This window comes from Citrus sinensis, chromosome 8 (genome assembly GCF_022201045.2).
Source record: "Citrus sinensis cultivar Valencia sweet orange chromosome 8, DVS_A1.0, whole genome shotgun sequence".
Taxonomy (NCBI): domain Eukaryota; kingdom Viridiplantae; phylum Streptophyta; class Magnoliopsida; order Sapindales; family Rutaceae; genus Citrus; species Citrus sinensis.
In genome coordinates, this window is record NC_068563.1 from 13109114 (window position 1) to 13181202 (window position 72089).

At 32.9% G+C, this 72089-nt stretch overlaps 3 protein-coding genes and 1 long non-coding RNA gene across 5 annotated transcripts; all 4 read right to left on the reverse strand.

Moving 5' to 3' along the window:
* Nucleotides 1-4461: 4461 nt before the first annotated feature.
* On the reverse strand, nucleotides 4462-9082 carry LOC102625514 (phospho-2-dehydro-3-deoxyheptonate aldolase 2, chloroplastic-like). The gene is made up of 5 exons (XM_006492568.4): nucleotides 8550-9082; nucleotides 7588-7865; nucleotides 6188-6464; nucleotides 5693-5938; nucleotides 4462-5140 (listed from the first exon to the last, which is right to left on the reverse strand). The coding sequence occupies exons 1-5, from the start codon at nucleotides 9012-9014 to the stop codon at nucleotides 4898-4900; spliced, it is 1509 nt and encodes a 502-aa protein (XP_006492631.2). The 5' UTR covers nucleotides 9015-9082; the 3' UTR covers nucleotides 4462-4897.
* Nucleotides 9083-37401: 28319 nt separating this feature from the next.
* LOC102625039 (polyadenylate-binding protein 2-like) lies at nucleotides 37402-40970 on the reverse strand. 2 transcript variants are annotated; one of them, XM_006492567.4, is made up of 6 exons: nucleotides 40802-40970; nucleotides 40558-40660; nucleotides 39713-39783; nucleotides 38234-38425; nucleotides 37955-38082; nucleotides 37402-37835 (listed from the first exon to the last, which is right to left on the reverse strand). In XM_006492567.4, the coding sequence occupies exons 1-6, from the start codon at nucleotides 40847-40849 to the stop codon at nucleotides 37787-37789; spliced, it is 591 nt and encodes a 196-aa protein (XP_006492630.2). In that variant the 5' UTR covers nucleotides 40850-40970; the 3' UTR covers nucleotides 37402-37786. The 2 variants fall into 2 exon arrangements, with proteins under 2 accessions (XP_006492630.2, XP_006492629.2); XM_006492566.4 differs by having other exon boundaries at nucleotides 39713-39807.
* Nucleotides 40971-43486: 2516 nt separating this feature from the next.
* Nucleotides 43487-45717, reverse strand: LOC127899045 (uncharacterized). The gene is made up of 2 exons (XR_008050836.1): nucleotides 44674-45717; nucleotides 43487-43801 (listed from the first exon to the last, which is right to left on the reverse strand). It is a non-coding gene; the product is annotated as an uncharacterized LOC127899045 (long non-coding RNA).
* A 1080-nt stretch (nucleotides 45718-46797) lies between these two features.
* LOC127899323 (zinc finger CCCH domain-containing protein 5-like) lies at nucleotides 46798-48422 on the reverse strand. The gene is made up of 5 exons (XM_052432675.1): nucleotides 48387-48422; nucleotides 47999-48286; nucleotides 47761-47883; nucleotides 47480-47638; nucleotides 46798-46848 (listed from the first exon to the last, which is right to left on the reverse strand). The coding sequence occupies exons 1-5, from the start codon at nucleotides 48420-48422 to the stop codon at nucleotides 46798-46800; spliced, it is 657 nt and encodes a 218-aa protein (XP_052288635.1).
* Nucleotides 48423-72089: the final 23667 nt, after the last annotated feature.

Here is a 72089-nt window from a genome sequence, read left to right on the forward strand (position 1 = left end):
CGTAATATGAATGGGTTGGAATCAAAATGAGCTGGAATGAAAATGGAGAATGAGAATCAGAATAAGTTGTTTACTTGACTTGCAAGAATTAGAATGAGAATGGACTGAAATTCCATTGATGTGTTTATTTTATCTTAGAATCAGAATCGAAATAAGTTGAATTGTTTCAAATTACTAAAATGCCCTTAATTAATTATAATAATAACCATCATCATCATCATCAACATTTGTGACTTTTATTATTATTCTTGTCATAATAATAATAATAATAATAATAATAATAAAAATAAAAATAAAATTTTTTAGTTTTTTTAATTTATATTCAAGGATTATAATTATTAATATATTATTCACAATAATATATTAATATAATTAATTAATATATTAATATAATATATTAATTAATTAATTATATTAACATATTAATTAATTAATTAATTATATTAACATATTAATTAATTAATTAATTATATTAACATATTAATTAATTAATTAATTATATTAACATATTAATTAATTAATTAATTATATTAACATATTAATTAATTATAAATTAGGACAAAGAGGGTATTTTAATTTTAGAGGACGGCAAAATGGTCAATCCATGAAATAGGAGACTCATTCTCAATTCCCCGGGAATAGGAGACCCTTATTCCCAAATTGTGGTGAGCCCCACGATTCCGATTCTAATTCCTGACTCTATTTTGCAAAGTAAACGTTGTCGATGATTTAGATTCCGGATTCCAATTCCCTAATCCGGTAAGTATACGCAACATAAGTGAGAAATGTATATATTGATTGAACTTTATTATGTCTGTGTTTAACCAGATGGATAGATGAAGACATTAAGCTTAGGAAGTTCTTAGTTTGAAATTTGAATAGGTTTCAATTTGATTGAAATCTAAATGGGTCAGAATACAAATGTTTAATAACATATTGACATGTTTGTTTTTGTTTTCTTTTTTTAATATCTAAATATAAGCCGCATTTTTTTGGGTAAATTAAAAATATCTTAAACATTATTATGTAACATTTATGTCCATCTAAGTCAAAACAAAAAAAGAGAATTAAGTTTTACAATAAATAAGTATATTGAATAGAGACACTTTTAGAATATAAAAAAATTATTTTTCATTTAGATAAAAGTCACAAAAGTTCACCTTCTTTTTTTAAATTCACATGTAAATGTTTGAAAATTAAATATAAATTATAGAAACCAACAAACAAATTTTAAAAAAAAGTTTAAAATTAATAAAATTTTAGAATTTAGACGTTTAATAAAAAAGCCCTTAGTGTTTGTTTATCTGTTCATCTGAATCTTGAAAATGTATGAATTTAACCGAAATTCCAATAAATCTAAATAATATATTTATTTTACCTATTTCATATCCTACATTTCTTTATTTATTAGGGATGAGCATTTATTGGGTTGAATTGGGTTTGTCAAAACCCAATCCAACCCATTATTGATTAATTTGAGAAAAAAATCAACACAATCCAACTAAATAAACATTTCTATCTCAGACCAATACAACCCTTATATCATTAGATTGGATTGGGAGGTTAATTGGATTGATTAAAATTAAAAATTAAAAATTAAAAAATTGAACATATGAGTTTTTTTTTAAAATATTAGGTTCATAAAATCAATTTCAAATAGTAAAAAAAAACATATCAATTCTCATCATAACATTAAGTATTATCCATTATACGCAACATTTATTGATAAACAATATGATATAATGTTCAAATATTTATTAACTTACTTTTAGTGAAAATTCGAGTTTGAGTCTTGATTTTTAGTTTAGAGAATTTAACCAAAGTTAGGTTTAATAGAAAGAAATTGAAAAAAGTCACTTTTATTGAAGAATAAAAATGGTTCAAAATTAGGTTTTATGAGTTAGGGTTTTACAATTGACTTTTAATATTACTTTCTCTATGATTTTGATTATTCTTGGGTTAGGTTAACTTATTAGGATTCTTGTTAATGAATTCAGCCCAATTCAGTCATTAATTGGGTTGGATTAGATTTGATTATGTTTGTTAGGTTGGATGGGTTTGCCATCCCTCGGTATCCATCCTTATAATTTAATTGGGAGTGATAATATTTGATCTCTTTTTACATTAGAACCTCCAAATATGAATAACCTCTTGATAGTAATAAAAAATTGTGGTCCCAACTTGGGACTAGTTATAATTAGGAATAAACTCTACATTATAATAAGTTATATTTTTTGTATGTTTCGTCTTAATAAACTTACTTCCATATAGTAATAATATTTCAAAAATATATGTCATGTTACATGAAATAATTAAGATAGAACAAAATATATTTTTAAAGTTGCTTGTGACAATAATTTGTTCTTTAAAGTTGTAGCCACATCTTTCAACTTGCGAGTATGTATTAATTGGTTAGCATAGACACTTAATAATTGGTCAATAAAATAATTAATTTATTAATGTCTATACATTAAATTTGACTCACTTATTAATTTATTAATACATGACATAATTTACTTCTAAATCACTTGCATTAAGGATAATTAAGTAAAGACAATAATTTTTGTAATACACCTCTATTGAGTTATAACCTCTTTATAAGAATAAATTTTCTAGTCCTGACAATATGACTATATAGAGGTTTTACTGTATATCTCACCAGCCCCTATTTTTCAGTTAACTCCATTAAAAAAAATGCCTAGACCAATTTAATGTAAAATATATTTTTGTAATAATTTTTTAATGTTGAATTAAAAAAATGCCTAGACCAATTTAATGTTTGAAATTGAATCATTTTTAGTTAAAAAAAAAGTTCTAACATTGCAATAAATTGTATTGTACGTAAATAATAAATTGTATTGTATGTAAATAGTTAGCAATAAGCTACCAATGGGTTATGTTTAAACAGTTTTGTATCGTGTTCTTATCTTGCCGTGCTAAATTACACATCTCGAACCCACCTATTAACTTAATGGGTGAACCTAAACTCATTCATTATCATTATTGTGATAACTAAACCAATCCATTTAACCTGCTACTTTTGTATTATACATATCTTTAGTTTAAAATTAAAATAACAATTTGTAAAACAAAGCTCTTTAAGAATATAATACTAAACAAAAGATAATATTAATATTCTTTATATTTAACATCATCAAATAATGTACAAAAAATCAACTATCTAATTCCAAACACCAATATCATTGATTAAAATCTTAGGAGGAAAAAAAAAATGAAAAGAGAACTGCATTATATGCAAAGATGCAAATGTACAGTGATACGTATAAATTTTATAATGAGTACTTAGGAAATTTAGAGTTAGTTATAATTTTACATAAGTAGTCAATTTAATTTTTCTTTAAATTATAATTTAAGTTATAGAATTTAATAAATTATTAATACTAAATGTTAATGTGTAATGATGAAACGAGTTTTTGATATTAAACCCAAAATCTACTCTTTAGGAATGGTTTCAAGGCTAGTTTGGTAATACTTCAACTTTTAAATAATCATTTTTAGTTTGCTATAGAAATAACCGAAAGTAAATAAAAACAATTAAATGTTTGGTAAAAATTATTTATAAAAGTGCAACAAAATTTAAAAGCGGTGTAATATATTTAGTAAATTTTACTATTAAATTGCTATAAAAATGTAAACACTAAATTGGAGATAATAATGAATAAAATTTATTTACATATTTATAAGCAAATATATAAAATAATTTTGATTGTGATTGTATAATAATTGATAACTAAAATGAATATTTAATATTCTTAATTTTGTTATATCAATATAATTAACAATGCTAATAATCTCTTTAAATTTAATGATTTTATTTCTTAATAAATAAAATTATTTTGAATTTTTATAATATATCTATATACATAATTGTATTAAGTATAAATTTATATTAAGTATAATATTAATTGTCAAAATTAAATCTTAAAAAGCTACTATTTCCTTAGTTTTTAAAATTTATTGTAAAATAAAATAATTTTGTCAAAAACAAATTCTAAAAAATTTACCAAATTCTAAAATTAATTTTTAACATTTTAAATTTATTTTTAAACCTCCTAAAAATAATTTCCAACAAATTTTAATAGATTGACCCATTAAAATCCGGCCCAATAAAAATCAACCTGACAATCATTTTTATCATGCAATTTCATTTGGTGTTAATGCGGCATAAAACCTTCTGACAGGCGGGCTAAGATCTCTCCAATTGTTGTATATTGCAGCCCCAATGAAGGGACCAGGGAGGACCGTTGGCGAAGGGACTTCAAAAAAAAAAAAAAAATCTAGCAAGAATCTGACAAGCACATTTTACTTTAGCAAACTAACTCAAAAGAGGCAACAATGGCATGAACAATAAAAAACATTTGTAAAACTGTCACGGCTTAAAACATGGTATGCCACCTAGAAAAATCAACTTGTAAACTGCTCATAATGACGATCTTCAACTCAGCCCTGATCAGATAAAAAACTGCATTTACGTAGTTAAATAGAAGTTCTATCACAAACAACCAATAAAAGAAGCATTACCATTCTTCTCAAACATACAAAAACCGCTTCCGGTATGTGTGTGTATATATATAAAAAAAAAAAAATATATATATATATATATATATATATATAGAGAGAGAGAGAGAGAGAGAGAGAGAGAGAGAGGGAGAGAGAGAGAGAGAGAGAAACATACCATCAACTATTCCGTAGTAACCAGAGTTGTATCTTCCACATTTTCTCAGACTACAACTGTAACTAAAAGCACAATATTTTTCTATCATTCCAACGCGGATATTTTGCAGACACATAAATGCTCCGACCATTTGCTTGGACCATCTATATGCATAGCACTCTAGAAATGGGGAAAGCTTTCTACTCCAACAGAGGCCAAGGACTATGGTGAATGGAGCCTCCTTTTTCTTAACCGCTCGGCAATAATGAAGGCAAGCTCTAGAGACTGAGAAGCATTGAGTCTTGGGTCACAGTGGGTGTGGTAGCGTGAGCTCAAATCATCATAGGTTATTGTTCGAGAGCCTCCTACGCACTCTGTCACGTTCTGCCCTGTCATCTCCAAATGAACTCCTGCAGGGTAGCTTCCTTCTTGATCATGCACATCAAAGAAGGCTCTCACCTCAGCCTATCAACACAGACAATAAGGAAGCCATCAATATTACTGCTTGATTTAAGAAGAATAACCAAGGAAGAGTTCAGATGAAACGTATTTTAGAAGCTACTAATTCAGTCCCAAGTCTGGATGGAGAAACACAACTACCGGTCTCCAAATTGTTCCATAGTGAAGACAACTTGATCCAGGGATCAAATTTTGCATGACACTGACTCACCCTACCAAATTAACCATTAAGCAATAAGTGGTTGTGGCCCTACTCAGACATGCCATCGTAGTAGAGTCATAAACGAGCCAGCTAAAAGATCACATGAATCCAGGGAGCCAAATACATAATGATTTATCAAAGACCTCTCAAGAGACACTTCAAGGTTCACATTGATATCCAAAATGAAACTCAGCCAGCTGATCTGGGAGACATGCATGGAGTACAAGCAGGAATTATGATTTGTATCATGAGCATTAGGCACTCCTGCAGGATTTTCAAAATTCAATGGCAAGAGGACCAGCCAACCAAGTTTGTAAAGCAAGCGTAGAAAAGTCAGAATATATAAGAAAACATACCCTTATTGCATCGAAGGAGCGGGTTTTGAGTCCAGAAGGGGCCTTGATGGTGTTGCCGTGCATGGGGTCACTAACCCAAGTGACAATTTGACCAGCATTACGGACTGCCCTGATCAGATGGGGAAGCTTAACCCTCATGTTCTCAGCTCCCATTCTTACAATCACTGTTATTCTGCCAGGCTTGTTCTTGGGGTTTAGGATAACTATGAGTCTAACTAGCTCTTTTGGATCCATCTTATTGCTTACCTGCATCACAATATAATGGTTTAATCATAAAACGTAGACAATTACTAACCAAGTTAATTTCATAACAAAAACGCACGTAGATGGACACAAATGCAATATACAATCACTTGGAAATAATACAGACAACCCAGTTCAGAAAATATTGCAAAACAAACATAGCTAAAAATTACTTAGCTTAGTTCACACGACCAGGCAAAATGGAAATTGCAAGAGAAAACAACATAATAATTATAAGAAAGATAACAGCACCTTGATGCCAAGAGGATTTGCAACTCCTCTCAAGAACTCAACATGAGCACCATCGAGTTGGCGGGTGCGTTCCCCAACCCAAACCATGTGAGCAGAGCAGTCATAGTAAAGCCCAGAAGTTGAGTCCTCCCTAGTGAGAGCTTGTTCATAAGGCAGGAGCAAACACTCATGAGATGTCCAAAACTCTGTTGAAGTCATGATTGGGTGGTTGGCTGTGAGTCCTGCAGCAGCCATAAATCCAATGGCCTCATCAACTCGATTAGCCAGTTCCTGGTACCTATTCAACCACACCAACAAGCATTACAACAAAAATTATACAGTTCAACCTTCTCTAGATTGTCAAAATATTTCCATTTCTAAAAAAGACTTTTGAATTCTGAAAAAGGAAAAAAGGAAGAGTTTTTAAAGGCAAAGCAGCCTGCCTAAACATTTGTTTGTACTTATGCTTCTCTTAAGCATAACATAATGATGAAGCATGATAACTGTTCAAAGGATGAAAATAGAATCTCACGTAGGAGTATGGCTGGTCAAAAGGAGAAGAGACACGATTGATAAGGGAGACGGAAAAGAAATGATAGACTAGGGTTGTTTGTTCGCTATTTGAGAGAGATGATGGAAAAATGAAAGATGGAACTCAGTGCTTTTCTCCTCAGGCCAACTAAAATTAATAATCCAGTATGTGTGATTGGAAGAAACCACTTGAAAAGTGTAAACTAGTGATACCAATTTTGCGTTCTATATTTGCTTCTCTTCCCTCCCTACAGAAAGTACGAGGAGGGAGAGAAAATAACTCCCGTCTTCAAATCTTTAATGGTCCCAAAAAGAAATAAAATATCTATCAAGTATCAAATTTTAGTGGCCAAACTGAACTTTGATAATGATGGTCCTTAGAGATGAATTTCAGTACAATGTTATACAATAAATATTTAATTAATTTAAAAACAAGAATCAATTAAAAAGCTGGGGAAAATAGAATTAGGAGATGCCAGTAAAATATTGAACCATTTTGTTTGCGGTGCTCTCTCTCTTTTTAATAACTTCACAAAGGAGCCACTGAAATATTAAACTGAATGTGCGTTTGTTCTCCTTTCAGAATTTCAATGTCTATGGCTTGAAAAGTTAGTTGTAAAAAAAAAGAAAATTGCCTCTCAAATAATTTACAATGAAGCAGATTGCATGGACTCAATTTATTGTCCTCCTACAAAGTACAAATCAAAATTTTTACCACAATTCATACAATGTTATCACTTGTCAAATATATATCAGCTGCAGATGTGATAAGATTCCTCAATTCAAGGTGATGCGGGAAAAGAGAATCAAATTATTAAAACTTGATAAACTAAGCCTATATGCAAAGGACATTCTTAATACATAGAATTTCTAAGAAGGTAAAGACATACCTATCCCCTTGTTCGCTGTGATCTGTGAAATCAAGATTCCAATGGGCCACTCTCTGCATAGCTGCATAACCTCCCGTGGCAAATGCCCTTAAGAGATTCAAAGTTGCCACAGATTGGCTATAGGCTCTAATCATTCTATGGGGGTCTGGAATTCTTGATTGTGGATCAAATGCATCACCATTCACATTATCACCTCTGTAACTCGGCAGCTTCACTCCATTTTTCTCTTCAAATGGATCTGACCTCGGCTTTGCAAATTGACCCGCCATTCTCCCCACCTATATACTCACACTCACATCATAAAATCACTAAGAATTCTATCTTTATTTTCATATACTGTCTTGGATGAAAACAGTAGAACATAACAATAGTGCTTGGATGAAAACACCAGATGACCAGCATGATTTATTAAAGAGTTTGATCTCTCTCATCATCTGAATTTCCACCTTCGAATTTGTATACTCTCTTTTATTCAAAAAAATTACACAATGACAGAGGAACAAATACATTCTTTTAATTGCATAGTTTTGCTTTTTAAAAAAAGAGTAAAGTCAAAGTCACAAAATCTTTGTACAAATTGAAGCATCATAACAATATCAGTCAGATGAAACAACTTAATTAAAGAATTTGTTCTCAATTATGATTGTTAAACAAATAAACAAACAAAAGTTCATAAATTGTTATCACAATATCATTAAAATTTCCACCTTCAAATTCATATACTGTCTTATATCCATAAATTACACAATAACAGTACAAAAAATGCAATTCTTTTTGCTTGCATTGTTTTACTCAAACAAGATTAATGCTAAGGTAACTAAATCTTTATACAGACTGAAGTGACATAACAAACACCAGATTTATTAAAGAGTTTGTTTTGTATCATTATTGTTAAACAAACAAACAAACCGAAATAATAAAATAAATCATTTAATTAAAAACTTTATCAGAAGATTTATCACCTTGATAACAGGCATTTGGCCGCCAAACATGAGGACGACACTCATCTGAAGAAGAACACGAAAGGTGTCACGAATGTTGTTGGCATTGAATTCTTTGAAACTCTCAGCACAATCTCCACCCATAAGCAAGAAAGCGTTCCCAAGGGCGGCCTGTCCGAGTCTGTCTTCAAGTTTTCTTGACTCTCCAGCGAACACAATCGGAGGGAAACTCGAGAGAGTGTCGAGGACAGAGTCCAGTTCGGCCTTGTTCGGATATTCCGGAATCTGAAGAGCCTTCTTGTTCCTCCAGCTGTCGGGGGTCCATTTTGTTGAGACTGTTTTTGTATTTGCCGGGTCAGTTGAATGAACGGCTGAGATGGGTTTGAGGGCTGTGACTGATCTGCCGGATGATGGCAGCAGAGAGCGCCGATGGTGCATCAAAGATTTTGAGGAGAGAAGAGACGAGGTGGTCGTGGCCAGAGCCATTTCTTGCGACGGCGGAGAAGATACAAAATATCCCAAGTAACTGAACAAACAAATTGTCAGGACTAGAGTGCGTATATTCACAATATAACGAAATAATAAAAGTGGGCCACATCCCGTGTTTGCTGTTTGGTAACTAAACACTGATTAAACCCGAAAAAGGTGAGTTTGAAAAAAAAATTGTAAATAAAGGAAAGTATGGAAAATAAATGAAGGCAGGCTTATAAATTTGAACAAAAAATCAAAGCTTATTAAAATAAATTGAATGAATATGTTTTTAGGTATATTATTATTTCTTATTAAAAGCAACGGATGCAACATTCACAAAATGAGCTTGTCTATTTATAGCCATGGTCGACCGACCACTTATGTGTAACAGGTGGAAGATCAGAACTTCAGATCATAACTGAAGTTCTGTCTGTTGCATGACACGGGGTTTGTAATTCATTATTAATAAAATAATTACGCAATAAATAATAAATAATAAAGTGGGTGGGGGGGGGGGGGGGAACAAAATAAATAATTATAACACTCCATCACTACTTCACGATAATAGTACTTAATTAGGAGTGGTAAAAAAACCTGCACCGGCCCAGGCCCGCTTTTGTTATAATAACTAATGAAAATTTTAGTTCTTGTTGGTTATGTTGATGCAAGTTATTTATCAAATCTTAATAAAGCTTGTTCATAAACGAAATATATTTTTACTTACACAGGTACAATAATTTTTTAAAAATCTATGAAGCAGACTCTTGTAGCTACACGCTCAAATTACTCTGAAATCATTGCACTACATGAAGCAAATTGAGAATGATTATGGTTGTGGTCTATCATTCATCACATTTAGAACACATATAAATTATCTCCAAAACTTCCCAACAGTAACATATGAAAAAATGCTACTTGCTTTGCTCAACTCAGAGGAGGATATATCAAAAAAGAAATAACAAAATATATTTTGATACCAAACATATATGTTCTATAAATAATTTTGCGAATATAGTCCCTAAAGCTCTACGCACATCAAGACTTGAGAAAATAGTTTATGGCATCAGCAATACGTTGTTTGAATAGGTTAGCAAATTAATCATCAGGGAAACACCCACTGGGGGAACTTATCAGGGGGAGTGCGTGCAATCTTCCAAAAGAAGAATTTCTACAGCTAAACTGGATGTATGTGTATTGTACTTTATTGCAAAGATTTTTAATAAGGTAGTTTTGAAGCACGTCCAACACTATTTTATGATTGGTTAAATTTTGTTTCCTTTGCTTGGGTTTTTATCCCATTCAATTTTCCTAACAAGATTAAGTATAGGGATAGCAATTTACGGGCTTGGACCGGGTTTTCGAAGCCCAAGCCCACATCATTTAAACAAAGTCCAGGCCCTTCAAAAGTCTGCCCAAACGGGCCTGGGCTTTTTAAATTAATTATAAAATATTTTTTAAATTAAGAAAAAATATTTAAATTAAAGATAATCATCTAATAATAATAGAATAATAGTTCAATACATAAAATATTAGTAATACAACCTAATAAAATAATAAATACTAATATAAAAAATTAAACTAATTTAATATTTTGAGTTTTTTTCTTTTTTATTTAAATTAAATTTATTTTTTATTCATAAAAAGCTCGGGCCATGTCCGGGCTTTTTTGTTAAACCGGTGCCAAGTCTGAGCTTTTTTGTTAAGCCCTTGTCTAGGCCCAACATATGTGGGCTTTACAATTTTTAGATCCACCTCTTGCGGGCCGGGCTTTAGGTTAATAGTTCCACGAAGATAATAAAAAATATGCTTGACACAATTATAATGTTGTCTAGTTAGTTTAGAACTAAATCTTGCTAACAAGTTTATTGAAAAAGTTATATTCAGTCTAGTACATTGGGCTAAACACATCAAAGCACTAGTGGTATTCAAATATGGTACATCAGGACTGAGCACCTGATCGTCATCCTCTTTAGGATAAAAAGGATTAGAATCAAGAGATTGGACAACTGTGGTATCCATATTAAAATATTTCAAAATGGATTTGTTATTATTGCAATCTATGTTGATGATATGAATTTAATTAGAAGTCCAAAAGATGTAAAAAATATCACTGATTATTTGAAAATAGATTTTGAAATGAAAGACTTGGGGAAAACTAAATACTGTCTCTAGTTGTAGATCTAACACAAATCTAATGGTATCTTTATGAATCAATCAAATTATGCTGAAAAAATAAGCTACGATGTGGTGACTAAGATACTTCAATCATTTTGAATTCTTTAGGGATTTTCATAAATATATTAGTATCCAATGATCCTTACAAATAAGCTGTCATCACATTCGTATGACGCACATCAAGCCTCTCACACATAGCAAAACTAATCAAGAATTGGAATGTAACTGTACACATTACTAGTGAATATGTCTCCCCATAGTTAATACTAGGTCTTTGTGAGAAACTTCTGCAATGATTCGTGCTTTATATCTAATGACCTTATTATTTATTTATGTTTCCAAACAAATACCCATTTATATCTAACATGCTTATTCTTATTTGGGCTAATCTTGTCTCAGCCTACATTTATCAGTGGATTGCGGTTTAATATAATCATTTATTAAATCAGTGGGTACTGTAAATGCAAAGACAACATCGATGATTGTTTATTTACAATTCTATACTTTCTATATATGAGCAAAATTTGTGGATCTTTCCTTACTTTTAGACACATCAAGGGCCTGACTCGTATATAGGGTATTTGCATCTTCAGTAGGCTCTGTCACTGCAAAAACATAAGTCTCATTAGTGACCTTTTGCTCTAAAGGAGCAATTTCACTTATATCTTGATCATTCACAATTACAAGATCTTGACTTTTCATTTTTCTTTTCTGTGGAATATTATTTTTTGAATTAAGTGGTTTACTATGCTTTAGGCATGTCGTAGATAATTAATTAGCTACCTTTTTTTTTTCTAATCAAAATGTTCAATGGGAATAATTACCCAAACCAAGTACATTTGTACTTCAAAATGTGCAGTAAACAAATCACCATTTATAGGCTCAAGATATCTAATAATAATAGATGATGAGTTAAAGCCCACATAAATCCCTAAAAGTTGTTGGAGTCTAATTTTAGTGCATTGGGGAGGTGCAACAATCAATTGTACTGTACAAGTAAAAATCCACAAATCGAATATATTAGGTTGATGTGCTAGTACTAATTGTAATTGAGAATACTAGTGATAGTCAGTGGGCCTCAAGCTGGTCAATATCGTATCATGCAGAATAACATGTCCCCATGTAGAAGAAGGTAATTGAGTTTGTAATAACAAAGTTCTTGTAAGGCCTTTTATATCAATCCTGCTAATCTTTTTTGAGTATGTGCATGTGGTCCTAAGTTTTTTATATCAGTCTTGGCTAAAATGCAATAGTCCATCAAAAACTTTAGAAATGAACTCACCAACATTATCTAGTCGTATAATCTTGATTGTATGATCTAAAAACATGCAACCTGATAATCTGTGCAAAAATCTAGCAAGTACAACATTATGTGTAACAAAACAAAATGTGACCATTGCGCAGATGCATCAATCAAGACCATAAAATAATTAAATAGACCACTAGGTGGGTAAATAGGTTCACATATATCTCTTTGAATTCTTTGTAAAGATGATGAAGATTCAAGACCAATATTAGAAAGAGATGGTTTGACCATTAATTTGCCTTGGGAACAAGCAGTGAAACTTATTACAAGCAATGAAATTCTTTTACTCTCATTGGAGAAAAGAATTTTCAACAATTTTATGCATCATCATTGATTTATAGTTATTGGTTCATGCCAAAGCATAAAGGCTTTTGGATAACATATTTATTAGTTCATGACTACGTAGCTTTCAATTGCTTATATTGTCATATAATATAAGCTAGATGAAAAAGCTAGAAGCTTTTTCATTATATGTTTCTGGCCCAAGACATTACAAGTAATACAAAGATATTATGTGTTATTCTCATTTACTATCTCCATATGAAACTTATTACATCAAATATCTTTGAAAGTCAAAAATTTATTCTAGATTTGGTGATGGAGCGAGGCAGCAGAAGTGAAATTGATAGGGTAGAAAAACTAGATATCGTTCTAGTACTAGATTAAGCCAACGCAATTAGGTTATGCTCTAATCAAAGCGTGATTAGATCTCATTCTAATCCAACGACTCAATGAAATTTTAATAATGCTTAAAGCGAGATTAGATGACGCTCTAATCCAAATGACTCTACAAGAGCGATTTTGATAGATAATACCTTGAGGGAATTAAAAAAAGAGGTTTTATTGAATAATTGAATCTGAAGTTCTAAAAATAATTATAAGACCTCTCTATTTATAATAGAGTAAACCCACTTCCCTAAGTTAATTTAGAAATGGAAACTAAATCACAATTATAATAGAAATAAAAGATACTTTTCTAAGTTAACTAAATCTCATACCTTAATTGACTCTAATGAAAATAAAAAGTCTTAAAATAATAAAATATCATAATTGACTCTAATTAAAATAGAAAGTCCTAAAATAATAAAATTCTAGAATATTAAAATTTCTAAATTAACCTAAATTAACTTCCTACATCATTCTACCATTCTTAAAAGAAACTTGTCCTCAAGTTTGAATACAATATGGAGGATGAAAATTGTAGTGTAAAAGCAAATCATCTTGAGATTCGAACTTCTTGTCCTTCTCATCAATCTTTCTTGAAATTTTGAAGAATCCATACTTCATCAACTTCCTTCGCTTGTACATTCTTTGAGGTGATGATGACTTCCAAGAGCGAATAATGATCAAATAACTTTTGCTCTCACCAATTGTCACTAAATGCGCTATCCAATAGGTTTCACCTTTTCAATCAAATATTCTTCAAGCACAATCTTCTTATCTTCAATGTGAATAGGTAAAAGCATATCAATCATTTCAGTTTCTTCAACTTGATTTTGCTGCACATCCTTGATCGTACTGTTAGGCTCAATGCGGAAATCAAGAAAGATAAAAAATCAATCATTACAGAGAGATAAAAAATCTCATCATCTTCAACACATGTCTTGTCCTCCAAGTTAACATCATGCAAATTCTCGCTCTTGTCTTCCAAGGAAACATCATGCACATTCTCAAACAAATTGTCAGATTGAAACCTTAAATCAATAATAAATTGTACCTTTTCTTCTGCAACATTAGGCACATCTTCAACACGTGGAAAGGTACAAACTTCTTTCATATGTATATTTTTTACTTTAGCCTGCTGGCTTGTGATAGGATTAAGGATCTTAATTTGGTGTCGAGGATGAGGTTGTCTTGATTGATTCAATGCTTGGCTTCTTTCTCTTCTAATTTGTGATACAATTTGTGATTCAATTTGCTTCGCTACAAGAATTACATTTTACAAGGTGTATATAATGCATGCAGGCATCCTTTCTTAAATATGTAAATCAAGCTCTTTCATAAATCTTATAACTGTATTCTCTTTAGGCTCATAATAATAATTGCATCCATAAAATTGTTCAAACTCATAAGCATAAGTAGAAATGGATCTTGTACCTTGTTGTACCAAATAATAATCAAGAGGGATAAACTCAGATTGCAAAATCTGCTTCGTACGGTTCCATAATCAAACTATGCATTTGCCTTGGTCAAGTTGAGAAATTTACAACTCATACCACCATTTTGAACACTTATGCTTAATCTACTAACAGCAAATGATACTTGCTCTTCTTTGGGAGTGTACCAAAATAGGAACCAGTGCTCAACCTTGTCCAACCAATCAAGAAATTTGTTTGGATAAGTGTATGCAAATAATTCTGATATATGATAAATAAGAGGGCAATGATAGTAGTTCACCATTTATTGTCAAGCTTCCACACACAAAACTGTAAATAATGCTTCAACTTTTGGGTCGGATGTGGCCGTGATTCAGAGTGAAGATGGTAAGAGAGGGTGAGGGTGGTTTTAAAAGAATTGGGGCTAAACTGAAAATTGAATAAAATTACTGGGTGAAACGATAATTAAGTAAAGGTTTAGGTTTCCAGCGACGGTGGTCGGAAATTGGTTAATGATAGGTGGATCTGGAAGATTTGAGATCATTGAGTGCGATGGTGGCGGCAGTTTGGCTTAAATTGTCTCAGATTAACTAGAAAATTGAATTAAAATGGCAGTGGTTGGTGGTTGATGGTTGTTCTTGGTGGTTTATGGCTGGCGTTCATGGGCAAAAGGTGGTCGGGTTTTGGTCAGTAGAGGATATGGATGCTTTTGGTGGTGGTGGTCGATGTGGGGTAGTAGGATCGATGGTGGTGCACATGTGGAGCCGCAAGTTTTACGTGGTTATTGGGGCGGTTAAGGCAGCGATCATTAATGGGTTTGGCCAGGTCTTGGTCGAATATGGTTGCCGAGTTTGGTGGTTGTCATGGCTGGTAATGATGTGGCCGAATTGTGGAGGAGCAACAATGGGGATTTGGGTTTTTTTTTGTGATGGATTTGGTAGGAGTGAGTGGTACCATTATTAATTCGAAATCCTGAATTTAATGGAATGATACATGAAATTTCATTTGCTATTATTTGCAGATTGATTATATCCAACTTTAATCCTTTGTAAAAAAAATTGGATGATAATTGTTTGATTGGACTTAATTATGTGGATTGGAAAAGAAACTTGACTATTGTTCTCACTGCTGCAAGAGTTGCATATGTTCTTAATGCTGATCCACTACCTATTGTTGTAGCTAATTCCCCAAAAAAATGAGCGGAAAGCTTATGAAAAATGGCTTGAGGATGATGAGTTAGCTAAATGCTATACAATGGCCTCAATGTCCAATGTGTTGCCAAAAAAAAAAAAAATAACGAATTACTCTTTATGAATTATCTGGGGAGCAAGATAGAAGTGCAAGCATATCTACTATGAAAAAATTAATGAACACAAAAATGGTGGCAGATACTCCAGTTAGAGATCATGTCCTGAAGATTATCTCTTATATCAATGAACTAGAAATATTGGGTGCAGAAGTTAATGGTGAGATTAAAATTGATGCAATCCCGTCATCTTTATGCGAGTCTTTTAATCCATTTATTCTCAACTTTCGTATGAATAAATTAGATGTTAAATCACCTGACTGCTAATATGATGCAAGCGGTTGTGATACCAGTGGGTAGTTGTACGTGGCGTTGTTACACCAGAGTGATGAGATCCTTGGCAAGCCAAGATATTTAAATCTCCTTTGGACCAGTAGTCCGCACACTTTGGTTTCCAGCCGATATACACTTATCCAATTAATACCAAATCCGAAATTCATTCTTGAAAATAATTTTTTCACGATACCACCCGAAAACCTTCAAAGAGGGTGAACGTTGTGAGAAAACACTTTCATTTTAGAAAAATCGGTTTTGGAGGATAAACAGGACCTTTTTGATGCACAGGATCCTCAGGCTTGAGGCAAGTGCAGAGCATACTCAGTTTAGAAATTTTGAGGTGAGCGTATCATTTTTAATTCGAATAATTTCTTCGATTCCTAGAAGAGAGAGAGAGAGGTTTAGGGAAACATGATGTATAAAACTTAAGCTTTTATTTTTCAGATTGGCTCCCTTCTAACTGAGACCAAAGGTGCCTTTTATAGAGGATCATTGAGAACAGGACCTCTCGAATGATCATATCACATGACACACCTTTTTTGAAAGCAAAGCACGCCGATCAGGACTTTTACAAAAGGGAAAGCATACCTACAAGGACTTTTACAAAAGTAAAGCATACTGACAAGGACTTTAGCAAAAGGAAAGCATACAGACAAAGACTTTAACAAAAGTAAAGCATGTGGATAAGGACTTTAACAAAAGACAAACGAGAGTCACATGGGTGATTGCATCAAAAGCTGTGTGAGAGTGACAATGTGTCGTCATGGAGTGGATGGATAGCGGGATGGTGACACGTCTCCAATGTCTTTTTCATATTGTCGCTTGTGCCGACGCCTCTGTCTCTGGTCGAGATACGCCTCAGCTTGGTGATACTTTTCTTCATCAGCTTTAGACATGTGCTGTGAGATAGATGCAGCATGAGAGTCTGGGTTGGGGACAGTATCATGGGGAGTGTAAGTGTGGAGAAGGGATTGAAAGTCTTCCCATGGGTCCTGAGCGTTTTAGAATAAGACATTGGTGTAGTCAGGACGTTGTTCCATGACAAGGATTCCTTGAGGACTTGAACTTGAACCTGGAGTACAACCTTGTGTTTTTGGAATTATTTTAAGGGTGTGTGATGGTCCAATGGAGGTGTGGTGAATATTTGTGGCAGGTGGAGGAACATTGTTAAGTTCCATGAGATAGGCTTTGAGAACGGAGGTGACCGATGTATCATGGATGAAGGTATAAGGATGAGGGTAAGTTCTCCATTCATATGCCATGTCCTGTGTCCAGTAGTCCCATGTTTCTGGATGCTGGAAATAAGGTCTGTGGACGATGAAGACTGTAGTCCACATGTTAGCTTCTTGTTCCGGCATGTTGTCTAACCCATGAAAGGTACATAAATGTTGGAGTTGCTTGCGCCACCAAGTGAGTGGGGAATACCATTCAAAGAGAGTCCATAGTAGGTCTGGTGAGAACTCTGGGGTGGTAAGGTGAGTCAGGACTGGTTTGATGGGAAAAACTAGCTTTGTAGCATACAAGGTGGTGAGACACCACATGTACCAAAGCTCATCTTCAGAGATGGACAGAGAGGACAGAGTGAGGCCTGTGAGAAACATGTGCTCCATGCAAAGATTAGGAAAGCGGTCAGGTTTTTTGGTTTGAACATTAAAGAAAAACCTGTAAAGGAATTTCTTTGCAAAATCTTGAAGTTGGTAAGCCGATTGGAAAGAGATGTTCATGGGGAAATTTCTTTGGTTGAGAGCTTTGAAAGGAAGTTGGCGATTCATGGCTATAACTGGAATGGTTTGGATTGAGGAAATGAGTGCGGGTTTATTTATAGCTGGACGGGTGAGGAAGTCTGGAATGAGGTTTTGGTGGCCTTTTATGTGTTGAACAGTGAAATCATACTTAGCAAACCAGGTTTTGAGGCTGAGTAATTGCTTGTCAGGTAGCAATTTGTTCTTGAAGTCAAAGATGCGGGGAAAAGAAGAGTTATCCATGTTGATAAGGAATTTGTGGCTGATGAGATGGAATTCAAATTTTTTAATGCCATACTTAACTGCCAAAATCTCTTTGTAGATCACATGGTAGTTCTTTTCAGAGTCTTTGAACTGGTCGCTTGCATGTGCACAGAAATGACGCACGCCATTGATGTCTTCAAGGAGAATGGCACTCCAATAATCATCGCTGGCATCAGTTTGGAGGATGCGTTGTCCACTTGTGGGAATTCGGAGTGGAGGAGGTGACTGTGCTATCACCTTTAGCTGCTTGACAGCTTCTGTCTGAGCAAGGCCCCATGAAGGGCACTGTTTCTTGAGCATGCATGACAGCTGGCTGGTGTGGATTGCAACTTTTGGGATAAAATCACGGACATAATTAACAATCCCGAGGAATTGTTGTATCTGCTTTCTATTGAGATGTGTGTCCGGAAATTTGAGTAATTCGATTGCAATATGGGGACCAGGCTGATACTGGCTGTCTTTAATCACCATGCCAAAAAAGTCAATTGATTCCTTTCCTATGCTGCTTTTCTTTTCGGAAAGCATGATGCCATGTGCCTGCACAATGTGAAAGAAATCCAAAAGGAGCTTCTGGTGGCTCATGGTCAGAAGAAAATAACAAGATATCGTCAATGTAGACCAATGTATGATGGAGAATAGGACTAAAGATTTTTGTCATGGCCTTTTGAAATAAGGAGGGAGCGGCTTTGAGACCAAAAGGCATAACCGTCCATTGGTAATGGGCATTAGGGATGCAGAAGGCAGTTTTGTGACGGTCAACTGGTGAAATACCAAGTTGCCAAAAACCAGCTTTTAAATCAAACTTAGAGAAGATACGAGCCCCTTGAAGATGGACAAACAGGGTCTGGATTTTTGGAAGGGGAAATTTATCATCTTTAAGAAAAGAATTGAGTGGCTGGTAATCAATTACTAATCTCTTTTTCCCACGAACTAATTCAGATCGTTTTTCAACATAAAAGGCTTGACAAGCCCAATCTGAATCAGTAGACTCAATAAGACCTTGTTGGAGTAACTGAGAGCATTCTTGCTTGGCAAGTAAGAGGTCTGAAGGAGACATACCCGGGTGTGATGCTTTTGTAGGGTTTATGTCTTCATTGAGTTTGAAGGGAAGATGAATGAAGAATTGTTCATTTTTCCAAAGAGGTGAAGGATGGTGGAACTGTGAGTGGTTTTCTAGACAGAACTCTAAGAGCTTTTGTGAGATATGACTGTATGGAGATGGTGTCTCTGAAAGGGCATACAGACGGAGAGTGTCTGTATAGGGCAAGAACATTTGTTTGTAGTGAACTCCAGAACTGGTAAGGAAAAGGTTTTTAATTAAATGAAGAATGTCAAAACCGATGAATAAATCTTTATCTGGAAGTTTGGAGGCTACAATCTTTTTCCAAATTATACAATTCGGAAAGAATTGAATACCAATGGGTTTTTTGGTAATCAAAGTTGTTTCAAAGGTCTCACCATTAACTGCCCTGAAAAGTTTAGAGTGAGGTTCCCAACAGTCGGATGGAAGAACAGAAGGATCAACCATACTGGTATCCGCACCAGTGTCAATGAACCCAATAACAGGAATAGGTTTATGGAATTTGGAAGGAAGGATGGACATCTTGAGAGAAGGCCTTGGAATAGTGGAAACATGGTTAACAGTTTGAACTGTAGAGATGACGGAAATGTCTTCAGAATCTGAAGATTCTGCAATTAGGAAGGCAGTCTGATCATCTTGTGTTGACTGTTCTGAAAAATTTGATTCGACATCGTCATTCTCAGATAGCAAAGAAGAATGTTGAAGATGTTGTATAAGACGAACAACTTTGGCTGGTTTGTGGGGACAATTGCGGGCAAAGTGACCGCGTTTCTTGCAAATGAAATATCGGTTGGATTTTTTCTTCCGGTACTAAGAAACATCTTTCTTTTTAAAATACCGAAAATGTTTTTTGGAGGATGACTTTCTGTGGAAGTGTTTCCGGAAATGTCGTTTCTTGGTGGTTGGACAAACACATTTCTTTTCATCCTTACATTCGATTTTGAGATAAGGTTTTTTACAAGCTTCAGAGAAGGGTTTCTTGTCTTCCATGAGATCTTTGAAAAATTCTTTTTGTTCACAGATCTTATCAAGAGATAGCATGGCTATTTGAAAAATCTTTCCCAGAGAGATATCAGCTATGCTCAAATTGGTGGCTGTGAGTTTTCTTTGAAGATCGGGTTGTAACTCAGGGGGAAGAGAGGCAATGAAGACATGTTTAAGAGATGGCTCATTGAACCCATTTAGCTTGTAGAATAGAATACTCATTCTTTTATAATGAGTATCCAGAAGGTGTCTTTTGAGAGAACAACATTTCATCTGATGGTATTCTTTTCTGTTTGCTTCAGTGGATGCAGTTTTTTCACCGATGAATTGCTCATGAATAATATTGAGGGCTGTACCAACCGGGGATTCCATGAATTGGAGTTGTCTGTATTCCCCTAAGCTTTCTAGCTAGTCTCGTAAAGAACCCGTGGAGCGGGCCATGAATTCACGAAGAACGGCTTGAGGTTGAGCATTAGGCTTGGTACCTTGGAGATCAATCCAAGCAACAAATTCTTGAAGTCTTGCAGCCCATTTGTGACGGGGAATGTCATCAAATGTAAACCAAGATGCTGAAGATGGTTTGGTTGAGTGTTCATGAACTGGTGGTGGTATGGGTTCTGTTTGAGATGCTTGGTCAGAAGGATTGTCATCAACAATGGGTGTTGAAGTAGAGGCACTTGGATCTGCAGTTTCAGTGGCCATTAATATGCCTGTAATGTCAGCATATTCAGACTCGGAGTCAGTGGAGGCATTTGATGAGTCATAAGAGGAATACGAACATGAATTGTGTGTTTCAGGCTCAGAAGAGTCGGAGGAATCTGAAGATTGGGTCTGGACAGTATGATAATGATACTGATCCATTGGGCCTTTATCTTTTTTAAGAGGCTCGGGACGGTCTTGTGGTGATTCTTCTGGACGGATTGTAGATGTAGAGGATGAGGAAGTGGCTTCGGGACGTGGTTCGGAGATTTTGACTTTAGATCTTGCCTTTTTGGGTGAAGATGGCTGAGGAGTCGGTTGAAGGTGGGAGAAACCAAAAAACTGATTATAAACAGGTTGTTGAGGCCGGGATGGTGTGTAGAAAGGTGAGTAAGTGTCAAAAAACGGAGGAAATACGAGTGTAGGTTGTGATTGAGTAAAAAGGGAAGGTCGAGTCTTTTCAGCATCAATCCTGGACAATTCAGCTTTGAGTTTTCTGATCTCAGCTTCTTTTTTATTAAACTTTGGACCCCAGATATGATTGTTGATCATTCGTCTGAGATCGGCATCTAACTCAGAGATGCGGTCTTGGAGATGTAGGTACATCTGATCAAGACGATGGCTGATGGAGTCAACTTTAGTTTCAGTCTGGGAGACTTGAGTGGCAACACGGTCAATTTTCTTACCGAGTTGTTGGAGAGTATGATTTTGAGCATTGGCATTTTTGGTTTGCCAATTCAAAACAGCTTCATACTGTTTTGGTTCTTCAGGTTGCCCAGAGGCTGTAATTGGAGATTGAATAAAAGGTTTTGAGGTGACACGAGTTTGTGTGTCTGTCTGTTTTTCAAGTGGAGGAAAGGATTCTTCATAGGAGTGACTTGAAAACATAAGGCAAGATCTGATTGGATGGACAGGAGGTTTGGGATCTGGTGGAGGATGTGGAGGAAAAGATTTGCAAGATGATGGTGGATAAGAAGATTTTTTCTTTTTCTTTTTCTTTCTCCGCATAATTTCCAATTCTTCGTCAATATCCGTATCATCCAAGCAAGGACAATCTGGGTTGCACATATGGGCTTTAGGAACATCCCATAGAAAATGACCATTGACTTTATCAGGATATACTGGATACCCTTCGGAGGAAAAACCATGAATAGGAAGTTTCTTTTCTTGACCAGTTTGAACTGCTGTGATCATAACAGTATAGGAAAGCTGTGGACTGTTTGAAACAGGCTCGGTGTCAGGAGTTTGAAAAGACAGTTTGACTTGACCATTTGGTCGTCTGTCAAACGTGGCTTTTGTGGTTTGTACTGGTTCTGAATTTTGGTGGAAATGCTCATAGTTGGTTAGCCATTCAAGAGGCATGAGCTTGAGCAAGTCTTGTTTCTAGATTTGTTTGGGGATTTGGATAATGGTTGGAATTGTGTCTGTGTCTGCCAAGATCATCAAGGCATCAGAAGTTGTGTATGGTGTAGGAAGATCGAGGGCATGATTCTGTAATCGATAGACTATTTGATGATGGAGGGTTGCAATCTTTGATGTGGGTGTTTGTTCTGCTCCTTGGAGTTGGATCTGGACTTTAAGGGTTGTTGGAAGGTTGGGATCCTCAAGAGAGAGGTTGAAATTGGGGTAAAAGGTTAATAAGACACTGCCAGCATGAAGGGTTGTCAGAACGGTGCCTACAACAACGTGTTGGTACTCCTTGAACCTGGTATTTAGGAGAGCAATTCTAGCTGTAACAGGTAAGCCTTTTCGACCATGAAGAGTGAGAATTAATCGTACACCACCAAGATGGAGGTGTGTGTAGCCTTCTCGTTTCCAGTTGGCAACGAGATCTGAAGGTATTTCCATAGTGACATATTGTTCACTCTGTGAGGCTTGTAGAGCACACTGGTCCAGTCTAGAAGACTGGATATACTCTTTTGGGAGTGGTCTTTTAGTGGAGATGAGGGTCCGAATACTTCTAGTGAAAGAAGTTTTCTGTTTGTAGAGATTGTAAGGACTCATGATGGGAAACTGGTTCTCATTGATTTGAGCAGATTCTGGAATATAAGAATATTCAACAAGATTCTCAATTTTGGAGGTTTTGTGTTTAGAGCATGATTTGGGAAGAGAGAAAGTAGAAGAAAGAGAAATATGAGATGCAGAGGATGTAGAAGTTGAAGATGTGTTTGTTTCCATGGTTGATGAATCTTCTTCTAGGAAATCAAATAAGATTATTCAAATTACTAATGATACCACCTCAACATGAAGTATGGCTCTGAAGAAAGAAAGAAAGCAATGAGAAGCCCAATTTCATGATGGTTGAAGGAGAAAAGACTAATAACTTCAAGCATAAAGGCATAAACTTCAAAAAGAAACGTAATAGTAATAAGTTTTTTGATAACTCTATGAAATGAGAGTTATCATGCCACTTTTAGACTTGAATCAGTAATACTTAGAGAGTCAATGACATGTTTATCGCATTTTAGTTATTTTTTTGCATGAATATCCATTTTAGTTTATTTCTAATAAATTTAGTTTATTTCAGAGTAATGTGTGCTTAGATTATATGCATAATTGTAGGTGACCGAAAGCTTAAATTTTAAAGAAAGAATGCTGCTACAATAAACTTGCAAAGATAATGAAAGAACTTGGCTACAGAAGAATTGAAACAAATAAGAAACAGTGAAGATGTTGTAGCACCATTGCTGTAGCAATCCTGGAGTAATGACAAAGAAGATTTCGCGCTACTAAAAGATTGCGATCTAGAGTTTCCAAAAATGGAAGATACATGCCCTAGACTTTTGGTTGCCCTAATTCCAAGTTATAAAAGGAGCACGCATGAGAGAAAAAAAAAGAGAGCCGTCACCCAAGGAATAAACTGGAGAGAAAAACAAAAGAAAAACAGAAATTAAAAGAGAGATTGAAAGTTGAAATAGAAGAGAAATTGCCGAGATCAATCGGAAATCAATTCTTCTTATTCTTTTCTTGTTTTCTATTTATTCATGGGGATGCATTTGATGGCCGAAACTCTTTTATTTATTTTTCTATCACAAATCATGAATTGAAATTGATTGTGGTTGAGTGATAAACAATCTTAATGGATGTTTAACTGACATATGTGCGTTGCTTTGTGTTTGCTATAGCATTTTGTCTTAATTGTACATAATTTTATTCTTTATTTCGGCTGATCACTCATTTAGGGATACTATCTAAGAAAGAGCCTAAAAAAGGTCTAACTTAGTGGATCTAATTAAGTCCATACTTAGTTTTAGATTGGGTTTTCCAATTTGAGTTAATCTCAATTTGAATAGGGCCATGCTTGATCTAAAATTAGTGATGAACTAGACATAGAGATTCATCTTGTAGGGTAAAGGGAATCTAGATCATTTAATGCTATATTTAATGTTGGCATAACAATTTGTCACTGTTAGGTTGCATTAGATATAAGATATCCAATAGGCAACAGCTGAGGATGTATCAGGGATTCTGCCTAGTGCTGTAGTAAATATTGTAGCAACGATACTGTAATTGAAAAAATAGTCAATGTCATTAAGTGAGTTTATTCACTCAACTACTCTATTCCCATTGATTATATCCTTGTGTTTAACACAAGAATTTTCTTTATTGCATTTTTATTTATCGTATTTTCATTTTAATTAGTTTATTAGTTTCATTGATTGTCTCATTTTAATTTAGAAAAAAACTGCATTGTTAAGATTACTGTAACAAATCTAATAACATTAATCCCTGTGGCTGAATACTCATCAATAGATTACTTGTTGTATACACTTGTATATTGACACCTATAGCATTAGAAATTGCACACACCATCTTTTCAAAAGGCTCAAGGTGGCAATGCAAACAATATCATGGAGAAAAATAAAAACAAGAGGAAATGTTTTTATTATGGTAAGATTGTCGTCATTATTTGGCTACTTTGAAAAAGGACAAATATGTGGAAAGAATTTCGAATGTATGCATTAGTGAAACTAATTTATTAGTTAGTTCTTCTAACACATGGTGTATAAATTCTAACACTAGCTCACAATTTTGCAATATGTTACAGGGGTTTAAGGAATCTTGTAAGTATAAAGATGGGGAAAGAATTTTGAAGATGGGGACCAATGCAACAATTGCAGCAGTTGCCATTAGAACTTTCATTTTGGAATTATCTAGTGATAGGACTTTGGTTTTAGAACACTGTTTATTTATTCTAGATATTCACGGGAATTTGATTTCTATTTTAAAACTTGTTTCTTTTGGTTATTCGTTCTTTTATTAAATCTAGAGTTGCTATTAAATTTAATAATAACTTTTTAGTTCTAGAAATTTGATAGATGGTCTTTATATTTTGTCTTCTATTGATAATTCCATAAATTGTGTTGAGAATGATATTGTTTCTAGTGTGGTACCTCTAAAGCTTGTTATTCCAACATATTTATGGCATCTGAGGCTTAGCCATACTAATATGGAACGTATTATTAGATTGGTAGAAGATGGACCTTTAGGTTCTCTAAAGGTTGAACTTTATCCAATTTGTAAACCTTGCTTAAAGGTAAAATGACAAAAGCACTTTTAAAAAAAAAGATAGTTAGAGCTATCAATTTGTTGGAAGTCATTCACACGGATGTATGTGGTCCTATAAACCATATTGTGTGGTTTTTCTTACTTTATTACTTTTACAGATGATTATTCTAGATATGGTTATCTATATTTAACAAAACATACGTCAGAATCATTTGAGAAGTTCAAACAACTTCACAATGAAGTTGAAAAACAAATTGGGAAAGCGTTAGAATTCTCCATTCATGCAAAGAAGGAGAATACACATGAATCAAAAGTGTGTAAATTAATGAAGTCCATTTATGGATTGAAACAAGCATCTCATTGTTGAACTATCCATTTTAATGAGGCAATCAAATCATTTGGTTTTCTACAGAATATGGATGAACCTTGTGTATACAAAAGGATTAGTGGGAGTGCAATTACCTTTTTGGTCTTATATGTTATTGACATCTTACTTATTGTAAAAGATGTAGGAGTAATGTCATCAGTGAAAATTTGGTTATCTAGTCACTTTGCAATGAATGACCTTGGTGATGCATTCTATATTCTAGGGATAAAATTATTTCGAAATCGAAACAAAAGAATAATTGGACTTTCACAAGCTAATTATACTGATAATAGATTGGCAAGCTTTTTTGCATGCACGATTCCAAAAAGGGATTTATATCGTGTCGGCAAGAAATTCATCTCTCAAAAGAAATGTGTCCTAAAACCAAAGAACATAGAGAGAAAATGAGAAATATTCCTTATGATTCAGCAGTGGGAAGTCTCATGTATGCATTGCTTTGTACTAAGAGTCTCGACGTAGTAAAAAGATCATTAGACCTCCTGAAAAATTATTGTTATGGAATAAAATGTTTTACATGGGATCTGAATTGTCTGATAATGATCTTTAGCTTTTCAAGAAGCAATAAATGACAAAGATGCTCAACAATGGTGAAAGGCCATGAAATCCAAAATGGATTCAATGTATTCTAATCAGGTTTGGAATTTAATAGATGGACCAAAGGATATTAAGCCTATTGGTTGTAAATAGATATACAAAAGAAAAACATGACTTAATGGAAAGGTAGAGACCTATAAAGCTAGGCTAGTCGCGAAAGGTTATACTAAAAGGCTAGTATTGATAAAGAGGAAACTTTTTCGCCTATAGCTATGTTGAAATCCATACAGATTTTATTATCTATTGCAGCACACTATGATTTGAAATACTAGTTATGCAACTCAAGAGGGGGGGTGAATTGAGATTTTAAAACTTAAGCTCAACAAACCACACAACAATTCAATCTATTGTCTTAATGAAAACAAAAACAATAAATTTACTAAGGTACAATAATAAAAGAGTAAGGAAAGAGAAAGCAAACACAATGATTTTTATGTGGTTTGGCAATCCCTGCCTACGTCCACGCCTCCAACCAACCCAAGCTTGAATATTTTACTATTCAAGCCTCCTAAGACTTCAAATGCTTACAATTGACTTCCAAGGTGTTAGTAGACATTTACAACAAGAGATCATCCACAATCTCTTATCCCAAGTGTATCCCAACACTTATAATCACTCAAAAACAAAGATTACAAATTGATTTTCTCTCACATGATGTAAATGATTACAAATGAACGCTCAAAGTGTGAATAAATGAAACAAAAACAAGTTAAGGCTCAATGAAGGTTGTATTATCAATAACAAGCTCAATAATTACTCTTGGATCTCTTCATATTTGAATTTAATTGAGCCATTTTATAGTTAGAGTTTAAAACTAGCCGTTGTTGACTTTCTGAGAAAAATTGGATCACCGTTAACTTCTATCGGTTAACCGTTTTGACAAGTCCACATGACCGTTCGGCTGAATTTCAAATAATCGGTTAACTGTTTGGAATTATCGGTTCGGCGTTAATTTTTAGAATCCTGCAAAATAAATTTGGCTTGATCGCTCTTGCTAAAGGGTTCAAGGTTAGTATGTAATTCAATTCTGGAAATTATCGGTTAACCATTTGAGATTAAAAGTTCGCCGTTTATTTCCAGAAACCTGCAAAGTAAATTATGCTTATCCGTTCTTACTAAACGATTCAAGATTAAAAGTTAATACCTTTCTGCAAGTTATTGGTTAAACGTTTTCAATAAACAGTTCATCGTAATTTTTCAGAATCAACATTTTTTTACAGATTTTCACTGAGAATGGTTTTCTAATTAAAGTTAACGATTATCCAAATTTCATGAACATATCTAGTAATATTATACGGCTTTTAAGAATTTTTTATTGATTAAAGCTCCAACATTTTTAATAAAAAACATATAAAGTTTGTTATTATCAAAATCAATATTATAGACATATATATGTTAATATTCTCTTCCTTTTTTATGATGACAAACTTTACAAGAAAAGAATATTTACTCCCCTTAAATATATGCTCCCCCTAAGTGTATGGCGAATCAATTTTTAATCAAAAGTATATTTATCCAACAATATTTCTCCCCCTTCATCATCAAAAAGAAAAAAATTAAAAAAATCTTAGAGAGAGATATTACCCTTTTTATGCGAAAAAATTTCGGCAGAATCTCCCCTTAAATATGAGCACATCCTCAAATACAAAGATGATTAAAAGCACTTCCATATGATCTCTAACAAACTTAACTCCAACAACAAAATCAAAGTAGCTCAACTTCATTAATTGAACAACTCAAAATAATAGTCAATCCAACAAACAAGATGCATATAACCATTAATCATCAAAATTATCAAGTTAAGCTAGAAATATCCATGCAAGCCAAATATCATCATAAAAATGAAAATAATACATATGTCATAATAATAGCATGCAAAATATGAAAATGATAAAAGAAATGTATGTGCGAAAAACAAATGCAAAAACTAAGATGGGGGTTGCGAGGAGGAACCACTAGGATGGGAATCAAAGAGAGCAAAAATACGGCATTGACCATCATGAATTTCTTTCTGCTGATCAAGAAGCTGCTGCTGAAGCTGAAATGCAGTAAACTGGGACTAAAGTTGTTGCTACTATTTGGAAAGATGCTGAATATCACTAACCAATTTCTGCATAAGGTCATCTGAAGTTGGTGGATGCTTTGGAGTTGGAGGCTGATCAATATCCATCTCATGCTCCTTAGAATCAGAATCTACCGAAGGCTGTGATATGAAACCACGACGAGGGGGAGGAGGTGTAACTCCTAGCCTAAAATCGGGTAACTGATCAAGAGGGTAGACATCATTAGGTATGCGATCGTCTTTCGGAGCAACAAGGGTGTCTTAGTTCTTAGAAGTAGATGCCTTGACCCACCTCCCGTTCTTCCAAGAAAATCCGATACTCGCCATAGCTTCCTTACCAATCCTCTTAGTTGCCTTATAGATTAAGTCTTAAATAGGTACTTGAAAATGTCGCAATATCTTAGAAATAATACTATTAAATGGGAGCAATCGATGGTTAACCCAGGAGTTCTCAGCATGTGTCTCAAAATAACAAAGCCAAGGTTAATAAGTCACCTATAAAACTATCTAATAACTCGACATCCATCCTCATCACCTCATCCGGATGCCCTTTCCTAGGAGTAACAATATACTGTAGTATGGTGTGAAGGATCCTAACTTGTAAAGGTAATAGTTGTGATCGGAAAATAAGAGCGCCAACATCATTTGTTAGGTCTCAGCACTTATAGATATTTTTAACACCATAATAATGAACAAAATAGGCAAATGAGAGGGCCTTCCTAGAAGTATAAACCTTGTGATTGTCATTCGGAATTCCTAGGATGTTGTTCAAATCCTCAACATCGAATTCTATAGGGACACCCCCGACATGAGTAATTATCCTGTCTAGTCTATTTGCGGAAATTTCTATATTCAAGTAAAATACACGAACTAGATTAGTATAAACTCGTTCATGAAGATCTAAAGCCGACTCCCAAGGTAATAACATGTCTCTAACTTTTTTACCACATACAATCAACTCCCTAAAGTCCTCCAAATCCACATAGTAAGAGTCAATTACCTGGTGACCCATAAAGTGGGATTCGAAGCATTTGGCCAGTGGACCGGTGGGAAGTGGATCCTCTCGAATTTTGAAGTTTCCCTTGGTGGTATTGGAGTCCTACTTGAGGCAAAATTTCTCTTGTGATCAGCCCTTGAGGGTTCGGCCATGGATACAACTAAGGAAATTAGGGATTTTTGGAAAAGAAAGGAAAATGAAAGAAATGGAACCGATTAAAAAGATAAAGAAGGATAGAGGAAGTGATTATGATGCTCAATTTGGCCAAAAGATGACAAAAATCCTGCTAAAATTGAAGAGAACCGTGCTGCTGCCTTCAGGGTTTTGAGTTAGGAATTTTTTATTTGAGGCTTGATTTGGTGTTTTGAGTTGATAAAACAAGTCTAAAAATGTTTTAAAAGGTTTCTATCCGGTTAATTTTGCAAGAAATTGCAAGAAAAATGAAAAATTTTAGAGAGAGAGAGAGAGCTTAGGTAACGCGGGTATGGAGAAAACGGTGAAGGGGTAAGTGAAAGTGAATAAGAAAACCTGGGAACGGTTTATACAAAAATGGTGAGCCATTTTCTGCAATCGGTGATCCGATAATTTCCAGAGAGCTTCAAATGAAAAATGATTGATTCGGTTGCCAATAACGGTGAAGGGTTAATAAAGGTTAGCTCTTTGTTTTTAATCGATTAACCATTTGTGAGAAACGGTTTGCTGATAATTTGTAGATAGCATTTGCTAGTTTATGTATTTAAACGGTAAACCATTTATTGTCAGATGGTTAGCCATTTATTTCAACTATGATTTCGCATATTTGTTTTAATTTTTGTCCAACAATTAATCCATTCCAAGATCATTTCATTGATCTGAAATGTTTTAAGGACCAATTTAATGCATGATTCATGAATGCACACAATTTAAACAACCAATAAGCAATCACATAATGAAAATAAAATAGACTTGATATCATATAAAGCTATGCTATTGTGCAATATTAATCATTCAAAGCTCATGCCTAATTTTAGTAAATTGTTCTTCATTAAGGGGTTTTGTGAAAATATCAGTGAGTTGTTTTTCGTTGAAACAAATTTTAATGAAATATCCCGTTTTTGAACATGATCTCTCAAGAAATGATGTCTAATCTCTATATGCTTGGTTCTTGAGTGTTGAATATGATTCTTTGAAAGATTTATGGCACTAGTATTAACACACTTGATAGAAATTTTATCAAGGTAAATACCATAGTCTCTAAGAGTTTGTTTCATCCATAAGGCTTGTGCACAACAACTTCCGGCTGCAATATACTCAGGCTCAGTAGTTGATAATGCAACCAAATTTTGTTTCTTACTAAACCAAGAGACTAGAGAGTGACTTAAAAAGTGACATGTTCCACTAGTGCTTTTTCTATCAACCTTATATTCGGCAAAATCGGCATCTGAATAACATGTTAAGTCTATATGTGTTCCCCTAGGATACCAAAGGCCAATATCTATAGTTTTACTCAAATAACGAAAAATCCCTTTCACTGCAAGCAGATGAGATTCTTTAGGACATGACTGAAATCTTGCGCACAAGCATAAACTAAACATAATGTCAGGCCTACTAGTAATTAAGTAAAGCAATGATCCGATCATACCTTGATAAGTTTTTATATCAACTTCTTTGCCTTTTTTATCCTTGTCAAGCTTGATTGTTGAGCTCATTAGAATACTTTTAATCTTTCCTTCTTCAAGTCCAAATCTCTTGAGTAAGTCCCTTAAATATTTGACTTGATTGATAAAGATTCCTTCTTCAATTTGTTTTATTTGAAGTCCAAGAAAGTACTTCAATTCTCTCATCATGCTCATCTCAATTTCTTTGTTCATATAAGATGAAAATTCCTTACACAAAAACTTATTAGTACAATCGAAAATAATATCATCAACATAAATTTGGACAATGAGAATGTCTTGATTCTTATGCTTAATGAAGAGAGTTGTATCAACCTTACCCATTGAAAAACCATTATCCAACAAGAAATTTTTAAGCCTATCATACTAAGCTCTAAGTGCTTGTTTTAAACCATACAAAACTTTTGTTAACTTATAAACATGATCTTGAAATTTCTCATTTTCAAAACTAGAGGGTTATTTCACATAAACTTCTTCCATAATATAACCATTTAAGAAAGCACTCTTGACATTCATTTGAAATAAAATGAAATCTTTATGACATGAAAATACTAAGAGCATTCTAATGGATTCTAATCTAGCTACAGGTGCAGATGTTTCATCAAAATCAATTCCTTCTTCTTGGTTGTAACATTGAGCCACCAATCTAGCTTTATTCCTTACAACCACACCGGATTCATCCATTTTATTTTTAAATACCCATTTAGTACCTATAATGGATTGATGTTCTGGTTTAAGAACTAATTCCCATACATTATTTCTCTCAAATTGATTCAACTCCTCTTGCATTGCCATAATCCAAGATTCATCATTTTTTGTATTCGAAAAGGATTTTGGTTCAATTTGAGATATAAATGCAGTATGCTCACAAGTATTTCTAAATGATGATCTAGTAGTTACACCTCGTGAGGGATCTCTTAAAATTAAATCTTTAGGGTGAGAAGAAACATACCTCCATTCCTTGGGGAGTGTTTGAAAAGTACCTTTATCTTGCTTCAAATTAGTTTCTTCTTGTTGCTCCTCTTGATTTTCACGTGATGTATCATATTGTTCATCTTCTAAAGATTCTTGTTGTAACTCTCCATCTGCATCATCATCAACAATAACTTTCTCCATAAAGGAAAGGTTAGATTCATCAAACGTAACATGCATTGATTCTTCCACAACCAAAGTTCTTTTATTATATACTCTAAAAGCTTTGCTTGAGTTTGATTAACCAAGAAAGATATCAACATCAGATTTTGAATCAAATTTACTAAGACTATCTTTTGTGTTCAAAATAAAACATTTGCATTCAAAAACTTTGAAATAACCAATATTAGGTTTTCTATCTTTCCAAAGCTCATAGGGAGTCTTATTGAGATAAGGTCTAATCAACACACGATTTAAAACATAACAAGTGGTATTGACAGCTTCGGCCAAAAAATACTTAGGCAAAGTATTTTCATTCAACATGGTCCTAACCATTTCTTGGATATACCTATTCTTTCTCTCAACAACTCCATTTTGTTATGGAGTCCTAGGTGATAAAAATTGACGCTCAATGCCAAAATCAATACAAAAATTCTCAAATGCATGATTTGTAAATTCTCCACTACGATCACTTTTAACACAAGAAATAGCATATCCCTTTTCACTTTCAACCTTTTTACAGAAAACTCTAAATGCATCAAAGACATCATCCTTATTAGCTAAGAACAATACCTATGTGTATATAGAATAATCATCCACAATTACAAATGCATAATATTTGCCACTTAAACTAGCATATCTAGAAGGTCTAAACAAATCCATGTGAAGTGATTGAAGTGGTTTTGAGGTAGAGACATGGTTCTTGTTTTTTAAAAAAGTTTTGATTTGTTTTCAAAATTAGCAAGCTTTACAAATTCTATCTTTTTGAAAACCGATTTTTGGAAGACCTTTAACCAAATCAATTTTTGAAAATTTTGAGATTAAATCCATACTTACATGTCCTAGTCTTCTATGCCATAGCCAACCATCATCATGCAATGCAGAAAAATATTTATCATGAGTAGATGCACATTCTATATCACTGGTATAAATATTACCACATCTATTTACAACAAACAAAACTTTGTTGTCACATACATTCTCAATAACACATCTAGATTTATCAAAAATAACTTTATAACCCTTATCACATAATTGACTAATACTAATCAAGTTGTGTTTCAAGTTTTCAACCAGACATACATTTTCAATTAGAGTTAAGGATACTTTACCGATATTACCAATTCTGAGAATCTTTCTTTTTGAATTGTCTCCAAAGGAAACATCTCCTTTACTTTCGATTTTAGTAAAACTTAAAAACCATGTATAATTTCCCGTCTTATGTCTTGAGCAACCACTATCCAAGTACCATTTATTATTCTTCTTCTTCAAACCCTGTAGAGAAAATCTGAAGTCTTAAGTACCCAAACATTTTTGGGTCTTTGAGTGTTAGCAATGGTTCTTTTTATAACTCAAACACATTTTATTCCATAATATGCATTTCTTTTAACATGGCATCTATATTTCATATGACCATTTTAATTGTAATAATAACATATAATCTTATGATCACTTGTGGATGTAGTTTTAACAGAATAATTCTTATAATATTTTTGTTTCAAGTTATGCTTATACCCAAGTCCTCCTTTATCAAACACACATTTTTGAGTGCTCAATAATTTTTCTAAGTTCTTTTGACCACTTGTAAATTTTAATATAATTTCATTGAGCTCATTACTCTTTTTCTTAAGCACTTCATTTTCCTTCATCAATTCATCAACATGTGATTTTTCATGCTCATATGAAATACTTTGTTTACCTTTAAATGATGCAATTCTATCATGCAACTTTTGATTATCTAACTCTAGTACTTTAATCTTTTCATTTAATGAATCATTGCATTTTTGTAAAGCATACTTTTCATTTGAAATTTCTAGCATTTTCTTTTTAAGGGATGCATTCCTTTTACCTATTCTTATCCAATCATCATGCAATTCTTTAAAGGCATTATGTGACTCGTTATATGTTGGAAGATCACTTACCTCATCAAGTTCATCAAATGATTCTTCCCTGTTGTCATGAGAGCTAGATTAGTCATCTCTTGTTGCTCTTTATCATCACTTATTTCCTCATTGATATCATCCCATGTGACTATCATTGCATTCTTCTTGAGCTTTTCGAGAAGAGGACACTCTGATTGTATGTGTCCGGGCTTCTTATATTTATAGCAAGTAATTGACTCATTCTTCTCCTTTTGATTCTTGTAGTTTCTGAACTTTCTCTGCTCACTAGTTTTCTTGTAGAATTTTCTGAATCTCCTAGCCAGAATAGCCATTTGCTCATCATCCAGTTCGCTTTCCTCATCAATTTCATGTTTTGAGGTTTTGAGAGCAATATTATTTTTTTCTTCTCTTCATTGCCTTTTTCTGCTGCCAAGTCTTCCTCATATGAAATAAAAGAACCAATTAAATCATCAATAGGTAAGGTATTTAAATCTTTGGCTTCATTAATGACAGTCCTCTTAGGTCTCCATTCCTTTGGTAGTGACCTAATAATTTTCTTAACTTTCTTGCTATTCAAAAAGGTCTTTCCTAGGGCTCCTAGAGTGTTCATTATGTCCGTAAATCTAGTATACATAGAATACACACTCTCATTTGTCCCATTTAGAACAATTCATTTTGTCGAGTGTATCTACTAATTTTAGACTCTTTCACTTGATTTGTGCTTTCATAAACAACTTTAAGTTTGTTCTAAATTTTATGAGCACTTTCACAACTAGACACTCTATGAAACTATTTCTTGTCAAGTGCACAAAATAAGGCATTCATAGCTTTGGAATTTAGAGAAACTTTTCTCTTTTCCAATTCATTCCACACAACAATTCAATCTATTGTCTTAATGAAAACAAAATAATAAATTTAATAAAGCACAATAATAAAAGAGTAAGGGAAGAGAGAGTAAACTCAATGATTTTTATGTGGTTTGGAACTGATAATTCCAATAAAAAGTGAATGGCGTGAAACACTTTAGAGGCAAGATGCTTGGATTCCTAAGTGTCGTAATTATATTTTATTGCTCAATCCCATTTTGTGTGAAATGATCTTGACTGATTTATTGAAACACTTTCACAAGCCACTAACCATTGTTTGAAGTGCATTCTTCCTGCATGTTCACAAGTGCAATGAGCAATGTCAGGTAAAGAAACACGATTGAAAAAAAAACTCATGCGTAGGAGATCCAAATTCACACGTCACTATTACTAGAAGAGAAAATACAAAAATTCACATGTCAGAATGTCACCACACTAAGATGGCCAAAAGCAATGATCATGAACAAACCATAAATTTGAGTTGCCTATAATATAGAACTTGTAAAAATGAGTGGGCCAAAACATGAAATACAGTACGTTATAGAAAAATCCTATAGTTTCTCACTCACTTCATATATTAATTATTTACTAACATGCAACTAAACCTATATAATATATTTAGGAGGCATTTGTAAAATAGATATTTGGATTTTATCTTTTTTCCTTTTATCTAGAACAGTCCAATCCTCCCCCCATTCTATATGAACCGGGCTTGGTCCTTAAACTTACAATAGTGATTTTATTGTCTCAACTAAATGATATTTATTTAAATAAATTACATGAAATATAGCTGGTTTGTAAGATTATATTATTTAATTTCATTAATTACAATAAACAAATATTAGATATATTTAGGCTTACACATTGAGATCTATTAGAATTTCGGTTAAATTAACATATTTTTCAAAATTTAGATGAAAAGACAAACACACATTGTATTTTTAAAATAAAGATATCCTTGTAAAGTTATAGATTATTAATTAAACAATTAATTAGTTTATTGATTATTTAGTATTCATTTAATTTATATAGTTTTCTTGGTCCAAGAGTATAAATTTATCAAGTTTACACCGTATATACATGAAACATAAGAATATGCATAGCATTTGTAGAATACAATTTTCATTTTGTTATAAAAATAATTTACCGTCACAAAATAACTAGCATTCCTAATATAATATTTGTATTTTTCTAATTTTTGCCTTTTCTTTAATCTCATATTAATTTACAGTAAAAATTATTTGTTGTTTAAATAAAAATACTAAAAAATATCACTTAGATTAAATTCTAATGATTTTATTTTCCTAATTATACTTGTAATTTGAATAATTTTGTATGAAGATAAATTTGAATTTATATAGTTTATATTAAGCTATATTATAATTGTATTTACAAACAAAACTGCTACTTAAAACTAAATTTTTAAAAACTACTCTTGTGATTTGCCAAATGATTCCTTTTTAAAGCTTACCATATATTAAAATTAACTTTTAATTTCTCAACATCACTATTGACCATCAACAATCCCAAACTGTTGTTACCAAGAAGCCTTGAGCGTGGTATTGTAGTGTATTAGCTATATTTCATTTTGCTATATTGCATAATATTTTATTGAGCTGTAAAGCTACACTAAGTTTAATGTAATATGCATTGTATTATATAAAATAATATTTCTATTTTATTATTTATATTAAATTAATAATTTAAGATTCATTTATGTTTATTATTATTTATATTCAACTAATAATTCAAACATTTTTAATTAAAATAAATAATTTTTACCACCAGCAACCACAAAGCCGCCGTACTTTAGTATCATTTAAACTATATTTTGATAACATTAAGATCATTATTATTAGGGGCTACACAATGGTGCAACTATTAGCAGCAAAAGAATATCATTCACCAATGTAGATCTACAGCCAAAGTTTCAACTTTCAAAATTGTTAACGTAAAATTTACAATAAAGAAAAACTTTGTTAATAACAATTGTACCATTACGTGGCCGCGACAATAGAAATTTTAATGGTACCAAATTTTAGTACAAACTACAAAGCAACGATAGAAATTTTAATAGTACCAAATTTTAGTGCAAAATACAAAGCAACGACCACATGCGCTTTCATTAGCACTATCACTAGCAACAACATATTCGAGTTTTTAATATTATTTAATATTATATATTTTTATTGTTTTCATTAAAGAAATTTAAAAAAAATTAATGTGATTAGTGTCCCTATTACACAAACCCCCTCCCCTAGGGTTTATTCAATGTTGTACTATTCATCCCATTATGGTGTATTACTAGCAGATTTACCGAACATGGAATAGCATTGCATTAGCTAATGCAATCCCATGTAATATGATGTGCTAAACACACCTGGAAAGTAATGAAAACTTTAAAGTTTTTTCTTCAATTTTCAATTCAATGTCAATACAAGTCCATTATAGTTCATAACCCCATGAGCATCAACGGGGCTTGTAAAGGAGACATATAACCACACAATTTAATGAGCAACAACACTTTGAAAAAGAGAGCTTGAAGAAATGTAAAATATGAACTTAGTTAACCAACAACATGGTGCAAACATAATAATTACACTGCGACTATTTTGCATCAACTAACCTAAATATTTGTTTTCTTTTGACACGAGGCAGTGCAAGATGTCAATCTTCACTCAACATATCCATGAAAAGGATAAGGAGAGAATATTGTTTGACGTGATTGCATCCTCTGCGTACAACCAGCACTGCATCAAGCAAAATTGAGCCTTCAGTAGTAGGGGCTGTAACGCATTGGCATTCTGAACCTGGGAATCTTCCTGCAAAACAAAGAAAGTGCCAAGGTACATCAATGTTAACAATTCACAGATGAAACATGAAGGACAAAAAAGTGTCATAAGTCAGTCCACAAGTTTGATGGCAATTGATAGATGCATACCCATAACCATAAGGAGAGTAGAGAAAAGGAGGTATAATTGCACCCCTAGATTGGTAGACCATGAAAGGGTTGGGTCGGCGAGGACGATGCTGTTTCATCCCAGGTACATTGGTCCGCTTAACTGTAACCTACATTGATATCAGAAAGCTATATATTGAACCATAGGTCAAAATAAAAAGAAGAGAAGATGGAATCTTGAATGCAAAACCAACTCAGCAGCAGAAAAGGAGTATAACTCTCAGAAAAGGGGGCGGGGGGCGGGGGGGGAAGTTGTTGTACTTTCAATTGACGACCATGAAGTTCAGATTCATTCAGATGAAGTGCTTCCTGAACAGCCTCTGACTGAAGAAATTCAACATATGCATAACCTTTTGGTTGGCCAAACTTATCAGTACGAATAGTGACCCTATTTACTGTCCCACACGACTGGAAATGCTGCTGTACTTCTTCAGGGGTGCAAGAATAATCCACCTGCAAATCTAGATTAATCCCAAGACTATTTGTGGCCAGTGAAGACGATATTATATCTATTTCAAAAATAGCCAAAAGCAGAAAGAGAGGTAGAAAGAATGGACTTAGAGCTGTATCAAAAAAATTCAAGTTGATTGGGATTTGTACAGAAAAACATATCATGATTGGTTGACAAAACAGTTAGAAGTTTTTTTCCAGAAAAATATGAAAACATGACACATGTTAAAGGTCAAGGTTTTTTCATAATGACCAAATAAAATCTGGCTTATAGGGTTACACATAGACTTTATGTCAAATGAACTTCAATTCCTGAAACGCGTCAACGAAAAGAAGGTAAAATTATTATTCTAAGAACATACATGTATGAAAAATTAAAAATGAATGACCATAATTAAGAGAATGAAACCCTTGCTAATACAAAATATAATCAATCATTCGGCTATGAAATCATAACTTCCATCATAATTTTTGTTTCCGAGTTTCTGATCGTTATTTTCCATGTAGAAAGTGATGGCTTAGGAAAAATTAGCAGGACAAAATCTTTCCAATTTTTTACTCTTTCAATTTACTCCATTCTATATGTATGGTGATGGAAGACTGCCGACTCAGATCTCTAAGATAAAACCTCATCAGATCTATCCTTCAGGTTCTAATGCTATACCAGTCATCTAACAGCAGTCAATTAGTTTGTTAATGGAGTCAGATCAACACTTCTAAAGACTAAAATGTAAACCAACTAACTATAGTTCTCACAACTTCTAAAGTCGTGTGTAGAGACATTCAAATAACTATCAAGCAGAAGAGATAATGGCATAAAGATTCTGCTACAACGTAATGCATGGTCTGGACGAAGACTGGTGGTTAAATAAGGCTACATCTAAGTCTTGGTTATTCAGCATAATCACCCTTTCAACTGGGTGATACGGACATTACAATATAGTAATCACTTTCCAATCAAAGCATTACAGAAGCCTAATGTAATTTGAGACATACGATGATGCTAAAAAGAATCAGTGGACAACAGATTTAACTCCATCTATGCCATTTAGGTATACAGATAAGTTTTCTGCTCAGAATTACAACTTTATTTTTCGCCAAATGAATGCAAATAACAATCATCATATGAAAAAAAAAAAATTACTTTACTATCATTGCCTATTGTTGATATAAAAACTCAAAGTTTTTAAAGTGCTTGATTTAAGAATCTTCACAACAGTCAGCATCAGGAATCAACAATGGATGACATATTTACAAAGCCACACAATAAGTTAGTGAATGAAGCCTTACATTGCCAACGAAGACCGATCGAGAATCTACTTCCTCTCGATTTGCCAGAGAGGAACCTCCAGCAGCAGGATCTATTGGCAAATGAAATCCAACATCTCACATAGAATAAAGAAAGATTATAGAGCAAACTAGATATGATTATTAGTATTATCCTAGTTATCAAACTAATTCATCAATATGCCAGAGAAGAAGATGCATTAAACAGTTGCTGAAACAAGAAGAACAAATAGAAGGATCAAAGAAATGATTATCATCTGTTAGCAGTCAGAATCTTACTCTATTATCATGAATGCATTGCAAACTCACAAGTTAATTATCAAGCAAAATTTTTTTGTGAAGCTACTACTCCCACAACGTCAAAAGAAACACAGGAATTAAATATAATTTAGATTTATTTCATTGTTTCATTCCCCATAAAAAGTTCAAGAACAAGCCTGCCTTGCAGAGATTCATCGAAAATACTTTACCATGCACACGGGCCATCTAAATATCATTTAAAATCAAGTAAAAGCTGGACTGATAAAATTATGTATCTCCATTGGTATATAAGCTACCGACTCTCTTAGCAAAATCTTTTAAAAACCAACTAGATTCCCCATTCAGCTTAATATGTTAAAGAAACCCCACAAAAACCTTCACGATTATTATCATTATTATTATTTTAAACAATATCTATATTTTAAAGACATCTCTGGATGATTAAAAAAGAACTAACAAGAGACATTATTGAATGATAATAAATCAAATGTAGCCAATAAATTTTTCCAAGGTCACATTTAGCCCAATAGCAAATACCCATCACATAATTTATTTATTCTAATAATTAAAAAAGTGAAAAAAAATACCTAGTTTGGAAGCCATTTCGTTTCCAGCCTTGGCGTGCATCTGCCTGAGAGCAGTGGCTTCTTCTTCCATCTCCTTTAATCGTATCTTCATGTCATCAAGCTCCTGCAATACAATTACGAAATATAGTTACAACAAAACCTAAAATATTGTCACTATTATCACCTATTATTGGGCAAAAAGAGATTTAAGAAAGGAAAAAGAACAAATGAAAAAAAAAAAAAAACAGAAGCATAAACTACTTACTACTTGTTTATTCTCTGTTTCAATCATGTCCATGTCGTCTCCTTCCATCTTGCTCTCGGCTTTGCACTCTTGCCTTGCCCGTCTCTCTCAACCCCCTTCAATATTTTTCATAGCATTTTATAGTTGGGTTCTTGCCATCTCGGCATTTTGAGTAATGTTTTAGATAATAACGTTTTTATCCTTGTATTTATTATATTTAACAAATCAGAAAATCATTTCTGTTTGTTAGAACAAATCGCTAGCCCCGTTGAAAACTTGAAATAACAAAAGTAACCTTTTTGTCCCTTTTTGTCTTTTTGGATATTATCAAGCTCCCACCTGATACTTTTTAATTTGTCATTTCACCACCAAAGAATTTAACGATTTGGTAGTATAGTAATAAGAATTGAAATGCTAGAAGGGTAAAAGTGATTGTTAGAATTCCTTAGTAATGAAGTTATGTGTCAGAAAAAGTTAGGGGGTAAGTTGATAATATTCCCTGATTTTTGAAGTAAATGAATTTAATTTTTTTGAGTAAATTTTATTAACATACGTGGACAAAAAAAATTCTAAAAACCTTCAATAAATGAAAATAGTCTTGTTAATAGAATACATCTATTTTGTTCGAAATATGAGGACCAATGCGAATGATAATGCTGAAATAACTACTTATCAAATGATTCAACGTGATAATGTAAACTCGAATTAAAAACAATGAAGATTTGTTTTTTATTGAGGAGTGGTGAGATAAATCATTGATTAGTCTAGCAATATAGTCAAGGTGTTCTTTGAGGAGCTAAGTATCAGATAAGTTTTTGGAGTTTTGAAGGTTTACAAAGTCCAGAATAAGTTTTAAAAGTGTGCGCAATTTTCTTTTAAGGATGGGTAAATTAGATAAGAAGCTCATGTGATCACAAAGTATTAGTATTAATAATAATACAAATACTTAGTGAATCCTGGGATAGCTTAAGGAAACTTATATGAGAGTTTAATAGATCTAGTGAGAGCTCATCTCGAAAGCTAAGTAGAGCTTAGGAGAGCTTTAATTAATCTAGGGATAGCTTAGGTGAGCTAGAGGAAGCTCCCATATGAAAAACAATTAGGGTTTTAAGATTATAATATAATAAAATAAACACGAAGTTAAAGAACACATAAAAATTACATGGGTTGCATTGGCATTTATCTACGAGAATATCTTATTTCTAATCCACAATATAAATTAAGTTTAAAATGATTTTCTTTACTTGGTTGTCTTTGCGACAATTGGTATAGCTTTGATGTGTCAGTACATGACTTGTTTACACTACAATAAGATTGAGATGTAATAGCATGTGAACAGTGCTACTAAAAATAATCTGAAACACTTTATAAAGTGCTATGTTAGCCTATGTTATTAAAAGTATTCCTTTTTAGAATCAGTTACATAATGCTACAAATTATAGTATCTGTAGCATATAATGAAAGTTGTATATGTAGTTTTATTTGCATTGGATAATACTATCATGACACATTATGTAGCACTTAAGAAATGTGATTAAATTGCTTTTTGTATCAATACTACAAATCTGTTACTTGTAGCACTTTAATCATTCTACACGTTTTAATCTTGTATCACTTTAGAAATGCTCTTTAGAAATTCGATCATATTATCTATGTGACATAATACAAATGCTATAGATTTAATGATATTAGCAATTTCGTGAAATGCTACCGAAGTTTTTTAAATAGCTGAACAAAAATGTTACGATATTGGATGATTTGTAGCACTATTAGGATGAGACAAGTAGTCACTTGTAGCATTTAACTATTACATCACTTGTAGCATTTAACAATCATAATAGTTGTTATCATAATTATTAAATATAATCGAACGAAATACAATCAATATGTATATATTAGTTTTATAATAGTACAAATTTTTTCTCAATCTATACTCCTAATGAACAAAATATACCGTAAATGTGTAAAATTTTGTATCAAAATAATGATGTATGGAGTATGAACATCATAATTTAAAGATAGATATCAAATACAAAACAAAGTATCTTTCACAGTAAACATCATGTGCCACATATCAAAATGGAAAATATTAAATAAAAAAATATTATTTCATCTTCAATTTGCATCAAAGCTCCTTTACAAGTAGTATTTATCCTTATGTCTTGCATTATGAATGGAAAAAAAAAATAAGTACAAAATATCACGCAAAAAGAGCAAATCTAGTGAAAAATTCGTTTAAGTATTTCGCTAAAAAAAATTAATTTACTATCATAATTATTTTTACTAAAGAAATTTCAACATTATATTTATATAGAATGTTGGTCACAAAAACTTTCTTTTTTAACTTAGCATTACACAATTCTAGTATTGAACAATGAATTCACTACTAGAAAAATGGTCTTTACTGACTTTAAAATAGTGTCAGAAATTACTTTCACTGACACTTGTTAATTGTGTCAGTAATCTGGGAGTCAGAAAAATAGTGACACTTGTAAGTGGTGTCAGTGATTACTATTACTACAGTATCACCGATATTATGACACCATAGTATTAGTAGTTATTGATATTTAATTAGTGTCTATGATTACTGTTACCATGGTATCACTAGTTAATTTATTTTTAAAAAAATAAAAAATTAAATTGGATCATTGCCTATTGATTTATTTGTAAAATTAAAAGCACCACAAAATAACAAAAAGAAATTGATTTATATCACAAAATCTTTCATTTCACATTTAAATATTATTAGTATATATTACAAATTGAACTTCAATAGCCAAAATATGAGATATCCTACTCTCATAACTAAATAATCCAAATTCAATACATAAAAATTAGTCTCTGTCCCTATCTGACCAACTTCCATTAGAATTAGCCTCATCACTTCTGCTTTCACTGTGATAATTGGAGCGCCTCCGACTCCAAGTTGTTTCATGAACTTGACGTTCATCATCATGGCTTCTGCCAGAACCACTTTTCACACGATCAGCCTCCCTTAATCTAGACCTTCTGTAATGATGCCTGCATAAGAAATTACAAAACCATAAATAACCAGAAGGTTTCTAACATTAGCAGTAAATACATTAAATAATGAAATTTGATCATAGTTTGGATCATCATCCCTTGTACATAAGATTGCAATGCTACATCACCAAAGGCATCTTGTTGAATCTAATTATTTTCTTGCCATGCTTGCAACATGGTCATTACGCCACATACTAATCATACATTTTTGAAAATGGGTTTTAAACTCGAACAATAGACCAAAAAACCAACAGAAGAACTTTCTTTAAATCTTGCATTGTGAGAACATCTTTTCATTATTCATTGCTTCTAAGAAAACCGAGTTAGGAGACTTGAAGAAAACACAAATGAAGAGAACGATACTATGAAGAAACCTCTCAAAATCATAGGTTAAACATGGAAGTTTAAACTAAAAAATTCAAATAACAGAAAGTGAATTAAATAAACAAGAGTTCATATATACCAAGTACAGTTTATAGTGTCTATGACTAGTGTAATAAAAGCATACCTGTCGGCATTAGTTGAATCTATCTTGTTCCTTGTTTGTCCTGAGCGTTCTTGATTCCAGGTCCCAGATTCATCAGAATAACCAAATAAAGCAGCCATCTTTTTCACCCAATATCTCGGAGGTGGTTTATCCAAATCAGCCCATTCATAGTCTCCGCCAGGGTTGCGGAAACAGTGGATAAAATTGCGAGCCATTCCACGAGAGCATGTCTGTTAAAATATACCCAACGAAGATAATAAGAGCGTAAAGAAAAGAAGAAAAGAAACAAACTCATTTCATATCAAAAGCAAAATGGCAAAGAAAAAAGCAAGTGTATAAGCCACACAATTATAACTCTGAAAAATGAGACAATTGGCTGTACCTTTAGTCTTGACTTCATATATTCCCCACATATGGCAATCTTCCATCTAGTCACATTAATAAATTCACATGTGATTTGTCAAGAAACACACAAATAAATAAACCATCACCATCCAGAAAATGACAAGCTGTAAAATTCAGTAAACAGTAATGTGTTGATTACAATTTAAGCATGGAGAAAATTTTCAGATTAGACTATGTCAACAGTGTCCATAGATAGTTAAAAGATGGGAGAATGTGCTGGCGTTCACTAAGCATATAATTTTTCACAGCTTAACCCATTGCAATTTTACCAGTGTCAAGTCTAAAGGAAACTAGTCAGGAATCTTCTGTAAAGTAAATAAATAGTGAAACAACTGTTCTCATAGCAATAAAATAAAATTATTTTAATAATTTTCTTCAACTTTCAGACCAATCAAACAAGTAAAGCAATTTTAGTACAATGCACAACAATTTAAGCTGAATGGACAATTGGAACAATTACGGAACAACTAGACCCCAACGAATACTGCAAAAACAACCCTTAAACAATGACTTAAGAAAGTAGAAGCTTCTCGTAAGAAAGTAGAAGCTTCTCCTAGATCATGCCTTTTCAATCTCCCTTTGCTAAGAAAGCTGCCCTGGTATTTAAGACTATCCAAATCCTATCAACATGTTGGGACATTCAAATACAGCCTCCAAGAAGACGTGTTGTAAACTTTACAACTGAAGTCTGTCGGATAAACCAAATCTTATACCCAATGCCAAGAGCTTTAATTAAATCCATTTTAACAGGCACCAATTACCAAGAATGCAGGCAGACAAAGAGGATCAAAATGACAGGATATCAGTATTCTGGAATTTCTATCAGAAACATGAAAAGTGGCAAGGCCTATTCACTGAGAGCCAAACATTTTTTAAATAGTAGTTACTTTATATAAAACAAATAAATATAAAGTAGAAAGTAAGCTCCAATAATTCTTCACAAAGACCTGTTTCCCAGCAAAGTAACGACCATTGATAGAATGGTAAGCGAGAACAGCTGATTCCAGCGACTTATAGTGAACATAGATATTTCCTCTCTCAAGTGGGAAAAACCATTTCTACACACCTGTACATATTTGTTAGTTAGTATAAGCAGAAAAAGGAAGAAACCCATGCCTAAATCTTACAGAATACTGAGTCTACAAGAAATGCTAAATAATGTCCATAGAGTTTCAATTAATCTGGGAGGCCAGAGAATGATTTAAGAAAGAGTAATGAAAGAACCACAGCCATCTTGTACAAACAAGGGCATACAAACTAATATGGCATGAGGAGATTGATTGTATAAAACCATCCTAGGTCTACATAATTGAAAAAAATAACTGTTATCACTTTTCAACCAAGCTCTTCATACCACATCAGTTGGTACACACTAAGCTGTAAAAATTTGTTTGTGGCTCTGTCATTATTGTCAAAGAAAATGGTAACAGGTAGTTTTCTTTATATTTATCATATTTGTTAATCTCAAAATTGCGATATTTGAAAAACCTAAGAAAAGGGTAATAGAAATAAAGAAACTTGAGAAACTCCAAGACAGCAAGTACATTTACAGAAAATAGTTAACAACCTTGAAATTGACAATCTCACCAAACTTCAGGAACTCCGTATGAACATCCTCATAAAATTCTTCATAAGAGCGTTCAACTTATTCATCTATATACTGAAAAGAAAGAAGGCAAATCAACCAAAATTTTTTTTTGCGTATGTTAACATCAGAAGCATAAAATCAAAAGAAAAGTATGAAAGTATAGTCTGTCAAGAATGCTTTATTTTGACCTTGGAAAAAAAAAATGATATTTATCAGGAGGTGAAACAACTTATAAAAATACTCTAGCATATAACTTGAAACTTCACTATGATAGTTATCAATTTGATTAGTTTCTCAATTTGCATTTTGTTCTTCCAGATAATGGTCAAAGGGTAGTGGATTAACACGGAGACAACTATTAACCATGATCTCCATTGACATGGTTAACACTATTCAAAATACACAACTAGGGGACAAGATATATATAACCTGCAATTTAATCCTCACCTAATGGCTAATATTTTCTCATCTGTATAATAGACTGAAATGAAACCTATCATGTGTTCAACTAATTTAATTTGCATCAATCAAAGCAACTTCTTTTTCTCCAGCTTTCTGTCTCCCCTGACACATTCTAAAGTAAATGAAGAGCACCAACAACATGTGTCAGTAAATAGGTGTTATGGCAAACAATCCCAAACCTTCCAAAGTAATGACCATTGTTAGATGACCAGCTCTGACAATCGACGATATATAGTATATTCCACAAGAAACTAATAGTTGTTAAGGAGAAATTTTTAACTCAAACAGAGTTGTACATTTATGTGACTAGTGAGAGAGAGAAAGAAAGAAAGAACGAAAGAAAGAAAGAGAAATAAGCCAAACATATAAACAAGAAATTTCCTAATAGCTAAAATCATTTGTAGCATGTAGGATACATAATAGCTCATAGCCTTCACTCTTACCCAATCAAGGCCAACACCATGAATCTCCATCGTTATGAAAACATAAATCTCTGATTTCACATAGTCAAAGAAAAGAAATAAAATGTGAACTCAAAAGAACTCACCAGTGATACTATCTAGAATAATTATAAACACATTACAATATATCAACTGGAAAAATATTTTTCTGTATAAAAAGTATCTTCTATATAGCAAGGACAATGCGTATATAAAATGATCCAACAAATTGCACAAAAGTATAGAAGTTTGGAAGAGTCCTTATCAAGATACAAGAATCAGCAATTACATACCTCGAGCCCCTCATCTTGCTCCCAAGCAAGCCCAGGACCATTATGCATATTCTTGATGAGCAGAGTGCACGATTTATCAGGGTAAAAATAAACTCTGCTGCATCTCTGACCAAACCAACAAGCTCCAGTCTTCAAATGGAACGGACAATGAACTTTATCCTGCCATATATAATAAAAACATGATTGACCATGATAAACAGGCAAATATAATAGAAATGAAATATAATACAGTAATTGCAAATTAAAAATTTTAGATAGACATATTGAAAGAAAAGGCATGCCTGTTCAGTTCCAAAATTGGGCACTTGTTGAGCAATAGTCTCCAACTCCTGTTGTGCATTCTGGTGATCAGCAAAGGCTTCTGATTGTGGGGGCAGAGGATTTGATGTAGGCCTATCAACATCCTGTAAAGGAAGTAATAACGTAGAAAGTTTAATTTTTGCCATAACCGAAGAGAATGGGCATCCTGAAGTAAAGTAGAAACAAGCCTAACATAGCTGTCAATAGAGTCAAAACTACCTCTTTTTTACTTAGTGGGTTCGCATCCTTCTTCAGAACTCTGACCTTTTTCATCCTGATAATAATCTCATTTCCTTGCCATATAATTTCTGTAGGCCCTTCTTCAACATATTCCCAATCATCATCCTCATCACATTCATTCTCCTTTCGCCTCCAAATTCGCGATGCTCCGAGAACACGCCGTAGCTGGTGAGCAAGCGAAGGATACGTTGCAAGTTCTCGGCGTCCCCACCGCCGGATGGGAGGATACGTGTCAAGATCTGGGAGGCGGAGAGAGGGGTGTTGGCCCTACCTTTCCAGATGGCATCCGGTACGTGGAGACGGATGGCAGCGGTTAGAGACATGGGAACACTTATCATGTTGGCAGCTCCATTATGGCCAGTCTTACCTTCTTCCCGCCATCTCTGCACTCGTTATCTTCCATTACTGCTTACTCACCTTTGATTTCGCAGCACCATGCCGGCCAAACAAAAAGATAAGACCTGAGCACTTTTTGACAATTTGGATGTTAGGGATTTTTCAGATCTGGGGAGCTTAGGAGGGAACAAATACTTTGTAGAGGGAGTTGAAAAGTTGTATTTTGGATACGATAAGATTTGTCCATTTGTTTTGTTTTTATCCACTCAAAAAGCACAACTCTAAAAAAATTAAAAATAATTCGTAGCCTAGTGGTCTTTTGATTCAATGTAGAAGCTCTAAGTTTAAGAGGTCTTGGGTTCGAATTCAGACTAAAACAAAATTAAAATGATAATTTTTAATTGCTGATACCTAAGCGTCATTGATCGCTATTACTAAAGCTATTGATACTTCAGTATTAGTAATTAGTGATACATATTTGTTAAACGTGGAAAATGATCCAAATATATGTATATACTGATACTTTTAAATAAAGTGTCAGAACACAAGTATCAGTAAAGACTATTTTTCTAGTAGTGATTTAAATATGCAACTATTCTTGTCCTACAAAATTTTTGACAAAGTCCCCCCTAAGACATGGGCATTTCCTAAAACGAATTACAACTTATATAATATATGTATCATCAACTCAACACTTCCAAAATAATATTTTCTAGCCAACAACTACTACCACCACAAGTCATTGAAGTATAATATATAGGGCCTTACACTCCATGTTGTCACATGCATTGAAAAAAGAAAATTTATAAAAATAGCCACAAAATTTTTCAATTTTTTTTGGATTTAACCCTCCAAATTTTTTATATCATAACTAACCAAATACTAGTTTTTTGGACCAAATAGTCCTCATCACTTTCAACAAATTTACAAACAAATTCTACTCTTGAAAATCCAAGAAAAATCTAACATCTCAACACTCTCAACAATCTAAAAAAATACCAAATCCTATCAAACAAGTATTATATAACTAAAGATATACTCATCAATTGGGAAGCTTCTTAAGGTTAGTGTAAGTTCTTGCACAATACGAACCTTTTATGTATTGTGCAAGAACCTTTTATGTATTAGGTTTAGTGTTTAGATTTGAAATTGATATTGTTTTGTTTTAAATACTGTTATTTTCTATTTATAAAACAATGTGATTTGTTAAAATACTTAGTTTAAAAAAATCGCTGAAAATAATAGAAATTCAAAGTAAAAACAAAATCCATACTTAGTAGAACATATTAATTTATTGCGACAAGTAGGGGCACATAAACATGTTGCTGGTTATGTGTGACAGACACTTGTTCACTACTTGTCACACATAATTAGCATGTCCACTAAATTTGCAGACACTTTCTAGAATTCATAACTTTGGCTGTATGTATCCGTTTTGGGTGTATAATATACTGTTTTGAAGATTGCGACATGACAAATCGAATCCAAAACTGTTATGTTGTAAAAAGGACACATCCTTAAGTTATGACTTTTGGAAATTGTTCAAAAATTTAGAGGGACAAGTTGATTATGTGCAATAAGCAGTGGGACAGATGTCTGTTGCACTAAATCAGCCTTGTGTTTATGTTATAACTTAGGCTACATGTGTCTGTTTTGGGTGTACGATATATTGTTTCAAAGTTTGCGATGAGACGAATCAAATCTAAAATCACTTACGCCATTCTATCACTTGGTCGAACTAAATATTTACTTGAATTTAAGTGGGACAGGTACCTATCGCACTATCGTACATAATCATAGTTTATGCGACATCCATATAAAATGTATTGTATACTCACTTTATCATATTATGTAGTGCATAATCTTATTTCTTTTGTTCTTTTAATAATTTTTAGACATAATTGATTCAGTTGTGCTTTCATTGTGTTATAACGGTTCATAGGAGAAGTTGACGAATGGCCGTATGGAGTACGTGAATGCCAAGAATACAACTTTTTAAGTTTGAAAAGATTGTACGTTTGATCAGTTTCTAACGAGTGTGCATGAAGTTTTGCATATAAAGTCTAATGAATATAGTATCACGATGAAGAAAACTTTAAGGTTTAATAACACAATCTATCGTACATATTCACTACCTATAGATGTACTTAATGATGAAATGGTCAAGGTTATATAATATATGGCCTCTGATGTGATCATCTATGGATGCATCCCTTTATTTGTTGCCACGTCTCGTCGAGTTTTGAATCAAAGTCTTGAGCGACTTATAAAAACTAAAACTTCTTTTAGAGCAAACATCTCTATCCTCAATATTGAACTAGAGATGTTACCATAGACGATGTCGTTGCAGCAATGTTACACTCCACTCGACACCATTGATGACATCGACATTACATTAACATATGCTGAAGAAGATGTGCTACTACTAACAACATCATTAGAGCAACATTACTCTCCTGTCCACAATAATGATTTCTGCAATAATGATGATGCCATCAACAACACAAAAGCAGATAATATTTGTGTGGAACTGTACAATAGTATGAGGGGCACTCATTTCAATAGTCCAGTTGATGATAAGGGCATCAGTTATTCTAATATTTCTATTAATGCTGAGGATAAGCGTCAGTATGATACTCCCATTAATAATAGAGACAACCGACCTATTTCTCTAATGGTCTGTTTAAAGAGGAATATAACAGTTGACCACCTCGTAAGTCTTACTCTAGTTTTGCTTTCAGACTTGGTTGCTCCACATTTTGCTAGAAGCTGTAATTTTGATGATATTAGTATGAGTAAGTTGTTCAATGAGAGGAATGAGTTACTACTAGAGTTACACAAAGTGGCCTTGAGGGAGAAGTTTGATTTCGAGATTGAACAATCCACAACGACATGTTTCAAAGCCGATTATTCTTTGGAATCATGTAAATGGCGCATTTGAGTAACGAGAGGTTCAAATGAGTAGAATGTTCCTTGGGTAGTAAGAAGAGCTGACAATGTACACACTTGTTCTAATAAGGTGTTGACTTTTGATCTTCGTTAAGTTAGGAGCCAGGTTTTTGGCCATATTATTATGGATAAATTTATCTAGGAAAAATAGATATATGTTTCGAATGACATAAGAGCAAACATGCAGCAGGAATACGATGTCCAGTTAATATACTAGTAAGCATATCGGGCCAAAAACGTTGGTTTTGAAATAGTATAAGGTAACCTTGTAGAGTCATAAATACTCTCAAATTTTGACCAAAGCAAATGAGAGTACAGTTACTCACTTCGAGCATGATGGAAATGATAATTTGTTATACTACTTTATAGCTCTTGAATCTTCCATAAAGGATTTTATGCAATGCATCAGGCCAATGATTACTATAGGTGGTACTTATCTAAGGAACTATATCATGGAAGAATATTTGTGGCAACTTATCTGGATGGAAACAATCAACTGTATCCGATAGCCATTGGGGTTTTAGATTTAGAAAACAAGAATGCTTGGGAATGGTTTATGATGAAGTTACATAGAGTAATTGGCAATAGGCCAGAGTTAGTAATTATCTCCGACCGATGCACTTCTATCAAGAAAGCTATTCTAAAAGCATTTCGCAATGCTACCCATGGCGTTTGCTTTTTTCATGTCAAAAGTAGCATTAAGTCAAAATTCAGGATATCTAAATTTGCTTGGGGTGAATTTGAGCTTGCCTTTTATAAACGCAGCAAAAGCATATAGACAAAAAGAATTTAAAAAATAACTTATGGGATCGTGGATGCTCCACCTGGGTGTGACTATTTACTTAGAAAATAATATGGGTACATGTAATTAGGCAAGGTCTGAGTTTGAAGGTAGGAGATAAAATATACTTACCATCAACATTGTGGAGAGTATGAATTCTTTCATGAGGGAATCATAAAAATTTTATGTTACTCATCTTGTTGATCATTTTAGAAAAGCATTGAAGCAATGGTTTTATGATAGACAAATTGTGGTTGAATCGATAAGTACTCGTATAACAACATGGGCAGATGAAATAGTCATTGAGGAGAATTTTGGTTGAAATAATGACCGTTCGTCTTGTGTCTCAGTATTTATTCTATGTTTTTAGTGGTGGTATTAAGGAAAGGATAGTGGACATATGTAACAAGACTTACTCCTGTACATTATTCCAACTTGATCAGCTTGTGTGTGCACATGCAATTATTGCTTCTAACTGTTCGAGTAGATTAGATAAGCATTTGTTCTAATTTTTACACCAACAGATCATTAACAACGGCATATACACAACTAGTAGAGTCGGTTGGTGATGTGGCAGACCAGGAACTAGTGGAAATTCAAGCCGGTTGGTGACAACATATGCACAATGGATCATTAATGACGACATATGTTCTTACTAGACTCAATTTTTATAACAACAGTTTTTTTACTCATTAAACTAGCTAAATTCATTTGTAAATTCTTAATAAATGTTTGATTATTATTTTTTTAAAGAAAGATTTTGCATTTTGCATTTATTAGAAGATGATCACAAGTTACATTACAACAATTTTAACACCAAACCATATATTGCATAAAATGAAGCAAAGCTCAAAGCTGCTCACACTTCACTTGTAATAGACATTTGCAAGGCATTATGACAAAAATTGAGGCATAAAATTTCTTGGCTTCTGGCGTGCCAACATTTGGCTCTTTTGCTGCCATTGCAATTACAATTCCAGTACCAGACCAAACTGAGGCAGTTGCTGCAGCAAACATCAAGCTCCTCCTCCCATTCCCATTGCCAGCCTCAATGTCAAATCCAATTCTTCACCATTTGCTCATTTTGCTACACTTGTAGCAACAACAAGTCTCTAGCTAGCATTGGCTCGAGCCTGGCTAGCATTGCAGAGGAAAGAGGTTGTCATGGTCATTGATGCTATTTCCACAATAGTTCTATACTTTCCTTAATTGTTTGATTGAACTTCTTATGTAGTTATTCATTGGACCTCTCTATCAATTTCGAATAGAAAAGAAAAAAGACCTAAAAATTAAATAAATATTAATGAATTTCATACTTGTTCATGATTCAAATTATTATCAATATTGTTTTGTTCCTCCATAAAGTCAACATCCTTCAAATCAATAAGAATCGGTTTACTTCTCTCCAACAAAAAGAAAAAGATTATGGTCATCCACAATGTTTGTCCTTGATTGTGGCCCACTGATAAATGCAAACAAAGATATAATGACAAAATTTGTACCCTAAATCCAATCACATGTGTCCAGCTAACAAAAATATGTGCTTTGGAAGAAGAATCGGGTCTTTAGTCGATTAGAGTTTAACAAAAATATGATTTAGGTTCAACAAATTTTTTTGAATGTAAATATAGTTTTAGTTAGTAATTTTTTTTCTTTTTCACTGTATTTTAATGTCTATAACTGTAATTAATTTAGTGGTATTTTAATCTAAAAAAATATTTTCAAAGATAAGTTTAGTGAGTAATTTGGCAGGTTCAAATAGATCCACCCTTTGTTTTCATGTAAGAATAATTCTTATACATAGGTCATCTCAAAGAAAAATCTTATAGAAATCAATTATATATGTGTCAAAACACTTTATATGCTCCAGATTCTAACATAAGATCACCTGGATTGGATGAGAAAATTATCCAATATTTTATGTTGAGAACCTCATTAACTAGACTCTTACAGAAATTTGAAATTTCCACTTTGAACAATGAGTACTTAAAAGAGTTTATATGTGTACTAAAATAGATACTATCCATTGGTATTATGATGTTAAATATAGAGTAGGTACATCTGAATAGGTGATGAAACATATTACTATTACCCAATATATATGGGTAAATTTAGAACGATATTTTTTGACCAATAAATAAATGACATGTGGACAGTTACAAGGGATAAAATAGGCAAAATAGTTGGAGCAATATAAAAATGCTATTTGGAATAAATTTAGTACAAAAGGAATAGTTTTGTCCATTTTCCCTAATATATGACATATAACCGTAAAAACATTCTCTCCTTTTAACCTAAGGATGATATTTGGTCCTAACTTTTATGCACTCTCCTTACCACTAGCCTTCACTATATAAATATCTTATTCACCCATATTAAGGGGCTCTCCTCCCCCCTCTTCCTTTGATCTTTTAGATTATTTCCCATTTGCTCATTTTTGGGAGATTATTTTCCATTCAAATTATAAAAATTGTTTTCTTTATAATATTTATTTAATTAATCATGCATGTCTATATGCTAAGGTAGGAGTTGGATAATGAATGGAAAAAAACTTACATAATTGAGGAGAAAAGAGAACTTCAAAGGACTTTAAAATCAAAAGTTGTGTAGAAAATATTTGGACGCAAATATATATAAGAAATGATGCAACTCAAAGTTGACAGCATGATAGAAGGACTTTGTTAAAGAAAAAAAAAACTAGTGATCAATTTAAGGTATGTGTATTTATATTATGGTGTGCTATTTTGTTATCAATTTGTTAAACTGACTATATAAAATTATATTAGGTAAATGCTTGTTTAGTCATTATATTGTAAAATAAATGTCCATTTGTTCCTATATTTTAAAAAATATCTCAAGATACCACTACTATTAAAATATTACACTCTTTCTTCTATCTTTTCTTTACCTTTACAATAACACCCTTGTAACAATCATATTGACATTGATTTTTTAATCTATTAAAAAGTTACTTAGCAAATTAACCAATAGTTACTTATTAGCAAACTAAGAAACAAATATTAGTGTGAAACAACTAATATTTTTCATACCCTTGCAACAATCTTGCTAACTATTATTTATAAACTAATTAATACTAGCCAATTTTAAAGTAATAGTTAATACCTTGCAATAATCTTACTAATAATTTTTTGTAAAAAAATTAATTTAGCAAATTAATCCTAAGTAAAATAATAAGAAACTAATTTTTATTTTAATTTTAAGGCTATTTTGATAGATTACTTTTTTTTTCTTTACACTAATATCTCTACAAATATTATTGCAAGAGTATTTTATAAAATCAATGAAAAAAGCAAGGGTAGGATTGTAATATTATTATTAGTAAGGGTGTGTTGAGATATTTTTTAAAATATAAGAACTAAATGGGTATTTAACTCAAAAATATGGGAATTAAACAAGCATTTAACTATTTATTATTATTATTATTATTATTATATATATATATATGTTAATAATGACAAGTGTAAAAAGGATAAGGAAAAAGCAAATTCCACACACATAAGGTTGTAAGAGAATTGCTCCGACAACTTATGATATAGTAATATCAAATATTTTTTTAAGTTTTTAAAAGCCTGAACATTACTTTAAACTTTTTTTTCGAGGGTTGAGGTTTTAAAAAATACATACAAAATAAAATAGGCAAAACTGTAAATGTAGTGACTACTACTGCTATAGTAAGAAAATCAATTATTTAGTCATAATATTTATTGTTCTACAATTAGTTGTACATATCATTGAATTTGTGAAAATTTGTAGCGTCAAATGAATGAAGTTGAAAAAGATCCTTCAAACCCTTCTTTAAGTGATTTGAAAGATAATTCTGTATAAAAAAAAATAGGGTCTTTACATATCTTTTATGAAAGCACTTGGAAAAGGAATTACTTTTTCATAATTAGCCCTCTTATCACATAAGGCTACTATTACAGATCAAATGCTAAAGGATCAAGATGAAATGAAGAAAGAATTAGCACAATATGAGAGTTCTTTAAAAAGACGTAGAAAAAAGAGGTAAGTATATAATGATAAGTCAATGAATCTTTCCTCCCAAAATCAATTTGAAGCAAATATGACAACATGTGCTATATTAGCAAGGGGTCTACACATAGACCGTATTAAGGAAAATTCATGTTATTAGAGATTATACTAATAAAGAGTTTGACCTTGAACATAACTCAAGAAACATGCTTGATGTGTCTTAACGACGCTTGGAATATCATGCATATGATTAAGTCAACAATGGGGCCTTTAATTGTGTGAATATCTTTGTAATTATGAGATATATTTTTATTCATTTAGAGCATGACATAACTTGTATATGTAACATACAATTCTATTTGAAGAATGCATCTCAATTAATTCTCATATTTACTTTTTCTAGATGGTATTAGAGCCCTACGCTTCATGCTTGAAACACGAACCTAAAATCTCTATTAAGTCTTTTCATCAGTTCTCCAACCTTATTTTTATCAATTTAACGAACACCAATTACCTCATACAGAAATCATAAGTACTCCTACTTATAAGGAGTTTTTGCTTAGAGTATCACATTTATGATGTCCTTGTTCCTTCTAGAACCAATTCTAAAATGGAAAAGAAGTCACTGATCCAAAAATTTCCCAATGGAAAAATAATGATGGATTACTCATGACTTGGCTTAGAGGTATGATGTCCGAAGGTGTCTTGACTATGATGATTGGAGTGTTAACTGCAAATGAAGTATAAAGAACAAATGCTGCCTCTAACTAAGGAACAAGATTCCTAAGTGAAAGATAGCTTTTATTCATTTTAAAAAAAAGTCTCTCAAACTTGAAGACTTCATAAAAAATTCAAAGATATTTTTTAAGTTGCTCACTCTCTTGGTCCAATGTATGCTGATTTTAAGACAACTATTGTAGTGATCAGCAAGTCTTATAAAGCCAAACTAGACCGTTCAATGCCCAAGATACATGTAATCAAGTCAATGCAAGTTGCACTCATCTAAGATCTAAACTGAAATACTACCTAGGCAACCCAAGAGGGGGGGTGAATTGGGATATTAAAAATTATTCAATTTTAAAACAAAACTCAATGCAAATCCAAAACTAATATAAAGCAATAACAAATAAATCAATCACAATATAAAAAGATAAAGGAAGAGAGAGCAAACACAATGATTTTTATGTGGTTCGGCAATCCCTGCCTACGTCCACGCCTCCAAGCTCATTGGGCTTAATGATTTCACTAAGCAAGCCGCCAAGGCTTCAAATGCTTGCAATTGACTTCCAAGGTGCCAATGGACCTTCACAACAAGAGATTATCCCCAAGCTCTTAACCTAAGTGTATCCCAACACTTACAATCACTCAAAACAAAAGATTACAAATTATTTTTTTCTCACACAATATTTAAGATTACAAATCAATGCTCAATGTGTGAATAGATGAAGAATGAATGTGTTTAAAGCTCTTTGAAGAATGAATGTGTTTAAAGCTCTTTGAAGATTGTATTCTCGAATATAAGCTCAATGATAATATTGTGATCTTGTCTTCTTTGAATTTGATTGAGCTTATTTATAGTTGGAGTTGAAAACTAGTCGTTATTGATTTTCTGCTCACTGTCGGATCGCCGTTGACTGGTCAATATGATCGTTGGGCTGAATTTTCAAATTGTCAGATCGCCGTTATCTAGATGTCGGATTGTCGTTTTCTACAGTAACTGCTACACTGAACTATTTTTGTAAAATTACCGTTTGACCCCAAAACTTTATAAAATTATACTATGGCCCAAAACTTTATAAAACTTATCAATTAGGTCCATTTTTAGGATTTCAAAACTTTTTTTAATTTAGACCATTAATTAAAAATAACCAATTTCATAAAATCATTTTTCCATTAAGTATAAAATATTTATATTATGAAAATAATGATTTATTTAAAATAATTTGAGCTTTAAAAACTTAATCATTCTTAATTTTGTTTGTTATCATCAAAATCAACTTTATGGATACATATATGCTAACATTCTCCCCCTTTTTGATGATGACAAACCTTTCATATATTTAAAGAATGATTGCACAAATTGCTCCCCTTAAATGTAAGCTTCTCTTACAATTTAGCTAAATTAACAAATTTAAATACATGTATTCTTCTCCCTCTCATCATCAAAAAGAAAACTTAGTGGAAAAGAAAAAGAGTAGCAAATTTGTTACCTATGTTGTCCGAGTAGAAATTGGGATAGATACTCTCCTAACAACAAGCATCACCTCAAATACAAGTTTAGTAATATTATTCCTAAATTATTATAAATCATAATACACAGCATGTAATCAAATCATCATCATATCTCAAAATCATCACCATAATCACATATTAATCATCAAAACAATATTCAAAAGTCCATATTATTCTCCTCTTTTTGATAACATCAAAATGATATATTACTTTGTCTCCCCTTTTGGACAACAAAAAAGTTCAAAATGTATATTATCCAAAATCATATTATATGCTCCCCTAAATATATGGCCAATTTAAAATTTTAACCAAAATGATTTTATCCAAAAACATATCATATTTATCTCCCCCTTCATCATAAAAAAGAAAAGATAGATAGATGCAATCGAAACAAGATCATAAAAAATAATTTGATGAAGATATTACCCATTTTGTGCGAGCAAAAATTTCGGCAAAATCTCCCCTTAAAAATGAACAAATCCTCAAATACACAACATGGTTAAAAATACTTCCATATAAGCTTAAACAATTATAACAAACCAACAACTTCATCAATTCATCAAGCAACACACATATAATCATTAATCATCAAAATTATCAAGAAATCAATTTTAATAGTATTAATAACATTATTAGAGATATTAATAAATTTCATCATCCTAAGTTCATGCCGAATTTTTGAAAATTATTTTTCGCAAAGAGGTTTTGATTTGTTTACCCAATTGACATGCAAAAGTTATGAGAACATATTATCAACTATCCAAGCTCCATAATTACTAATCACATTTTAGAAATCAAGACAACTAAATTCATCAACGATCTAATGTGACATTTCAATAGAACTTAAAAAATATTATACGGTTAAAATTCTCGAAGTATATGTATTTTTTCTTTTTTATATCATTTAAAACAAGTAAGGCATATTCAACAATACATCGATAAAGTACAAAAAATGCATCCATTCACTAATCATAGATTGCATAAGATCAAAGTTTCATCAAATACATTGTAATCATCAATGCACATTCTTTATTATCAAAACTTAAGTAAAACATAAGTATATAATGACAATATATGGATCATCAAAATCAACATATGGCAATATATAGATCATCAAAATCAACATTGCTATTAAGAAAAGTCATCATATATATTTATCCATGCATCATGATTATACACAATAATAATTCAATTATGTAAACATATTATCATACTTTCGCAAATTCAAGCTATTATTCATTTATCATGATCCACTCAACAAAAAAATAGGCAAGATAAACTTATCTACATCATGTTAATGCACTTAATATTATGATGAAATATTAAATACTTACTAAGATTAAAAGACCATCACTTATAATCAATAATGCAATAATTGTTACCAAAACAATTAAATCATCTTGTCTCATCATTTTCGCTTAGACAATGATCAAGTGATTATCCTCATAAACTTTCATTAAGGAACTCTCCGTCATTCCTTGATTGTGGTACCTACAAAGAAAACATTCACGTTGTGCCCTTTGGTACCCAAATACTCTTGGATCCTTGAGTGTTAAATTTGGTTCCTTTTGGAACTCAAATACATTTGACTCCATAATATACATTTCTCTTAACTGGACATCTAAAACTCATATGACCATTTTGATTGCAATAATGACATACAATTTGATCATTAATGGAAGCATTCTTCACAAAGTAGTTCTTATAATACTTTTGTTCCAAATTAGGCTTATAGCCAATACCTCCTTTGTCAAACAGACATTTTTGTGAATTAAGCAAGTTATCTAACATCTTTTGCTCATTTGTAAATTTTAAGACAATCTCATTTAACTCATTGCTTTTCTTTTTAAGCACTTCATTTTCTTTCATTAACTCATCAACATGTGATTTCTCATGCTCATATGAAGTATTTTGTTTACATTTAAATAATGCAATCCTATCATGTAACTTTTCATTATCTAATTCCAATTCTTTGATCTTTTCATTTAATGAAACTTTGCATTTTTGCAGGGCATCTTTTTCATTTTTCAAGTCATCTACATGTGATTCTAGATGCTTGTGCGAAGTGCTACATTTCTCATTTGATAATGCAACTTTATCATGCAATGTTTTATTCTCTAGTTCAAGGCATATAATCTTTGCATTTAGAGATTCATTTTCATTTGTGAGCTCTACCATTTTCTTTTTAAGACATGCATTCTTTTTACCAATTTTCATCCACTCATCATGCAATTCTTTAAACGCATCATGTAATTCATCATAAGTAGGAAGATCGCTTACCTCATCAACTTCATCATTCGATTCATCTCCAATTGCCATAAGTGCCAAATTCGACACTTCATGAGATTCCTCCTTGTTTGTAGTCTCCTCATACACAACTTCAAGTTTTCTCCAAATTTCATAAGCATTAGAACAATTTGAAACTCTATGAAATTCCTTTTTATCTAAGACACAAAATAAAGCATTCATAGCATTGGAATTTAAAAACATATTTTTCTTATCTAACTCACTTAAGGCATTCTTCCTAGGAATGAATGAACCATTACAAACTATTTTCCAAATTTCATAGTCTAAGGCTTGTAAAAAGACTCTCATCCTAGTTTTCCAATAAGGATAGTCATTACCATCAAAGAATGGAGGTCTAGTGGTAGATTGGCCTTCCATGAAGGTTAAGCTAATTTGGGTTGCTATAGATCTTTAACTCAAGACGGTTAAGTCTACATAAGAGCACCTCGCTCTGATACCAAATGAAATACTACCTAGCCAACCCAAGAGGGGGGATGAATTCGGATATTAAAAATTATTCAATTTTAAAAGAAAACACAATGCAAATCCAAAACTAATATAAAACAATAACAAATAAATCAATCACAACATAAAAAGATAAGGGAAGAGAGAGCAAACACAATGATCTTTACGTGGTTCGGCAATCCTCACTTACGTCCATGCCTCCAAGCTCACTGGGCTTGAGGATTTCACTAAGCAAGCCTCCAAGGCTTCAAATGCTTACAATTGACTTCCAAGGTGTCAATGGACCTTCACAACAAGAGATTATCCCCAATCTCTTAACCCAAGTGTATCCCAACACTTACAATCACTCAAAACAAAAGATTACAAATTATTTTTCTCGCACACAATATTTAAGATTACAAATCAATGCTCAATGTGTGAATAGATGAAGAACGAATGTGTTTAAAGCTCTTTGAAGATTGTATTCTCAAATATAAGCTCAATGATAATATTGTGATCTTGTCTTCTTTGAATTTGATTGAGTTTATTTATAGTTGGAGTTGAAAACTAGTCGTTATTGACTTTCTGCTCACTGTCGGATCGCCGTTAACTAGATGTCGGATCGCCGTTTTCTACAGTAACTGCTACACTGAACTATTTTTGTAAAATTACCGTTTGACCCTAAAACTTTATAAAATTATACTATGACCTAAAACTTTATAAAACTTGTCAATTAGGTCCATTTTTAGGATTTCAAAACTTTTTTTAATTTAGACCATTAATTAAAAATAACCAATTTCATAAAATCATTTTTCCATTAAGTATAAAATATTTATATTATGAAAATAATGATTTATTTAAAATAATTTGAGCTTTTAAAAACTTAATCATTCTTAATCTTGTTTGTTATCATCAAAATCAACTTTATGGATACATATATGCTAACAATCTCCCCCTTTTTTATGATGACAAACCTTGTATGTATTTAAAGAATGATTCCACAACTTGCTTCCCCTAAATGTAAGCTCCCCTTACAATTTGAGCTTAAAAACTTAATCATTCTTAATCTTGTTTGTTATCATCAAAATCAACCTTATTAATACATATATACTAACATAAACAAATCAAATAATTCAATAACAAAAGAACAAGAACTTAACCAAGAACAAAGCTGGAACCAAGAACCCACAGAAACCAAGATTTTACGTGGTTCAGCTGAGCAAGGAATGCTCAGCTTACATCCACGGGAGAAGCCTCAAGATGAGCTTTATTGAATCAACAATGGAGATTGTTACAGAGCCTTACACCAGACTTTACAGAGAACAAGATAACACTTCATCTCACACAAAACCCTCACTACAAGACTCTAGAATCGTTGCCTAACATTTCCTTAAAACCAGCCTTTATACCATGTTTTGATAGCTAGCTTAATTTCCAGATTGTACAGATTATTGACACGTGGTTAATAACCTTAACGAGCTCGGAACAACCTTCATCACATGCTTCCTCACGTGGTTACTTAAGCTGTTATCCAAAACGCATTGCGTCCCTGTCATTTTGTCTAATTCGTTTTCTGTTATGAAGCAGCTGAGCATCACGTGAGCAAATGAAGCTTTTATAGTCCCAAAACACAGTCGTTTCTGGAAAGCTTACTTGATTCACCATCTCACAATTCTCCACCTTGAATCAAAGTATACCCTCACTCTAACTCCTTCTCCAAAACCTTATGCATTTTACCGATTGCATAAACCAGCTAGGTCTAGGCAAGCTCTGAACATAACCACAAGAATCACCTTTGTAAAAGCATCTGCAGGATTCTCATCAGTGTGGATCTTTACCAATTTCAAAGCACCTCTTGAGACTTCATTCCTAATGAAATGAAGCTTAACATCTATATGTTTAGTCTTCTCATGGTGTGCAGGATTTTTGCTCAAGTGTATTACACTTGAGCTGTCACAGTAAACTGACACTGACTTCTGAATTAATCCCAATTCTGTCACCAATCCCTTGAGCCAAAGTGCTTCTTTTACAGCTTCTGTAGTAGGTGTATACTCTGCTTCTGTCGTTGAAAGAGCCACTACACTTTGTAAAGTTGCCTTCCAATTTACAGCACAACCATTTAAAATGAATATGTAACCTATAAGAGATCTCTTTCTATCTAAATCCCCTGTATAATCTGAGTTAACATACCCTTTCAAACCCTCACAATTTGCTTTTGTCTTGCCATACATCATACCACAATTTACAGTGCCATTGAGATACTTGAGTATCCATTTTACAGCCTTCCAATGGACTTTCACAGGTTGTGTCATATATCTGTTGACTACACTGACAACATGAGATATGTCTGGCCTGGTCAATACCATTGCATACATAAGGCTACCTACGGCATTTGTATAAGGCACATTGGCCATATCTTGCTTTTCAGCTTCTGTCTGAGGGCACAGTAAGTTGCTTAACCTGAAATGTGAAGCTAAGGACAACAGTACAGGCTTAACATTACTCATGTCAAATACTTCCAACACCTTTTTCAAGTATTTTTCTTGTGATAGAAACATGGTGCCTTTACTTTTATTCATTCTGATCTCCATTCCTAGAATCTTCCTTGCATACCCCAAGTCCTTCATTTTGAATTCAGAATTCAGCAGCATCTTGAGCTTATATATTTCCTCCATATCCTTGTAAGCAATCAACATGTCATTTACATATAGAAGGAGATATATGTACAGATCATCCTTGATTGTCTTATAGTAAACACAATAGTCATAACTGCATTTGATGAACTCATGTAATTGTATGAATTCATCAAATCTGAGGTACCATTGTCTAGGGGACTATTTGAGCCTGTAAAGTGACTTCTTCAGTTGACACACATGGTCTTCTTTACCAGGGAATACATACCCTTCAGGCTGGGACATCGGTATTTCTTCCTCAAGTCTACCATGCAGAAATGTTGTCTTGACATCGAGTTGATCAAGCTCTATGTCTTGCACAACTGTTATGGCTAAGATAACTCTAATTGAGGCATGTTTAACCACTGGAGAGAACACTTCTTTAAAATCTATCCCTTCCTGTTGAGTATAGCCTTTTGCCATAAGTCTAGCTTTGAATCTCCTTGGTTTAGATCCATTTATGCCTTCCTTGATTTTGAAAATCCATTTGCAGTAAACCACTCTTCTATTTTTAGGTTTTTTGACCAGCTCCTATGTGTTGTTTTTGTAGAGGGAGGCCATTTCATCATCCATAGCTTTCTGTCATTCTTCCTTGAATAGGCTTTGAGTTGCTTCTTTGAAATTCTTTAGTTCCTCATCATCAATATCTTTTGCAGTTGCCAGAGCAAAGCCAATTAAGTCTACATATCCAAATCTCCTTGTTGGTTTAATCTGCCTTTTTTTCTCTATCTCTAGTAAGTTAGTATTCTTTGATTTTCACCTAAGAACTTGACTGATCTTGAGGTATCTCTGTGTCTTCAATAGTTTCTAGAACATCACCTGAATCTGCAGCTTCAGTTGTGTTTATGAAAACAGAAGGCTCCACCTCAAACTCTAGTTTATCTGCTGATCTGGAGTTATCAGTTTCCACTTCAAGTGCATGACTCATCTTTATCAAACTCCCCTCATTAAACACCACATCTTTGCTTACTATACATTTTGGTGGATTAAGGTCAGTGCACCAAACCTTAAACCCTTTGACTCCTTCTAGATAGCCTATGAAAACACCTTTCAAGGTTATATGTGCTAGCTTACCTTGACTGACATGAACATAGGCTGGACATCCAAAAGCTTTAAGGATTCCATAGTTAGTAGGTTTCCCTGACCACATTTCAAAGGGTGTTTTAAAATCAATTCCAGTTGAGGGGCTTAGGTTGACAAGATAGCACGCTGTGAGGAAGATTTATGCCCACAGTGACTTTAGGAGCTTGGACTGAATCAACATACATCTTACTTTTTCCATAAGAGTCATATTCATCCTTTTAGCTAACCCATTTTGTTGTGGGGTCATCCTTACTGTCCTATGTCTTGCAATACCTTCATTTGTACAAAAGTTGTCAAATGGTTGGTTGCAAAATTCAAGACCATTATCAGTTATCAGCTTCTTTAATCTCTTTTCAGTTTGGTTTTCTACCAACTGTTTCCACTCTTTAAACTTCTCAAAGACCTAATCCTTGTTCTTTAAACATACACCTAGACTTTCCTAGAGAAGTTATCTATCATGGATAAAAAATACATATTCCCTCCCAGAGATTCACACTGAGCAGGTCCCCATAAATCAGAGTGTGCATAACCCAGCCTCTCATTTGATTTCTGACTAAATCTCTTGAAGCTACTGATAACTCTATGAAATGAGAGTTATTACATCCATTCTAGACTTGAATAAAGGCCATTTAGAAAGCAAATAATGTGTTTTGATTACATTTTGGTGACCTTTTGCATAAACATTCATTTTAGTTAAATCTTAACAAGTTTTGCTTGAATGATAGTAATTTGTGCTAAAAACTGGTTTTAATTTGTAGGTTTTAAATTCATAAAAGGATGTGGAGACATTAGATGAGAAAGATGAGGAAAGAAGATGGCCACAAAAGAAGAAAAGCACAATCGAAAATAATACAGTGCTGTTGCGGATGTTAAAACAGCCAGTGCTGCAGTAATCTGGGAGTAACGCGGGAGAAAATATAGGCGCGGGTCAGTAATTAAATCACAATCTGCATGTTTCCTAATTTAAACACATGCACGCTCATGGGCTTTGGCTTTAACCTAATTTGCAATATATAAAGGAGGCATGTACCACATAGAAAGCGGCGGAAGGAATTATCATTCAAAAAATAATTAAAAAGGCAAGAAGAAGAAGAAGATCAAGATTAAGGAGTGCTATTCGGCATCATTGAAGAATCGAGGAGGATCATTAGTCTTTCATCGTGCTAAACTCATATTATCTTTCTTCCTTTAATTGATTGGATGTATTCTGTGATCAGTATATTTATGTTTATTTTCTCATTCAGAATATGAACTGAATTTACTTGTAGTTGAGTGACAATTAATCCAATGGGTTCTTGACTGTTCTTATATGTGGTTATGATAATGCCGTAGCATTATACTCTAATAGTTTTTATGAACATAAATGTTATTTCGGTTGACCACCCATTTAATAGTTTCAATTAAGATAGAGCAGCAAAATGGCATGTCTTAGCGGATATTATTAGAGTATTACTTGTTCTTAAATCGAGTTTCCTGGATTAGGTTAACTTAAATCTCATAAGGGCGATACTTGAAATTAAGTTTTGTGATATCCTAGACATAGGTGTTCACCTTGTAAGGTAGAGAGATTAAAGATCATAAAGCCATACCTTAAATTTATGAGCAACTGGTCATTGTTAGTAGATTTAAGGGTATGAGATTTCCAACATGCGATAGCTGCGGATGCAGATTTGTTCTACTCAATACTGCAGCACTTATTATAACAACTGGTGCTAATTCGGTAATCAACAGTCACCCCATTAGGAGAGTTTGATCATTCAACTACTATATTCTCAATTGAATATTAGACACATTTAACTTAGTTTATTTTATTACGGTATTGTTTTATTTCCATTCTCTCGCAATTATTAGTTACGATAAAATTATTTGGCAATTGTTGTTTCGGTCTTTAGTTGACTTGCATTATTGTGATTGCTTTAGCATTTTGAGTAACATCAATCCCTGTGGAGACGATCTTGAACACTCATCACTTTATTACTTGTTGTGTATACTTGTACATTGGCATTGATAATAATTGATTATATAAATCAACCAACAACTACCCCTTGAAGACTTTCCTAGAACACAATCTTCACAAAACTCTAGATTACCAATCTTGTCAGAACCAAACATCCCTTGTTTCTCTAACTCTTTTAACCCCCTTTCACTCATGTGCCCTAACCTTAGATGTTATAACCTGGTTTTATCTTCAACAGGCTTAAGAGATACATTAGCTACTCTAGATATCACCTTACCATCCAAGATGTTAACTCCATTATTCCTAGTCCCTTCCATGACCAGATTTGAACCATTTAGAACACTCGATTCTCCAAATTCAAGCCTAATTCTACACCTTATTTAATCCAGCATCCCAAGGGAGATTATATTTCTTTTCAAGTCTGGCACATGCCTGACTTGCTTAAGCACTCTTATTGATCCATCATGTAGCTTAAGACTTACATCCTCAATTCCAATGATTCTACAAATAGAGTTATTTCTCATCATTACTCTACCACCATCAAATTCTTGATATTCAGTAAAGTAACTTCTAAAAGGGTACATATGAAAAGTGCATCTAGAGTCTAGAACCCATTTACCTTTTTGGTTGTTTTCTGTTGCCACACATACACCAGTAGACTCATACCCTCCCTTTTCTACTACAGCTGCATCTCCACTCTAGTTTCTTGAATCTTTGGGCTTGTTTTTCTTCTCAGGGCAATCCCTTTTAAAATGGCCTTCTTTGTGACACTGAAAACATTTCAGATCTCTATTTTTGTTATTTGATTTCCCTTTCTTCTTCTTCTTGTCAGTTTTCACCTTTACTGTCAGTCATTCACTTGCACCATTCTCCAAGTGAACTTGTTTTGTTTGAAGTTCCCTTGTATTTAATATTGATTTAACCTTATCAAGTGTCAGTGTTGGTCTTCCATACATCAGGGCATCAACCAAATTCTCATAAGATTTTGGTAATGAACTGATTAACAAGAGGGCCTTCCCCTCATCATCTAGAGCAGCATCAATGGTTTCCAGAGTATCACATACTTTGTTAAACTCATCAATGTGTTCCTCCAGTGAAGTTCCTTCTATCATTTTCAGTGTAAACATCCTCTTCTTGATATAGAGTCTATTTGCAAGGGACTTGGTCATGTAAAGACTTTCGAGTTTGCCCCATAATCCAGCTACTGTCTTCTCTAATGACTGAATCACCAAGACTAAGGATTATTGTACTTTTGACCTTTTTGTGAATTTCAGCAACTTCCTCTAGAGTCTTTGATGAAGAAACCCTTTTTCCTTCCTTCGTTTCAGGCTCAATTGCATCTCCCAAACCCTGCGTGATCAGTAAATCTTCCATATATTGAAGTTATTCTTGCCTATAAATTTCTCTATATCAATCTTGGAGGACACAATACTTGGACTTGATCACAGAGCACCAGGCTCTGATACCAATTGTAGTGATCAGCAAGTCTTATAAAGCCAAACAAGACTGATCACTGTCCAAGATACATATAATCAAGTCAATGTAAGTTGCACTAATCCAAGATCTAAACAGATCAAATAATTCAATAACAAAAGAACAAGAACTTAACCAAGAACAAAACTAGAACCAAGAACCCACAGAAACCAAGATTTTACGTGGTTCAGTTGAGCAAGGAATGCTCTACTTACATCTATGGGAGAAGCCTTAAGATGAGCTTTATTGAATCAACAATGGAGATTGTTACAGAGCCTTACACCAGACTTTACAGAGAACAAGATAACACTTCCTCTCACACAAAACCCTCACTGCAAGACTCTAGAATCGTTGCCTAACCTTTCCTTAAAACCAACCTTTATACCATGTTTTGATAGCTAGCTTAATTTCCAGATTGTACAGATTGTTGACACGTGGTTAACAACCTTTAACGAACTCGGAACAACCTTCATCACATGCTTCCTCACGTGGTTACTTAAGCTCCAAAACGCGCAGTGTCCCTGTCGTTTTGTTTAATTCATTTTCTGTTATGAAGCAATTGAGCATCACGTGAGCAAATGAAGCTTTTATAGTCCCAAAACGCAGTCGTTTCTGGAAAGACATATCATAATCTAATTTTTGTATTTTCTTAAGTATCAAAGACTTAGGTGTCGTTTGTTTTTTTGTCTGAAATCTGAATAGACCTGAATTAATCTGAATTTTGAATAGGTCTGAATGTCTGAATCTGAATAATATGTTTGTTTTTTCGTCTGAATCTCGGAAAATAAATATTAAGTTGTTTGTTTTTTTCAACTTCTGAAAATATGTACTTTTACATTTGTATCCTTATTAAATTTGAATGGAAAATAAATAATATATTAAATACCACAATATTTTAACATTTATAAGTAAAACTATATTCAAGTGAATACATAATTATTTTGGAATTTTAATATATAAAATACTATAAATTTTAAATTTTATCGTATATAATATAAGAAAGAAAAAACAGGGATATTTTTATGTGGGGTAAATATTTATGGGTGAGTTTTGGGATAGACATGAAAAATAAATTATAAAATAAGGATATTTTTGACATTAGCAAGTAATTAACTTAATTCAGATTTCTCCATTAAGTAAAAAGCTAAAAAAATTAGCTTATTTTATTAAGTCAAAATTATCTAAAAAGTCTCATTAAGTTATAAAAACAAACATCTCTAATTAACTTAATTAATTAAGTTAAGTCACTTTAAGTCATTAAGTTAAAAAACAAACACCACCTTACTCTACCAGCAGCCACAATATTTTGGATCATAAACTTGTTTTTGGTCCAAGTCCAAAAAACACAAAGCCTAGCCCATCTCATATAATTTTCTAAGTTAGGTGACCTTAGGTGGAAGGTAGGATTGGTGTAGTTGGTGTTGTTAGTGTGGTTAGTGAAGTAGGTGAGTGGTAGGTTTTGATGAATGATGAGAATTTGTATTATAATTGAATAGGTGAATGGTTGTAATTGATTTGTAATATCCATAAATACCCTCTCATGTATTTAGTTTAAGCATCAATTCTCAAAAGAAGACAATATAAGAAGCAAAACAAAGCTTCTAAGGGTGATTTATGAGAGTGTGCATGGTTTTTGTAATGTTCTTGAGTTTTTTTTAATAAAAATTTGTATTTTATCCTTCAAATTCTCTAGCAATGTGTTATCACATGGTAGAGTAGCATATCAAATCGAAGAGCTCGATGAGAAAAACGTAACGTTACAAAAATCATCTCAATCAAAGTCTAGACAGACCTGTAATTGCCATTAGAAGTTTGTTGTCTTGAAACTAAGCCGACTCACTGAGTTAAATCGACTAAATCAAGCCGTTGATTAGGCCAAACCAAACTGAAATGGATTTGAGTCAAGTCAACTGAGCCAAACTGAGCCGTTAACCATTGACCATTACTCGTTGACCGACGATGATTGACGTTGACTATTGATAGAACGTTGATCGTTGGCTAAAAGTCAACCATTATTTTAATGTTAATTTAATTCTTTCCAATATTGTTCGGCGTTCTGGATTCATCCGTACATTCAGAATCTCGAAATTCTCACTTAATTTGTGAATTATAGTAAATGGTGGCATGATGTCATTCCAAGTTCCACAATTGAAAGGAAGTAAGTTTGACAATACGAATATCAAACTGAAGACTTTGTTAGGTGTGCACGATGTATATGAAGTCATGAAAAAAGGTTTTACTATGTCAACAACTTTAACTACAACACAATGGAGAATTTGAAAGACTTAAATAAGAAAGAGAATAAAGCAAAGTATCTCATCTTTTAATCATTGGATGAAGATGCTTTTGCAAATATTGTTGGAGCAACCTCCTTAAAGGATGCATGGGAGAAGCTAAAGACCTCTTACAAAGGAGTTGAACAGGTTATGAAGTTTCGTCTCCAAACATTACGAGAAGAATTTGAGTCTTTACTCGTGAAGGCATCCGAGTCAATTTCTGACTATTTTACTCATACTGTGACTGTTCCTAATGAATTAAAAAAAAGGGTGAGAAGTTAAAAGAGGTAAGGATCATTGAAAAGATACTTCGATCAGTAGACTACAAGTTTGACCGTATTGTTGTGACAACTAAGGAAATAAAAGATTTAAATGTTATGTCGATGAAGTAACTTCAAAGAAGGTTGCAAGCCTAGAAGAAAAATGAGATTGAGAAACAACTCTTTACGATGGAAATCAATCCAAAGAAAAAGGAAGAAAACTTCAACAACAACAAAAGATAATATGTCTGAGGTAGAGGTCATGGTCATGGAGGAGGCTGAAATTTTCAACAACAACTCTAATGATAGAAAAGGAGAAAGCTGAAACAAAGGACAAAGCATAGGCGATCTAAGATCGAGGTACGATAAATCTCAAGTACAATGCTATAACTATCAAAATTTTGGGCATTATGCTTAAGAATTTAGAGCTTCAAGTACTAAAATTGATAAGAAAGTGAATTATGTAGAAAAGAAAAATGATAAAGATGGTACATTTTTACTAGCATGCAATGACACCAGTGGAGGTTAAGAAAATACATGATATCTTGGCACAAGTGTTATCAATCACATGAGCGGAAATAAAAGCATGTTCGTGGAACTAAGTGAATTTGTGAATGTCAATGTCGCTTTTAAAGATGATTCAAAAGTATCAATGAAGGGTAGAGGTAACATTTTTTTTTTTTGTGTGCAAAAGATAGCAGCCACTAATTAATTTCAAATGTTTACTAGGTGCCTAGTATGAAAAATAACATCCTTAGTTTATGTCAACTCTTGGAAAAAGGCTATGATATTCACTTAAAAGATTATAGTCTTTTTCTAAGAGATTATGGAAAAAACCTAATTGTGAAGGTGAAAATGTCAAAGAATAATGAATCGTTCCTTTAAACATTTAAAATGACGTTGCAAAGTGTCTCAAAGCTTGTCACAATGATCCATTTTAGATTTGACATCTTTGATATGAGTATCTCAACTTTTGAGGACTAGAGCTACAATTAAAGAATAACATAGTGAAAGGTCTAGGTTTACTTTCAATTAATCATTCCAATCTACGTTGTGAAGGATATTTACTTAGCAAGCATTTTAGGAAGAGCTTTCCAAAGAAGTCAAACTTAAGAGCCCAGAAGCCGCTCAAGCTTTTTCATACTGATATGTGTGGACCAATTAAGCCAAACTCCCTTGGTAAAAATAAGTACCTTATTCTTTTTATTGATGATTTTTAAAGAAAAACTTGAGTGTACCTTTTGAAGTAAAAGTCAAAAGTTTTTTAAACTTTCAAGAAATTATCGAGGAAAAGAATTCACTTCTAAAGAATTCTAAGAGTTTTGTGA

What these genes read in the sequence shown, in the direction of transcription:
- LOC102625514 (XM_006492568.4), bottom strand. Translation starts at nt 9,014, where the DNA reads ATGGCTCTGGCCACGACCACCTCGTCTCTTCTCTCCTCAAAATCTTTG. An exon ending in GCCAAATGCCTGTTATCAAG is followed by an intron (nt 7,866 to 8,549) that starts GTGATAAATCTT and finishes GTGAGTATATAG; the next exon opens with GTGGGGAGAATGGCGGGTCA. An exon ending in CACAGCGAACAAGGGGATAG is followed by an intron (nt 6,465 to 7,587) that starts GTATGTCTTTAC and finishes GTGGTTGAATAG; the next exon opens with GTACCAGGAACTGGCTAATC.
- LOC102625039 (XM_006492566.4), bottom strand. Translation starts at nt 40,849, where the DNA reads ATGGAAGGAGACGACATGGACATGATTGAAACAGAGAATAAACAAGTA. An exon ending in CGAAATGGCTTCCAAACTAG is followed by an intron (nt 39,808 to 40,557) that starts GTATTTTTTTTC and finishes ATTCTATGTGAG; the next exon opens with ATGTTGGATTTCATTTGCCA. An exon ending in GATCGGTCTTCGTTGGCAAT is followed by an intron (nt 38,426 to 39,712) that starts GTAAGGCTTCAT and finishes CTAGATTTGCAG; the next exon opens with GTGGATTATTCTTGCACCCC.
- LOC127899323 (XM_052432675.1), bottom strand. Translation starts at nt 48,422, where the DNA reads ATGGAAGATAACGAGTGCAGAGATGGCGGGAAGAAG. An exon ending in CCAATTTTGGAACTGAACAG is followed by an intron (nt 47,639 to 47,760) that starts GCATGCCTTTTC and finishes TATATATGGCAG; the next exon opens with GATAAAGTTCATTGTCCGTT. An exon ending in AGCAAGATGAGGGGCTCGAG is followed by an intron (nt 46,849 to 47,479) that starts GTATGTAATTGC and finishes AGAATGTGTCAG; the next exon opens with GGGAGACAGAAAGCTGGAGA.